At 54.8% G+C, this 67588-nt stretch overlaps 4 protein-coding genes across 6 annotated transcripts; 3 read left to right on the plus strand and 1 right to left on the minus strand.

The window, feature by feature from the left end:
• Positions 1 to 396: 396 nt before the first annotated feature.
• On the minus strand, positions 397 to 8009 carry NT5M (5',3'-nucleotidase, mitochondrial). The gene is made up of 5 exons (XM_031467428.2): positions 7719 to 8009; positions 4961 to 5061; positions 4103 to 4163; positions 2344 to 2458; positions 397 to 1084 (listed from the first exon to the last, which is right to left on the minus strand). Exons 1-5 carry the CDS (start codon positions 7992 to 7994, stop codon positions 942 to 944), a joined length of 696 nt encoding a protein of 231 aa, XP_031323288.2. The 5' UTR covers positions 7995 to 8009; the 3' UTR covers positions 397 to 941.
• A 6629-nt stretch (positions 8010 to 14638) lies between these two features.
• On the plus strand, positions 14639 to 34338 carry COPS3 (COP9 signalosome subunit 3). 2 transcript variants are annotated; one of them, XM_064494841.1, is made up of 12 exons: positions 14639 to 14785; positions 18319 to 18448; positions 20659 to 20771; positions 20863 to 20912; positions 22275 to 22367; positions 22536 to 22715; positions 25180 to 25320; positions 26431 to 26604; positions 29433 to 29519; positions 32565 to 32678; positions 33647 to 33727; positions 34025 to 34338. In XM_064494841.1, exons 1-12 carry the CDS (start codon positions 14731 to 14733, stop codon positions 34076 to 34078), a joined length of 1272 nt encoding a protein of 423 aa, XP_064350911.1. In that variant the 5' UTR covers positions 14639 to 14730; the 3' UTR covers positions 34079 to 34338. The 2 variants fall into 2 exon arrangements, with proteins under 2 accessions (XP_064350911.1, XP_064350912.1); XM_064494842.1 differs by lacking the exon at positions 29433 to 29519.
• Positions 34339 to 39060: 4722 nt separating this feature from the next.
• FLCN (folliculin) lies at positions 39061 to 56011 on the plus strand. 2 transcript variants are annotated; one of them, XM_031467422.2, is made up of 13 exons: positions 39061 to 39133; positions 40778 to 40874; positions 43366 to 43638; positions 44918 to 45064; positions 46003 to 46224; positions 47134 to 47294; positions 48815 to 48906; positions 50211 to 50401; positions 51772 to 51885; positions 52613 to 52736; positions 53770 to 53901; positions 53991 to 54096; positions 54809 to 56011. In XM_031467422.2, the coding sequence occupies exons 3-13, from the start codon at positions 43390 to 43392 to the stop codon at positions 55008 to 55010; spliced, it is 1740 nt and encodes a 579-aa protein (XP_031323282.1). In that variant the 5' UTR covers positions 39061 to 39133; positions 40778 to 40874; positions 43366 to 43389; the 3' UTR covers positions 55011 to 56011. The 2 variants fall into 2 exon arrangements, with proteins under 2 accessions (XP_031323282.1, XP_031323281.1); XM_031467421.2 differs by having other exon boundaries at positions 39079 to 39205.
• A 7635-nt stretch (positions 56012 to 63646) lies between these two features.
• On the plus strand, positions 63647 to 67375 carry PLD6 (phospholipase D family member 6). Its single transcript, XM_010993612.3, has 2 exons — positions 63647 to 64119; positions 66101 to 67375. Exons 1-2 carry the CDS (start codon positions 63705 to 63707, stop codon positions 66343 to 66345), a joined length of 660 nt encoding a protein of 219 aa, XP_010991914.3. The 5' UTR covers positions 63647 to 63704; the 3' UTR covers positions 66346 to 67375.
• The last annotated feature ends 213 nt before the right edge of the window (positions 67376 to 67588 follow it).

Here is a 67588-nt window from a genome sequence, read left to right on the forward strand (position 1 = left end):
GTCCAGGGCTGAGGGGTCTAGACTGGACCAGGTGGAGGCCCACTGCTGCCTTCTAGAGGTGAGGGCAGAGTAAAGGAGCCCAGGAAGGTGACACTTCTCACGGTGTGTGTGACACACCCTCCTGCTCCTCCTGCGAGCAGCACCCCAGGGTCTCCTCGGACACTGCCCTGCCCCGCCGGGTGGCCTGGGGTCAAGGGATGCAGCCCTGGTGCACACCTGCCCAGGACGGACCTGCCGCCTTCCTCAGCCTTCCTCCTGCCCGACCCCACCTCCGGCAGCCCAAGGGTGTCACAGAGGCTGAAGGCTGGCCAGGAGCCCAGAGACGGGACAACCAGGTACAGATGTGGCGCAGCTGGGTGCCCGGGGGACCTCTGGTGGGGCTAGAGAGGCCACAGCCTCGGGCAGCACACGAGCAGCATTTATTGTTCATGCCTGCAGCAGACATCCTGGCCTGCTGACCCTTCTGGGCCTTGGGTGGGCGGCGGCCCCAGTGCAGAGCCTGGGGTGACCTGGGACTCGCATGGAGTTCCCTGTGGGACACCGCATTGCACCGGGTGGGTGGGCGGCAGGGCTGGGGCTGACAAGGTGACCTTTCGTCCCCACAGGCTCCTGTGTTGCCCAGCCTCGCAGGCCAGGTGCAGCTCGGCCATCGGGGACCCCTCGCTGACGGCTCAAGCAGGGAGGAGGGGGACTTCCCTGAGGGAGGGGGAGGGTGGCCACCCCCCGAACAACGCCCTGGCTCCTCCCTGGTCTGGAGTCCGCGGTGGCGGCAGCCTGCCCGGGCCTGAGGTCGGCCTGTACTGCCGGGCCGCATGAGTCCCGTCCAGGGCCCTGGGCTGGCCCTGCCCCGAGATCAGTTTAAGGCCTGGCGGGGCTGGAGGCTGGGAGACATGCAGTGGGCGCTGAGGCTCAGGCCAGGGGCCGGGGCTCCGAGTGGGAGCTCAGCGGGGCCGCTTGCTGTCCAGAATGGCCTTCCAGTCGTCCGCCCACGAGTGTAGCCTGCGGCTGGGGGGCTGCAGCTGCGTGTGCCGGTTGTGACAGGCTGTGAAGACCACGTGCTCCCAGCTGGGGTTCGGCTCGGCCCCTGCGGTGGGAAAGCAGCCCCTCAGTCCAGTGTCAGGAGCCCCAGGGTGGCCTCGGGACCAAGCCCGCGTGTCCTCAGGCTGGCAGCTCGGGTCTCTGAGACCCAGTCTCCCCGCCAGCGAGGCAGCGATGGCACTAACCCTGCCGCTCGGAGTTAAACGAGGGCCCCCCCACAGCCCCTGGACCACAGGGTTATCTCCGCCGCCACTGTGGGGGGCTGGCCCTCACGGACACCCTCTCCTCTCTCCCCCGTGCCCAGCCCTCCCTCACTGCCCGGCTCCAGCTCCAAGCTCACCAGCGTCAACCATGGGCCCCACAAACCCCGCAGGCTTCAATCGCTCTTGTCCACATGTCCACACTGGCACTGACCCTCAGGTCACAGCCTCACCCCTGCTCCCCATGGTCACAACCGGCACTGTGCCCTGACTCGCCTTGGGAAACCTCACGGACTGGGACGTCAGGGGTGGGCACCCCTGTGCATTCTACCGTCTGGACACTGACCAACGTAGAGACGGGCATGTTTTCCAATGAGCTCCAAAGTAATTAGGGAAGAAACAGTCCATGCTTTCCCACTGTGTCCAAAAGAACAGGATTTATCCCCGAACTACTGGTGGCTTCCAGGAGGAGAGGGCCTGCCAGAGTACGCAGGAGATAAAGAAACTCTGATTTCTGACTGATGTGTGAACGCCTAGATTCAGCCGTGCCTGAAGCCCTCATACCCCAACTTTGCAGTTAGGTGAACCAATAAATTTCCCCTCTCCTTTTTAAGCCACTTCAAGGTTTGTTTGTTTGTTGTTTGTTTTTTTGGAAGAGGGCCACCCATAAGCAAAACAGACAAATCACCTGAATCACCTTCAACTGGAGAGACTGGCTTTGCTTTTACATTTTACATGTTAGATTCAGTCCAAATTACTTTTGGGGAAAAAGGGGGTCTGTTACTAAAAAAGCAAATGTTTGGAAGCCAGAGTCCAGCCCTCATTTTACATAGGAAAGCAAGGCTTCGAGGTTTAAGGAGACTCCCCAAGGCCACCCAGCGTGTTACCCCAGAGCTGGGGCCCACTCTTGCTGCTGCCCAGTGGTACACTTCCAAGACTGGCCTCAGAGAGGAGTCTTGTCTCCCCAAAAGGGAGAGGCTTGGTGCCAGGCTCACAGCTGGATGGGACACCTAACACATGTCTTGTGCCTGAGGGGGGCTACCTGGGTCAGGGGCCGCGAGGCCTGGCCCCCATGCTCACCCCTCCCCCGCTGCAGGCCACTTGCCTGTAATGTCCACCCGGTCATCTATGAGGAGGTCGGCCGAGACCACGGTCTTGTCTCTGGTCAGCACAATCTGCTCCAAAAAGTCAGGGCCGAAGTGCTTCTCCACCCAGGCGTACTGCAACGTGAGCAGAGAGGGGAAGACGGTGCCCTGGGGCCTGGGCACAGCTGGGCTTTTCCCAGGCAGTGGGGTCACCGCCAGGGAGCCCACTCAGGCTCAGGGAGACCATGAGATCATCCCATCCCCGCCACCATGAAGCCCAAACCAGATGGCCCTGCCCCAGCTCCAACCCTGCCCGGACTTGACCCACGGCTCCCCAGTCGATCGGTTAGGCACTCAGCCTGTTCCCGTGAAGCTCGAGGGGTGAGAAAAGGGCACAGAGCTCAAAGGAGCACTGAAACAACCCCTTACAGACGCCTGGCCCTTCCCACAGTGAGCTGTTGTCGGGAAGACACGTGAGAACCGAATCCACTGGGGCAGGAGGACGTCTCAGGCAGTGGTGGGTGCGCAAAGGGCTGGGCGTGTCTGGGGCGCAGGGAGCGGCTCAGCCTCCAGCCACACTCAGGCCTCTCACCGCCAACCTGTGTCCCCCTCCTTCCCTGCAGGGCGCGGTCCTGGGGGTGCGCCCCCCACAGCATAGGCTGAAATGGGTCCCGGCTGCTCCCTCCAGGTCCCCCGACCTCTCTCACCCCAGTGCAGCCAGGCAAGGGTGTGAGGCCTAAGCACCCCCAACGGGCTCAGAGGGGCAGCAGGCAGCGCAGGGGAGCTTTGCAGGGACAGAGATGGGCAGGCCCCTCCTCCGGAGCTGCCCGGCCACACCTGATGTCCTTCCAACACTGTTCTCAGCTTCTGCGTTTGCAGACAAGCACCTTAACCAACAGACCCTGTCTGGACTACAGATTTGTTTAAAAAAAAAAAAAAAAAAAAAAGACAACAGCCCCAAAAGGAGCCACTTATGCTAAGCCCCACGTCAGCAAACTTCACTTACAGTTTCAGCCTCTCCCAGAAATGGAATCTTAGTGACGCGGGAATCACGTGCTCAGCTCTAGGGAGGTCGCCTGCCCCTCAGCCCCCTGCACCCTCTAAAGGAGGGTGACCCAGCCACGGCCAACCCGTGTTCCGCCGAGCGTGAGTTCCTGTCCCCGCCCCCTCCTGCCCAGAGAAGTCCTTCACTTTGTGCAGCTCCTCGGAGCTCCTCTCTCTCTGCCAGATGGGACGCTGCCCCGTCCATGAATCGCTGGAAAAAGCCCGTAAGATCTGTAAAATGTACTCAGCTGCAGGGAGGAGGGTACAGCTCAGGGACAGAGCGTATGCTTAGCATGCGCAAGGTCCTGGGCTCAATTCCCAATACCTCCTCTAAAAATTAAAACAAAAAAAGTATTCTGTTGGACTTTGTTTTAAACAGATTTTAACCAACAACAGGTTTTAAGCAGAGAAGGCACAGTCAGAAGTGCTTTCGTCAACAGCTCCCTTGTGAGGCTTTTCGTGCCCAAATCCTTGCCCACAGCCCCTTCCCCTCCCCGTCCCCTCCTGGTCTCAACCTTCACAGGGACCCTCCACCCACACGTGGACTGTCCCTCCCCAGAGCACCTGGCATCCGCACCAGGTCTGCCCAGAAGTGGCAGAATTTCCGAGTCCTGGGGGGAGGAGCCCTGGCACAGACATGAGAGGGACGGACGGGAGGAGAGGGCCCCCTTCCCTCCAGCACCCCTTACCCGGGACACGCGGGGAAGTGCGAGGAGGCCCAGCCGGGCGTCCTACCTTCTCGAAAGGACAGTACTTGTACATCTTGATGGGGCTCGTGCAGATGAAGACGTCGGTGCTGAGGGAAGAGGGAGGAGGGTGAGGCTCCAAGCTTGTCCCGCAGGACGCCCCACGTTGGCTCCATACAAGGGATGCTGCCCTGTCCCACCGCCGTGGGCAGCCAAGCAGGACCCACCCCTGGCCAGGACACAGCCAGGGGCAGGCGTCAACTGATGGCAGTTCTGCACGGCTGGACCCAAAGGTCAGCAGAGCTGAGGGTGCCATCTCTGGGCGTGACAGGGAAACACTGAGAAAGGAGCATATACCAGCGAGGGAGGCATTAAGGAACGCAGAGCAAGTTATGTGAGGGACAGTCAGGGCCTCATGTGGCGTGAGGCAAAGAAGACCGAGGGCAAGTCTCTGGATACAGGGAGCGGCACGCCAGGCCCGCGTCCCCTCAGGAGACTGGTGGTTCTGTGACAAGCCAGCTGGCCCCCAAACCCTCACCAAGCTGGCACCTGCCCCTGGAACCAGCATCTCCTGTCTCCCCAAGCTGAGCCCCGGGGGATGGGGCTTCCTGGCTCCTGTTCTCCCAGGCAAGTCGGCCTCCCGAGAAGCACCATCAGACTGAGGTCCCTGGGCAGAGGGCTGTCGAGTCACTGAGTCCCCGTGGTCTCGGCACCACCCTGTTGACCCCGCCACCCTCCCACTTGCTGGCTGGGTGCCCTGGGCACTCAGCCTCCCCAGCCCCTCCCTCCTGCCCTGAACCCGGACTCGCACGGAGAACCCCCTGCCCTGCCGGCCCCTGGCCCCAGGGCGTCAGGGCCTGGAGTGAGGGGGCTCCTCTCCCTCCGCCCACTTCCAGACCCAGCCCACCTCTCCAAGTTGGCCATCTGCTTCACAGCTTCCACAGCCCCCGGCAGCGGCTCGAGGTCAAAGAAGAAATTCTCTGTCTCCCATATGCTGATGGCCTTCTCCTGAGAAGATGAGAGGAGTGAGTGACATCAGGGTCCTCAGCACCCAGCCTCCCCCAGGGGCAGAACGGGGTGCCCATTTCTCCTCACCCTCCAGACACCCCCATCTCCTGGGGGGGGTACCGCACAGAGCTTGTCTGGGTCCCAGCCCCTCTCCTGGAGGGACCTGGCTTCGGCCAGGACCCAGCCAAGGTGCCGGGGCGGTGGGAGGCTCTGCTGAGGCCGGGCCAGAGTCGCTGAGGGGGAGGGCCAGCCATCATGAACCACATGCCTGCCGATTCTAATGGCCAGAGGCACCATGGCGGTGGGGGGGGGGGCGGGGGCGGCTACAGCCCTTATAGTCAACAGCTGGTGGGCCTGTGCGTTGGAATGCCAGGAAATACACTGTTTATTTTTTAAAAAAAGTAAAGAGCCAAAAATCCAGGCCCTTGTTTTCCATGGGAGAAAACCAAGGCCCAGAATAGGGAAGGGATTTACTTAATGTCACACAGCAACTGGGTGGCTGAGCTGGGAGGGGAACTCCATCTCCCGATGGCCAGGCTAGGAGCCTCCACTTTATGCTTTGGGACAAAACCAAGTCTGCAGTCGGCCACACCTTTCTGGGGCCAGGACGAGGGGAAAGTGATGACCCTGGGCTCAGAGAAGCAGGAACCTAGGCCCCCGTGTGGGGTCGAAGAAGGGCCCCCCAGCTCAGCAGCCACACAGCTGGGAACAAGCACCACCCCGCGGCGCACGTCCGGTGTGCCCACAGAGCTCACACCGGCCACACTTGCCGACTACCCGACAAGTCACACACATCGGTGCGTTTTGCTAATACACAGTCTCTCTTGTTTGACCCTCACAGCCCATAAGGGGAAAGAACGCACTCCTCAGTTTACAGATGGGGAAACTGGGGCTCACAGAAGGCGTGTTTCAAGGCCCCATATGGGTGATACTGTCAGAACTTGAACCTGGGGCTTCTGACTCACAGGGAGGCCGTGTGGAGGGTGAGGAGGCTGAGGCTGGGGGTGGGGTCGTGGGCCCACGCTAACACCCTGGCCTCAGTGGCCAGTGCCCCAGCATCACCCTGCCCTCCCCTGCTTTCCCTGAAACCCTGGTGAAGGCACTTCCTTCCTCTGGGGTCAGTTCAACTGCCCAAACAGCGTAAGATTCTACGTCAGTTAAAGCTAGCTATGCCTTCCACCTCTGCCCGCTTACCTCAGAGGAGGTCAGAATTAGGGGAACACAGACCGACGTGAATTTTGTGAAGCAGAGGTGCCAACACGTATAAGCTGGCTGCTTGGCTGGTTGCTTTTAACCAAAGATGCTGGGCCAGCCCCGCCAAGGGGAGACCCAGGGATGTGGTGCTGTGAGCTGTGCTGGCAGCAAAGTGCATGTCCATCGACTAAGTCCCTTTTCCTGCAGTGCTCCCAGGGACAGAAATCAGCAGAGTGCCCCCGAGTCCCCCCTCCTTAGTGCTCAGGAGCTCTGTTCCTGTGCCTCGTACTTGGAAAACAGTAACTCATCTCCTGAGACTCAGAGTCTGCACACGGGCACAAGGGACTGGACGAGCCGTGGTCCTTGCAGAGCCGGGAGCCGGGGGGGCTCACACATCACACTAACAGGGTCCTGGGAGGGAAAGAGGGGCTGGGTTGGCAGCACTGTGTACCAGCTATGAATGAACACGTGGGGATTGTAGTATGCCTCTGAACCTGCACCAACTACCAGGGCATTTCCTCCGATTTCAAGTTTTAAATTAGCTACGAGGACTGGGGGAAGTCAGCACACTGGGCTCGGGGAAAGTTGCCTTCTGAAGCACCTGGTGTCAATGAAGAGAAACGGCACTGCCCTTCCACAAACCAAATGGCTGTCACGATGCCTTCTGTAGGTCAGAGGAACGTCACCTGTCAGAGCAGGACGGAGGACAGGGCTCTGGGGGGCTGAATGCACATGGCAGGCAGGGAGGCCATTCAGATCCTGGCTGCCCCTTACTGCTGATTTAGGACAGGTTTCCTCACCTCATAAGGGCACAACTAACGTCCACCTCATGGAGGAGAGAATGCAGGTGACCTGGGCTCACAAAACAGCCTCTAATATCACCCACTCCTCTGGCAGCCACGTTAGGTGGCCAGCTGAGGGGCAGCAGAAAACATCGCGTCTAAGTTTGTGCATGGCAAGTCCTGTTCCTTTCACCACGTGGTTTAAATGTACAAACCAAGCTACCTGTCCAGGAATGTGCCTGGACAGTTTCCCTCCCACCACCCGGGCCTCAGAGAGCAGAGTGTGGGGTGTGGTGAGCCCAGGTGCTCAGCTGGGTCGGCAGGACACGGGAATAAGCCAAGGAGGAGATCTGGACCCAGCGAGACAATGACTTGCTGTGTGCTGTCCAGAAAGGCACGCAACCTCTCTGGGCCTCAATCCCACTGGGAGCCTGGCTTTGGTAGTAAAGATGCTCATGCACCTCACAGGGAGGAAGAGACAGGAATGTGACTTGGGGCTAAGTGCACCAAAACTTAAAAAGTCGGTTGAAGGTGGAGAGTTAGGCAGATTACGCTTTCTGTTCTCCTGAATTTTGAGAAGCCCTCGCGACAGCCCCTGCTGGGACCGGGTGCTACCAGAGGCCCACCCGAGGCTCGGGCGGCGACCCCAGGGTCACGCGGGCCGGGGGCGGGGATGCTCACGCTCAGCCCGGGCCGCAGGCGGCCGTACTGCTCCGACACCCAGAAGCCGCGCCGGTCCTCCAGCGCGATGAAGGGCTGGTCGGGGAAGCGCTCGCGGAACTTCCTGAGGAAGCCGCCCTCGAAGTCGGCCAGCACGCCGTCCATGTCCACCAGCACTCGCAGGGCGCGGCCCCCAGGCCCGCCCGACGCCCAGCGCCGCCCCGCCGGCCCCGCGGGTACCGCCGGCCCCGCCGCGCCGCGGGGCCGCCGCGCGCACCAGCCGCGCAGCCGGATCATGGGCCCCGGCGGGCGCTCGCCGCGAACACCCGGGCCATGTCGGGCGCGGAGGCTCCACCGGCCGGGCGCGGGCGGGGGGCGCGCGGGCCGGGCGCGCGGCGGGGGCGCGCGGGACGCAGGGGCCGCGGGCAGCGGGGCGCCCGGGGCGCGAGCGCGCAGACTCCGGCCCCAGAGCGAGGCTGCGGCCGCGCGGCCCTTAAAGGGACACGCGCCGGCGGAGGCGGGCCCGAGGGGCGTGGCTGCCGGGGGTCCGCGGTCCCCGGGTCGCCGTCGCGCCTTCTGCCGGGGCCCTGCGCCGGGCTCCCTCCCACTGCCGCGCGAGGACGCTGCCGAGCCCTTAGAAGGTCGGCCTGCGGACCGCGGGGACAGGCCCGGCCACCCTGGAGCGTACGTCTTAGAAGGGCAGACGGACAAACGCAAATACACCTGCCAGGTGGGCAGGGAAACTTACGGAGTGGCCGCAGTGTGAGGGAACCAAAGCCGGGCGCCGAGCCCCGAGACGACCGGGCGACGGCTCGTGGGGACGGGCTTCTCGTCGGGGAGATGAACCGTTCTGGAATCGGGTGGGGTGGAGGTTGCACAACTTTGTGTTATACCAGAACCAACGGCATTGTGGGTAGGAGAGCCTGGCCCGGGGGTTGGGGTTAGGGAAGGAAAAGGTACTGTCCCCTGAGTACGCCTTCCATAATTTCCTCTGATACGGGGTCAACAGACGGTACCACGACACTTACGGGCCAGCTGGTCTACGTAAAAAGGCCCAACGTTTTCAAATACTAACATATTTCATTTAATTAGCTGGGTTTTTTTTTTTTTTTAGGATTTTAAAAATTACTGAAATACAGCATTATGGATTTCTTAATGAAGTGCAGTTTGATGACTTTTAACACATGTACAGGTTCATGTAACCACCACAGCATCCAGGATACAAACCAGTTCCCTCGGCTGCCCCGGGGTCAGACACTCCCTGACCTGGCAACCACAGGCCGGTCCTGTGTCCCCAGGGTGGTCTTTCACAGAATGTTGTAAACGTGGAACTGTGCGGTATGTGATATTTCAAGACTAGCTTCTTCCACTCAGCACAGTGCCTCTGAGATGCATCCGAGACGCCTGTACTGGAGGCCATTTCTTCTCAGTGCAGAGGACACTTCGTGACATGGATGCACCAGAGGTGGTTTACTCGTGCACCTGTCAGAGGGGAACCCAGGTGGTTTGCACATGTTGGTGATTATGAATAGAGCCGTTATAAACATGCAAGTACGGATTTTTGTGTGAATTTATGTTTTCATTTCTTGCAGGTAGATACTTAGGAGTGGGGTTGCTGGGTCACATGGGAAGTGTCTAACTACATAAGAAAATGTCAAACGGGGTCCCAGAGCAGCTGCACCATTGTTCATCCCAACAACTCTGTCCCTGGGACCTGCACCCCATCCAGCACTTGGCCTCATCAGTTTCCTGTTCCTTGGGTTGGTTCCTTGGGTGTGTGTGTGTGTGTGTGTGTGTGTGTGTGTGTGTGTGTTTTAGCCATCCTGCTAAGTAGTGGTTCTTCCTTGTGGCTCCCTAATGGCCCATGATGGGAAATGTGCTTACTTACCCTCTGTTTTCTTTGCTGAGGTTTCTGTTCAAATCTTTTGAAACAATTTTATTGGGTTGTTTGATTGCCTACAGTTGTGTTTCAACAGTTAAGTATTCTGGATACAACTTCTCTGCCTGATGTGTGATTTCAAGTATTTTCTCTAAGTCTAGATTTTTCATTCTCAACATTTTTACTTTAGATTAGCAAAAAATTTAATTTTGATTAAGTCCAGTTCATCCATGTTTTCTTTTCTGTGTGTGGTTTTTTTTTTTTTTACAGGTTATGATTTTGGTTTCATAGCTAAGAACTCTTGGCCTAACTCAAGGTCACAAGGATGTTCTCCCGTGTTTTCATCTAAAAGTGTATGGTTTTATATTTTACATTTAGATTTATGGTGCATTTTGAGTTATTTTTTGTAAGGTTTGAGGTTCTAGTTAGGGCTCATTTTAAAAATTGTGATTAAAATATACATAACATAAAGTTACCATTGTAACCGTTTTAAGTGCACAGTTCAGTGGCATTAAGTACATTCACATTCTTGTGCAACCATCACCCCCATCCAGAATTTTTCCATCTTCCCAAACTGAAACTGTCCCCATTAAACCCTCACTCCCATCCCTTCTCCCCTCAGCCTCTAGAAAAAACCACCCTACTTTCTGTCTCTATGAACTTGATGACTCCAGAGACCTCATACAAGTAGAATCATACAGTATCTGTCTTTTGATAACTAGTTTATTTCATGTGGCATCATGTCCTCAAGGTTCATCCACATTGTAGCCTGTGTCAGAATTTCCTTCTTTTTCAAGACTGAGTAATATTCTATTTTAGGTCCATATCACATTTTGTTTATGCATTCATCTGTCAAGGGACACTTGGGTTGCTTCCACCCTTTGGCTATTCTGAATAATCCTGCTACGAACATGAGTACACAAACATTGGATTGGCGTCCCCGCTTTCAATTATTTTTTGGTATACACCTACCAGCAATGTACAAAGTTTCCAATTTCATCACAGTCTCACCAACATTTTCTATTTTCTGTTTTTTGATAACAGCCATACTAATGGGTGTGAAACCTTTTTTTTTTCTTTTTTGCAGGTAGATGTCCTGTTTTCTAACACTATTTGCTTAAAAGAGTATCCTTTCTCCATTGAGTCGCCTTTGCCAGTTTGCAAAAAAAAATCAATCAGCTATGTTTGTGCGGGTCCATTTTAGACTCTTTATTCTGCTCCGTTGATCTATGTGCTTATCCCTATACCAATATCTGACCGTTCTGATTACTTTAGCTTTGTAAATAAGGCACAAAACCAGGTATTATGAGTCCTATAATTTCTTTTCCACAATGTGTTGGCTTTCCTACTTCCATTGTCTTTCCATAAAAATATTAGAATGAGCTTGTCTATATCTACAAAAAAAGTCTTGATGACATGAACATTAGACGTTTTGGTATAGCTCTACAGGTCTCTGTGGCTCTGTTCATTTTTCATATTTTTCTCTCTGCTGTTCATCTTGAACTATCTTCATGTTCCCTGACCCTTTCCTCTCTCATTTCCACTCTGTTATTTATCTTATCCTGCATTTTTTTTCACTTACTACGTTTTCAGTTCTAAGATATCTGCTTGGCTCCTTTTCACATCGTCTATTTCTCCATTTGTTTCCGGTGTGTTCATGTTTATTTCTTAGCACACAGTTCTAATAACTGTCTTAAACTCTAAGAATCCCAACCTCTGTGTCAGCCCTGAATTGACATATGATTGTCTTTTGCCTTCTGATAATCTGCCATTTTCCTGGTCCTCAATAGGTTGAGTAATTTTGGACTGCATCCTGAACATTTTAAATATTATGTTGAGACACTAGTTCTTGTTTGACTCTTGTAGAGAATGTTGATTTTTGTTTGTTTGGTTTGCTTTGTTTTAGCAGGCAGTTGACCAGGTTTGCTTTAATTCACTGTTTCCCACCAGCCCCCTGTGGACCACGGCTTCCTTCATTCAGTCTCCAAGCTGTTGGGATGTACCTCGCCTGTGCACCACTGGTGCTCAACCCTGGGAGGAAGTCTGCCCCGGGGCTCATATCCTTAAGCCTTTGGTGTGTGGTGTAGGTTCCAGTTCACACATTGCCCAGAGGAGAGGTCAGGAATTCATAAACAGCTCTGTGGGATCACTTTGTTGATACCTGTGATCTCCTTAATACTGTCATGTCTCAGGAGGCTGTGCCTTGCATAGTTTCTTCATCTTTCTTGTGTTTGGGGTTTGCTCAGCTTCTTGGACCTGTGCATTTATGATTTTCATCAAATTTAGGTTTTCATTCAATATTTTTTCAAATATACTTCTGCTTCCTGACACAGGGACTCTAATCTGATGCTGTAAATCTATCATTGCCTCTATGTTATGGATGATTGGCATTCCCATGGTTGGGAAAACCAAGACATGTCATAATCAAAATTGCTCAAAACCAGTGATAAAGAGAAAACTTTAAAAGCTTCCTGAAAAATAAAGATATTTTTATTTATATAATAAAAACATTATTATTTATAATAGCCCAGATATGGAGGCAACCTTAGTATCCATTAACAGATGAATAAAGAGGACATGGGATACAGACAATGGAATATTAGCCATAAAAAGTGAAATGTTGCCGTTTGTGACAACATGGATGGATCTAGAGGTTATTATGCTAGGTGGAATAAGTCTGACAGAGTAAGACAAATCCTGTGTGATCTCACTTATATGTGGAAGCTAAAAGACAGGACAAACAAGACAAAATGAAAACAGCCTCACAGATACAGAGAACAACCCCTTAATCTCTCTGAGCATTAGTTTCCTCTTCTGAGTAATGGGGAGTAAAAAGTGCATCAAATAAGGAAAGGCTAGGTTAAGCTGCAGTGACAATCAGCCCCCAAATCTCAGTTTGTTGGTCATTCGTGGTAGTAAGCCTCTAAAATCCTCCCTGGTGAGCCCTGCCCCCTGAGATTATGCTTTTGAAAGGCCCTGCTCTTGGGTATGAGTTAGACCTGGGTCCCAGACAGACTGTGACTTTGGCATTTCTTGTCTCCTCCTTCCCCACCCGGGTCTCTGAGGGAGTCCACCTGCTGCGTGTGAGCTCCCTGTGGCAAGGACCAGCTGGCATGGAACTGAGGGAGACCCCAGCCAGCAGCCAGCAAGCAACTGAGGTCCCAAAGCCTGAGGGCAGCTGAATCCTCCCAGTAACCACATTAGTGCACTTGGACACTGTCCCCCATCGAGCCTTCAGATAAGCTCATAACCCTGGATGGCACCTTGACTGTAGCCTGTGAGAGAGGCACCCGGCTGAGCCGTGACAGGACTCCTGATCCCCAGAAATTGCAAGATAGCAAATGTTTCTGAAACCTTAAATGTCAAGCCTCTATGTTCTGGGGTCATTTGTTGCATAACTGTGTGTCCCATGTGGGTTGGGACACACAGTTGGGAAGGGGCATCCTCGTCAGGGACCCAGGCTGATGCAGGCTCCATCTCAGCACCTGCTTCCACGAGCCCCCTTATGGGGCAGGGGTGACATGCTGGCATTTAGAAACTCCCATCCCAAATGGTATGAGCTGCTGCTACCTGGGTTTCATTGGTCAAATAAAGTCACACAGTCACCCCTAATTCAAAGGGAGTGGAAGGAAGAGAAAGGGAATGTTTGTGAACAGCCTGGAGGACCCCCACGATAACACCTGCCCTGGAGGGTTGTCGTGGGGAGAGTGGAGTTAAAGGGCTGTCTCAGGATGCGTGCGCCTACGCGGGAGAGAAAACATCACGTGAATCTAGCCTATGAAAGCTTAAACAGTGAGGAGACTTTGTTGGTCAGATTTTGGCTAAGAGGTCTAGAGAGGTAGGGTTGTTTCAGGGAAGACTGGGTCCAGGGATCTAGTGATACACAGGACTGGTTTCTTTCTGTTTCTCTTCTCTGGATTTTGAGACACTAGCTTCTTAAATCTTGCTCCCCCCTGCGCCCCAAGGAGGCACCCAGAAGCCCCTGTGCCTGGGGCTTCCTTGTTCCACCCTGCAGGGTAGAGCTTTCACAGAAGTCCTGACCTTCCCTCAGAGTGAATTAGCCTAAGTTACATGCCTGGGGTGGCCAGAGGGGGCTGGTGATAGCAGGTGAGGTTTAACCCCCCTAGGTCCCACGCTCAGATCCAAGTCTGGGTCCCTGGACTCGCGTGGCTCTCCAGACAGACATGGAGGGTGTGGGAGGGCTTTACACCGGTGCTTGACGCTGCTTCCCTCCCACGTATTATCTACTGTTCCTCACTGTCCTGTCTCTCCACTTCGGGAAGATGTTATGAGGGGCAGAGGTAATTAGGTTGGTTGGCTTGTTTATTTAAACGGAGGTACTGGAGATTGAACCTAGGACTTCATACACGCTAAGCATGCGCTCTACCACTGAGCTATAACCTCCCCCGATGAAGAATAAAATACATGTTTCTTTACTCATTCCCCGCTGTGGCCCAAACCCTGCGCCAGACCCTAAGAGGGAACAGAGATGAGTAAGACAGATGCTGCAGCCCGAGGAGCTCCATGCCAGTTAGGAGCAGCGCGTAGGGGTGGCTTCTGGAGACACGCGTCCGCGCGAGAGGAACAAAGTGCTCCGGAGTCGGGTGGAGGAGGGAGGGTCGGTTCCAGATTCCTGAATGAAGACACAGCTCTCACTAGGTGTTCTATGCGGTGCAGCGCATCGTGAGATGCACGGACGGGGGAAGCAAGGCAGAGGACGCCAAGCAGCCGGCCGAAGTCACAGGGCGACCAAGAGGCACGAAAGGGGTCTGGCCGCAGGCTCTGCTCCCGCACGTCGCAGGAACGCCTCAGGAGAGGGGGCAGTGAAGCCTGGCTGCAGGGATCCGGCCAGGTGGAAAACGGACAAACCCGGAAAACACGTGCCTAGTTAAGACCTGATTTCCTCGCTTTGTCCGCCGTCCCCGCTAAGTGGCGGGAGCGAGCTCACGCGTGCGCAGAGCAGGGAAAGAAGAGACAGCGGCTTCCGCCGCCGCGTCCCCGGAACTGCTTCCATGGAAACAGTACTCGCGGCCCAGCCGCGAAGATCTCGCGGTGCCTCGGAGGCGGAAGTGACGTCACCGCCCTCGAGGCCCTCCGGTGGGTCGCCGGTCCTCGTCCCGTGCGCGCCGCCCCTGCCGCTCGGCCGCCGGGAACATGGCATCCGCACTGGAGCAGTTCGTCAACAGCGTCCGCCAGCTCTCGGCCCAAGGTGAGGCGCTGGGCCGGGCCGCGAGGCCCCGCGAGGCCCGAGCTTGCGTCCGGGCTGGGCTGGGCTGAGGGTCGCGGCGCTGGGGGCGGGGCTGACGAGCGCGAGCGGGCCGCCCCTCCGCCCGGGCCCCGGCCTGCGTTCCCGCCCGCGCCCCGCCCCGCCCCCGCCGCCGCCGCCGCCGCCGCCGCCGCCGCCGGCGGTGTCCGACCCTCCCGGCTCCCGGCCGCCCCTCCAGACCTGGCGGCGCGCGCGGGCCCCCGGGCTCTGCCTGCAGGTCCCTCCTGGGGGCAGAGCTGTGACCGGTGCTCTTAGGCCCCTGATTTTCATGCCGTCGCACCACCTGAGCATCAGGCCTTGGGCGCAGAGTTGAAGCAGTTGGCTGCTGCTGAGTTGTCCGTTTCCCTGTTTCTTCATCTGCGAGATAGAAATGTCCCCGCTCCACGGAGATACGAGGACGGGGTGGGCGGAGCCGTAAAGTCTGGGGGCTGCGTGACCTTGGACAGGCACCCGTCCTCTTTCCAGCCCTGTCTCCACGTGTGACGACGGCAGGTGCTGTCCACCTCGCTGTCCGGAGGTTATCTGAGGAGTGTGGGCAGCTCAGTGCAGCGGGTCTGTCCCGGTTCCCACGTTGCTGCGACAAGTTAGGTTCACAGCTGAGGCATAGACTTGCGGTCTGCAGGAGTGAGGAAGCTATCCCTTCCTTCATTTGTGCCCCATACCTCAGTTTCTACGTCCTGGGGTGCAGTGTGCTTAGATTTGGGTTGGAATCCTGTCTTAGTCACTTGGTGTGCGAGTCACTTAATTTCCCTGGGTCAGTTTGCTTATTTACAGGATAGAACAAGGGCTGTGGTTGTGAGCGTCAGTCAAGCAGGATTTCTGATGTGAAAAAGCCTTGCACATGTGCTCTGTCCAAGACACAGCTTTTGGAGCAGTCTGCCAGGCAGAGACACATAACACTCCCACTGCCCCGGGCTTCTGAGGCTCATGCTCCCCAAATAGCAAATGTCGAGTTTCTGTTTCCTCTGCCCTTACTCAGAATTTTCTAACGTGAACATTAAGTGCAGGGAGTGTTATAATTTCCAGCTTTCTCTGGTTAGAGGAAATTTTGTCGGCCACCGGGCTGGTTGGGCTCATTTCAGATACACCTGGTGGGACTTAGGTTTGCTCTCCCCTTGGCCTGCCCGAGTTACCTGCCTTACGATTTCAAGGTGACCCCGCATTTCTCTTCGATCTCGACTCAGGTTAGGTTATTTAATTGGGAAATAAAGGATGGAAATGCTTATTTCTGGGTGGTTAAGATCATTGCAAGTGTAGGGTAGAGAGTTAAAAAAAGAGGGGGAGCAAATTAATTGAAAGTAGTTTCTTTCCTGCCAGTGAGATCTCTGTTAAAATGATGGTGTGTTGGCATTTCCCAGGTCAGCAACTTGTGTTGCTATCCTGAAAGAGTATACCTGATGAGATCATGGGCTTTACTGCTGTTTTGCAGTGAGTGTGACACTGATGGAGTATTTCCTTTATTTTTGGTAAAAATTTAAAAAGTGTAGTAAGAAACTCTGGAGTAGAAATGATCTAAGTTCCTAGCTACAGCCTGTTGGATTTTAAGCATTATACTATTTAAGTGCCTTTTAATAGGAAAAAAAAACCCCATCAGCTACTAAATAGAAATAGCTGGTATGGCTAGTTGAAGTTGACAGTGTGGAAGAGCACTACTGAAGGAGGCAACTCGGGGTTAGTGCCCAGGGACATACTGTACCCTCCACCACCACCAGAAAGACAGCGCTGGGACCTGGGAGTGTAGAGTGTGGCTGTGGTCTCTGTCCTTAGAGTAGCCCATTACGACGGATGCGTCCACGGCATCGCTGATCATCAGGGAAATGCAGAGCAAAACCACGATGAGACGTCACCTACACCTGTCAGACAGAGAATAACAAATGCTGGCAAGGATGTGGAGAAAAAGGAACCCTCCTACACTGTTGGTGGGAATGTAAATTGATGCAGCCACTGTGGAGAACAGTATGGAGGTTCCTTAAAAACTAAAAACAGACTTACCATATGATCCAGTGAGTCCCACTCCTGGGTATATATCTGAAGTAAATGAAAACATTAATTCAGAAAGATACACATACCACAGTGCTCATAGCAGCACTATTTACGACAGCCAAGATACAGAAGCAGCCTAAGTGTCCATCAACAGATAAATGGATAAAGAAGATGTGGTGTATGCAATGGAATATTAGTCTTAAAAAAGAATGAAATTTTGGCATTTGCAACAACGTGGATGGACCTGGAGGGCATTATGCTAAGTGAGCTAAATCAGAGAAAGACAAATATTGTATGTTATCACTTACATGTGGAATCTAAAAAATAAAGCAAACTAGTGAATATGACAAAAAAGAAATAGACTCATAGATTTAGAGAAGATACTCATGGTTACCGGTGGGGAGAGGAAAGGGGTGGGGGGCCACATGGGGGCAGGGGATTGAGATACAAACTGCCACGTGTGAAGTAAATAAGCTACAAGGATATATTGTAGAGCACAGGGAATGTAGCCGCTATTTTATAGTAACTATAAATGAGATGTAACCTTTAAATATTGTGAATCACTATCTTGTACACCTGAAACTTACATAATTTTGTAAATCAGCTATTCCTCAATTAAAGGAAATTCCATTGTCAAGGGAAGGGAACTGGTGAGTCTACCTCAGTGCACCGATTCTGGCCCCATCGATTCTGTGCTTTAGTTGTTAAAACGTCACGTGGTGGACTAGGGGAGAGACCAGCTGCTAAGCAAGCAGTGTGTTCTGAAGCCGGAGAGGACCCAGTCTGTCCACTTGAGTGACCTGCCATCATGGTCCCAGGGGAGCAGAGATCCCAGAGGACGAGTTAGTCCGGGAGGGGCCCAGGCTGACTGAAGAGGAGTGTGGGGCGGGTGGAGGGAGGGCAGCCGGTGAGGAGGTGTCAGGGTGAGAGGTCGTGGGACAGTTGGTGAGTGAGACCTGGGAGACGCCTGGACGTCCTCAAGCCTGGAGAGTAAGGTGATTGCATTGGCACTTTAGAAGGATCAGGCAGGTACCAGGATGGAGTGTGGGCTGGAGGAGAGATGGAGAAGGCAGAGCCCTTGGAAGGTGACGACGTGGTCCCGACAGGCAGTGATGGGGCTCTGCATCACAGCGGAGGGGAGGGAGGGAAGGGAGCTGGAGGCTTCCCAGGCAGCTTAAATCATAGTTGGTGGCATTTTGGATCCAGGAGGGAGGTGAGGGGGTGGTGATGGTGGCGTGTGCACTTCTGGCTCAGGGCCTAGAAATGGGAGTTGAGGGAATGGGGACCTTTGGGGCCGGAGGAGAGTGGGGAGTTGTGCGGAGGCCGCAGGCTAGGTCGTGCCGCACCTCTGGCCTTTCCTGGTCATCCCCTGCAGTGAAGGAGACACGAGAAGTCATCTTCAGGCCCTTGCAGGTCGGAGGCGTGAAGCCGAGACTTGACTTCTCTGGTTTGGTCAATGCGGTAACTGAACGTAGTGTTGTTCTGTTTTCCAGGGCAAATGACGCAGCTCTGCGAACTGATCAACAAGAGTGGGGAGCTCCTTGCGAAGAACCTGTCGCATCTGGACACGGTGCTCGGGGCTCTGGACGTGCAGGAGCACTCCCTGGGCGTCCTCGCCGTTCTGTGAGGCCCCTTCCTCTGCGCTTCCGTGCTTGCTGGGACTGAGCACCGCGCACTTGTGGGCTTTATTTTTTGGTGTAGGAAGTAAACAGCATTGGGCCCTTCTGCACGACGAAAGTCACGGCGTCACGCTTGCATTTTACTCATCCCAGCTGACCATTGCTTTTATATTTTGTTGTAGTATTTTTTTAAGTCTTATGTTTATACAGATTTTGAAATTTATTTTTTAAAAAGGAATGGCTACCTCAGGCATGGGCCCTAGGTTTGCATTTATCTGAATACTTTGATCCATGTAATCTGTCGGATTCTCCACTTTTCTAATTTGAAAAGGGAATAGGGAGGAGTGATGGAACAGGCTGGGTGACGGGAGCAATTACCCACAAGCCAAACTGCCTTGCTTCAGATTCCCTTCGGACAAGTTCAAGCTGGGTTTTTCCTTTTTCGGTGGTGGTGGTGGTGGTGGTGGTGGTGGTGGTGGTGGTGGTGGCGGCGGCGGCGGCGGCGGCGGCGGCGGCGGCGGCATTTTTTAAAAATGGAAGTCGTTGATGTGCAAGTTTAAGCCATTTTAAGACCAAGTTAAATACAGCTTGTTTCTGTTGGTCTGTGGAACTCTTGTGAGTCTGTGCACTGGAGAGCTGAATTCTCTTCCTTTTGATGTTTTAGTACAAATTGGGGTTTTATAGTGGCCACAAAAGTTGAAATAATGTAGATAAACTGAGAAGAAACTGGCCTCAGGTGAGGTCTGGCTTCACTCACCCTGGGGTTCCTGAGAGGTGTGTGTCAGGAATAGAGTGTGGACAGGCGGAACAGCCAGGGTGGAGGGTCTGCGCTGTGCTCTGCGGGATGGTGCTGCCAGCCACGTGTGCCTGTTTGAACGTCAGGATTCGACTCCTCAGCTGCACTTGCCACATCTCAGGGACGCAGGACCTGCCCACTGCCCCTGGGCAGCACAGATGTGGACTGGGGCCACCTCTGCAGAGGGTTCTGCCACCTGGGGCTGGCCGCTAAGGGTGTCTGCCATCTGTGTTTTCTGATTAAAAGAGCAGGCATCATGTTTTATGTGCACGTCAGCTTGCACGCTGCTGTACGTCAGGTGAGATGGTGCGTGTGAGAACATTCAAGGCTGTAAGGCGTTCTCCCCCGCGTGGCTGTCAGAGAGAACCTGGAACAGCCCTGACCTTGTTTCCGGGCCCCCAGGCTTGAATCTCTGTTCCTCCGGTTACGAGGCGTGGGGCCCTGGGCTTCTTATTTTTATTTATAAAACGGAAATCTCAGTGCCTTAGCGACCTGTTGCGAAGCCCAAGTGTGGACACGCTGTGATCCCAGAGAGCGTGGGCGTGGGTGTGAGGAGGCGTGCTGTCACGGGACCTGCGCAGGTGGCGCTGCGAGGACCGGAGGATGATGAGGCAATGCTTGCCAGCTCATGTTTCTTGAAATGAGTTACAGCTGTTCATTGAAATAAAAAGGAGCGTAAAGTTCACTTGGAAGCAGTGTCTAGGCGGTAGCAGCTTCTGTGATTTCTCCCCCGAAACCTGTTCCCTGCCCCCTCTCCGCCTCAGGGTGTTCACGCTGGCTCCTGACGGCCGCATGCCGAGTGGCCTGGGCTGGGTCATCCTCGTCATCCCTCTCACCGTCGCGCTCCCTCCTAGCCTGCCGTCAGCGCGGCCTCCCCGCTGGACCCAGCACCCTGAGTCCTGGGGCAGCATCTCGCACCTGAGCCGTGGCCCCGCCAGTCTGCAGCTTCAGTCCCTGCCTCCAGGCTGTTCCCCCAGGCAGGGAAGAAGGGGGGGGTTCCAGTGGCTGGCCACGTTGGACCTCAGAGGAAGATTTTTTTTAAATTTTGGTTAAAAGTTTATATTCAGTTACTGCACGAGTATTAGATGATCTGATATTTGGCTTCATTTAGTGGAGTTTTCTTTTTTGTAAGTTGTTCTTTTTTGGGTGTGTTCTGTTTCTTTTTCTTGCCTTATTGCTCTGGGTAAAAATTGTTATTTTATAAGCATATTTTTCTTAACCTCTATTTGCACCTGTGTTCTGTGTCTTGATTGTGCAAAGAACCAGGCCGGGAGACTCTCATGGACTCTGGTTCTTCAGCTGTAAAAGCACTGTGACTCCTCTAAAGTCACAGGGCGCTGGGCAGGATGGACTTGTGAGTAAGCGGCTTCCGCGCCTCCCCTGGGGCCGTCAGGACAGGGCTGTCTTCTCTGCCGCAGGTTTGTGAAGTTCTCCATGCCCAGCGTGCCCGACTTCGAGACGCTGTTCTCGCAGGTCCAGCTCTTCATCAGCACTTGTAACGGGGAGCACATCCGCTACGCGACGGACACCTGTGAGTGGAGCAGCCTTTTCCTCTTCTCCGCGGGATGTGCTCTGCCCTGTAGTCATTTATGTTTTCAATATTCTGTTATTGTTACATCCAGTTGCGGGGCTTTGCCATCAGCTAACAAATGCACTTGTGGAAAGGAAGCAGGTAAGAATGTTGTTCGAGTATTTATAGTTCCATTTAACATGACCTAACGTGCGCCGCGGACTGGCTTGCTAGGTGACGGCTGGGTCCTGAGCGTCCTGCCGTGGTGTCTGTGGTCCCCACAGAGCCCGGGCATTCGCCGCAGAGACCTGTGCTGGGGTGGTGGGGTGGCCGCCGCCTGTGTTTGAACTGCCCTCTGGAGCCCTTGGTGTTGTCACAGGCAGCTCTTCCGTTTGCTCGCTAAAACTTGTAATTTGTTTTATGGCATAATTCTAGCTGCACAGAAGGTTGTCAGCATGTATGATTAGCTGCCATGTGTGCCCTTCACCTGGCTTCTTCCACTCTTGCTCATTCTTGTCTCTCTTTTTCCTGAGCCTTTGGAGGAAGTGGCAGACCTGGTGCCCCTTATCCTAAGGACCTCGATGTGAGTTCCTTAAAAATCAGGACGTTCTCCCCCGTAACCGCAGTGCAGTGATGAGCACCAGGAGATGAGCCTTGATTTGACCTTCAGCAGCTCTGACCTTATTCAGGCTCTCCCAGTTGTTTCTCTAATGACTTTTATGACAAGAGAAAGTCTCAGATTGTGGGATACATCGCACTGTGGTGTCTCTTTAGTCTCCTCGGTCTGGTAAACTCTTTTCTTTCTTTTCTGTGACATTGACACAAGGTTCTTTTTGATTTGAAATTGAGCTGTAAGACTAGTGGTGTGGAAGAGACTGAAGACAGAGCCGGATGGCATTTTGTAGGAGAGCGGCATGGATGGTGACAGAGAGAGAGGGTTAAAAAAGCCGACAAGCCTTTGCTGGAAGAGACGTGTGACTTACCCGGTTATCTGACGTCACAGCTCCTCTCCAGAAACGAGCTGTGCCTCCCTCGAGGCTTGTTGTCCGTGGTCAGGGCAGGAGGACCATCTGCCTGTAACTTGTGGTGTCGCCTTCAGCAGTGAGTTACTGTCAGGCAAGGGGTGCTGGCGAGTACGTGCAGGTGGTGCCTAGGCCGCCCTGTGGGAGATGCCAGCGTCCTTCCCCACAGGCTTCTTGAGCATAGGTCTCGGCTGCTGTGAATCACTTGGAAAACTTCTGTTTGTTTAGCTGTAAAGTATAATGAACTGTTGAGAACATAAAATTGCTTTGGATAATTGATCTTCATTGTAGAAAAGAGTCTTTATGGTTTAAAAAAATCGTACTGAGTTACTCTAAGTGTCACAATAAGCAGCTTAAGGAAACGTTTTCGACTGACTAGGAAGGGGAGCTTCCCGAGGGGCTGGGGGACCGCCCGTTGTTGCGTAGGGAGCTGTCGGCGAGAGCACAGGACCCAGCGCGCGGCTGCCCGAGGCCTCAGCTGAGGAGGTGTCGTCTCCCGCAGCCCCTGCGAGGAATCGGCGTCCTCAGGCAAGCCATCGACAAGATGCAGATGAACACAAACCAGCTGACCTCGGTCCATGCCGACCTCTGCCAGGTGAGCAGCCCGGGTGCGCCGCGCCGTCTTGTTCTGGGTGCTTCAGAAAGCGGAGTAACGTGGTCGGTAAATGTAAGACAGAGGACTTTCTGGAACGTGTGAATTCGCTCCTTCTGCTGAAGCCTGCCAAGTCCGGCTAGAGCGCTGATTTCTCTGCGTTTTCCGCAGCTGTGTCTGCTGGCCAAGTGCTTCAAGCCTGCGCTCCCGTACCTGGACGTGGACATGATGGACATCTGCAAGGAGAACGGGGCGTACGACGCCAGGCACTTCCTGTGCTACTACTACTACGGCGGCATGCTCTACACCGGCCTTAAGGACTTCGAGAGAGCCCTCTACTTCTACGAGCAGGTAGTGGCCCTCCAGGGCCCCTGCGGCCGCCGGGATGGGCACTGGCATGTCCGCGGCTGGAGCCGTGGGTCCCGGCCTGGGTTGGGGGTGAGGGTCCGTTCAGATTTCAGTCTGTTTCTGTGGCCAGGTGACCAGTGGTCGCCCGCCCTGGAGGGGAGTGGGGCAGTGGAGGGAGGAGTGGGCTGGTCCCAACCTTGCCACTGACTCCGTCTGATGAGGGTTGGGGTCTGAGCTTCTGGGGAAGAGTGGAATGGACCGGCCTTCGAGGTGTCTTACCGAGTAAAATGTCCTCCCGGCTCGTGATTCAGAGGACATTAAGGAGGACCCTGTGGAAGGCCCCTCGCACCCGGGCGTCCGAGCGATGAGACGGGCTCCGTGGTTCTGGGTGCTCACTCAGGGCCTGGAAAAAGACACACGGCACTGGCTAAAACCAGTGTTATATGACAAATACGTAAGATGTTCATAAGTTCTGTTTTGTTCAGAGCACCTGTTGAGGGAGTGAAAGAGACCCCAAGATTTTGAGGAACTCACTGTTTGTCTGAGATGCTCGTGGAACCGCACCCCCACGCCCGTGACTGGGCGTCGCCCCAGTGGGTGGGGCTGACAGGCATTGCCGGGGGCGCCTGGGGAAGCTGACCAGAGGTTGCTGGTGGGCAGGGGCAGTGTCACTAAAGGATGTGTCTTGTCAGGTGAAACCCTCCAGGTGACTTTAAGTTAAGAGCACACAGACAGCTGCGGACACACACTTGGCTGCCACTGGCTGCCGTATCGCTTCATGGCCCAGAAGACTCCCCGTGGAACACTGCTGGTCTGGGATAGCCGGGGGGTGGGCACTGACGGGCCAGAATGCAGTGCACTTAGAAAACATCTAGCGCAGGTGGTGAGGACGTAAAAACAAAACAGTTCTTGTGTTTCGAAATAGACTTTTACCTGGTAATTCCCTCTTCTGCCCTGATGACAGGCACTATCCAGTGTCAGCCTCCGTTGTGCCACTGTGTGCTGATGATGTGCCTTGGTTAGAGATGGTGTTAGTGCCTTAATTTCAGAAGGCGAGGCAGATTTTTTTTTTTGCTTTAAAAAAAATTCCAAAAGAAGGATATACTGGAAGAAATTCAGATCTCAGCCTTATTAAGTAAACAGTGAGAGCAGTTTCGTCCTCAGACCGCAGCGCAGATGCACCGAGCTTCCATGCTCCCGACCGGTGTTCCCCTCAGCAGACCCAGGTGGGTCACTGTGAAAGCAGTGTTGCAGAGGGGGAGGGTACAGCTCAAGTGGTAGAGCGCATGCTTGGCACCCAAGAGGTCCCGGGTCCGATCCCCGGTACCTCCACCAAGCAGAACTCAGTGAAGAAACCTCATTACCTCCCCCTCAGAAAGCAGTGTTGCACAGACCCTCACGCGCTTACAGGAGTGTTTCTGTGGAGTCATTCTCAGGAGAGGTGCCTTCCAAGCTCAGCGTCTTGGGCTTCGTTTTGAAATATTTGGGCTGATTTGGTTGTGGTGGTTTTCAGTTCTTAACCTTCATAAATCCACGTGAAAGAAAGTGGATGGAGATGGGTTGGGGATACTTGCAGGCCACGATTCCGATGAGGCTTATGTCCAGAACATACAAAGACGTCTTATGTTCAACAATAGAAAAACTAGAACTTCTAAATGGCAATGGATTTGAATGCACATTTCTCCAAAGAAGACATACAGGTGGCCAAAAGCATCAGGGAAGTGCAGATGAAAACCACAGTGTGATGTCAGTTCACAGCAGGATGGCTGAAACTGGAGAGACAGCCAGCTGTGAGTGCTGATGTGCACGTGGAGAATTTGGAGCCCTGGTGGTTGCCGGTGGGGGTGTCAGAGGGTGTGGCAGGTTAAATGCAGTCTCCACGTGGCACAGCAGTGCCACTCCCAGGAGTGCGCCCAGGAGCAGAGGGCCAGCGTCCACGCACAGTGGCAGGATTCCTGAGGCCAGAGGGTGGAAACAGCCCAGGTGCCCGTTCACTGAATGAACAAAACGTGGTCTCTCCGTACAGTGGGGTGGGGCGCCCACATGGGTGAGCCCCAAAACGAGCCACTGAAGCCGTTCACAGAGCCCACACGGTGCCCTTTGGGTGAGGACATCTGGGAGCTGTGCAGGAGGGGAGCGGGGCCGGGGAGGGGAGGTGGCTGCTTGGGAGTCTGGGGCTTCTCTCTAGGGGGTGAGAATGCTCAGAAATTAGGAGTGGTGCCGGTTACCCAACGTGGGGAAAACACCAAAGCCCAGTGAATTGTGTGTGTTCCAAGGGTAAAGTCTATAGCCTGTGAATTATGTCTCAGTAAAGGTGTTACAAAAAATAATAGGACATTTTGCTTAAGTTCTTTTTTAAGTTAAGTGAATTAGGTGAGTCGATGAAATACGAAGCTCATTAGGGCACCCCGTGCGCTTGGCTCGCCGTGGGGAGCGCTGCCCTCACGCCCCCCCCCCCCCCCCGCAGGCCATCGCCACCCCTGCCATGGCCGTCAGCCACATCATGCTGGAGTCGTACAAGAAGTACATCCTGGTCTCCCTGATACTGCTCGGCAAGGTGCAGCAGCTGCCCAAGTACACGTCTCAGATCGTGGGCAGGTTCATCAAGGTGAGGTGTAGGCGCAGCTGCTCCCCTCAGTGACGTGCTCTGTGTGCGGAGCTGTGCTGTGCACGGGTCTGCCGTTCTCCCTCCCAGCCCGACGGCAGCACCGGGCAGCAGGTATCTGCTGGGGTCACAGCCACGGGCCTGGCGGGTCCCTGCTGCCTTCTGTCCCGGGCGGCGGGTTTCCCCTGTCTGGACCCCGAGCTCTGCTCACCGAGCCTCTGTTTTCACTTGAGGACGTGACTTAATTTTTTCTTTTTTGATCATACGTGCTCATGGTTTTTTGTTTTTGTTTTTTACATTGAGGTCACAGTCATTTTGAGAACAATCTTATGCCGATCCTCCTTGTACAAAACTCAGAATTTCCAGAGATCTCTGAAAACCACCCTGTGAGAAGACCCCTGTGCTGTCTGTTGAGGACAGCCAGTGCCGTCCTCCCCCCAGGAGACCCTGTGGTGGCTGGGGCTCCGGCTGCCGAGGCACAGGTGGGGGAGGGGGCACGTGAGCTGTCCCCTGGGCCCCATGGCGGGTTGTCCCCGTGGCCCTCGAGTGACTCGTTTTAGAAGGAGCACTTTTATGAAGTGGCATCCTCCTGACGCGGCACCGTCCGCGGGAGCAGTGGTTTGTTCGTGGCGACAGCAGCGATGGCAGGGAGCAAACAGGCTCGGAACAGATACAGGTTTGGGGCCGTGTCTGCCTGTGCTCCTCAGGGCCGCCCAGCTCCCTCAGGCCTGTGCCGGCCCTGGGATCGCCTGTACCCGTTCTGACCGCAGCGTGCTGCGGGGTGGGGGGCAGGAGGGAGCCCGGGAGCTGGGCTGTGCTTGCCTGCCTCCCAGTGCAGCTCCCGGAGAAGAATCGGGGCTCGGTGGGGAGAAAAGCCCTGCGTGCCCTTCCGGGTTCGCGCTCTGCTGCAAGGTTGTGGGTTTTCAACAATAAACTGCTCCACAGTGAGTCTCTAAAGCAGGTGTTTGCTTTGGGTGAGTCACAGCTCGTCAGGCGGCAGCAGGATGAAGGGCTGTCCGTGTACTGGCTCCAGACGTGGTGCTGTGTGTTCTGCTTCCTGTTCAGATTTCATTCCTGACTCTGTCTGGTTTCCTCCTGCCCTCAAACCTGCAGCCTCTCAGCAACGCGTACCACGAGCTGGCACAGGTCTACTCCACCAACAACCCCTCGGAGCTGCGCAACCTGGTGACCAAGCACAGTGAGACGTTCACCCGCGACAACAACATGGGGCTGGTGAAGCAGTGCCTGTCCTCTCTGTACAAGAAGAACATCCAGAGGCTGACCAAGGTGCGGCTGCTGGGCGGCTGCGCCCAGCCCCTGCCTCCCCTGCGCCCAGCCTTCCCCCCCCACCCCCCTGCCCCACGCCCGGCCTCCGTCTCCCCGCGCCTGTCGTGCTCGGGAAGCGGGTGCAGGGATGAGGTGCGGCAGGGTCGCAGTCCTGAGGACTCGGCGCGTTTCTTAGACTTTGACGTGCATGTTTCAGTCTAGCGCAGGGGATTTGAGAAGCGGACAGGTGACAAGGAGGACAGGTAGGCAACGTGGCTTGCCTGGGAGGCAGGGAAGGCAGCCCGAGAGAGGTAGACAGCCTTGGGGGCAGAGGGTGACGCTCTGAGCTGGCCTGCCCTCTGCGTGGGCATGTGTGCCCTCAGGCCAGGGTCACATGGCCACGTGCAGTTCAGCTGTGGGAGGTCAGCCTGTGTAGTTTTTATTTTCACGATGAAAGTAAACCTGATCGGTTTTGGTCATAGGAAATGTGCTTATTACGGAGGGTTCACGCAATACAGGAAAGCGTAAAGGGAAACGGAGCCCCGAGAGCCAGGAAGGTGGGGCTGCAGGTGGTAGGACCCTGCGGAGGAGGGGGGGCAGCAGCTCAGGGCTGGGGGACGTGGTGACCGCACACCCTCTGCCCTGGGGCGGTGGGGGGACAATGGTGGCTCTGACAGCGCCAGGGCCTGGAGAGGCTGGTGGGGGGCCGAGGAGGGCGTGCTGGACGGAGTAACTGTGGCCTCCTGACTAAGATCAGCAGAGGCGTCGTAAAGCTGGCTTGTAGGAGGGAAATGAAGAGGAGGAAGAGAAGGCAGCTAGAGAGCTTGGAACGGCTACCGCTGTCAGCCGGAGCGAGGCCAGCGCGACCCACAGGCCGGAAAGCCCGGCCCTGAGAGCTTCGAGGTCGCCGGCAGCCTGGCTCCCCACAGGGTTTTCTGTTTGTCCCGGTGCTCTAGGTAAACTCCTGTCCCCCCGCCAGGAGGACCCCTGGGAAACAGCCACACCTGTACGCAGGAGATTAGTGCTGGGAGTTCAGATGAAAAATCAAAACGTTAACGGGTACGAGACAGTGCATGTTGAAAATAGCGTTAAATTGCAGAGTGGCAGATAAAGGCGAAATGAAGAGTTAGAACTTGAGGAATCTCGTGAGTCGGCATCACTGCAAACGTCAGTGGCTGTCTTGCAAGGTCGGCAGCCTCGGGCCGTCGTGTGGAGCAAGGTGACGGTGTGGAGGGAGGAGCCCGGGTGGGGGGTGCAGCTTTCTGTCGTGGGCTAGATAAACCCAGAACAGGGGCTGCCCAGACACGAGGGTCAGTCCAGGGCTGGGCAGGGCCCTGCGGCCACCAGTGTCCTGGGTCCTGTGCGTGCTGCCTCACTGTTGACTGGGGGCCGCTGGGGCGGGGCCGCTGCAGGGTGTGGCCTCGTGTCCCCGAGAAGAGTAACAGAAGGGGAAAGGCGAGGACGGCCTAGCCTGGCAGGCCGTCTCGTTCTGACTCAGAAGGAGAGGAATCAGGAGCTCTCAGAAGTCTCAGCAGGTGTGCCGGTGTCGGTGTTGGGGACTGGCGGCATGTCCCAGGGCATGGCTGGCTGGAGGGCAGCTGTGGGCAAGGGGTCATCACGTGGGGTCAGGCCTGCGCTGTACTGATGTTCGGTGGGCGTTTCTCTGGATCCCCTCCCCCTCCTGTAGGTGTAGACACTCCCGTGTTCTGCGCCTGCTCTTGGTTCGGTGCTGTCACCGTTGCCATGGCAGCATGAGCCGGTGTCCTGGCGACCTCTCACGCACTGTGTTGCTCAGGAGCTCGTCCTCTGCTGGCCAGCCCTCTTCTGACAGGCGTGCGTGTGGAGGTTCCTACTTACTGTGAAGTAGGAAACATGATAGTTCTGTGTGTTTAGAAACGCTCTCTTTTGAGTCCTCATCGAGTTAAAGCCCTTGGGCACCTCTTGCAATTAACAATACTTCCATTTCTGGGGGGTGCTACTCTCCGAACTAAAGTATACGTGTAGTTTTTGGTCACTGGCTTATCCAGAATTTTCAGCATCACTCTCTCGAGTGCCTGCTCAGAAGCTGCTGTCGTGGTGACCGTCACCACCTGCCCTAGAAAGGGAGCTCGCTCTCTGAGTGTGCTCCTGAAGGGGTGTTTTCACGCGGTCCCAGGTGGACCTGCGGTGAGCTCTGGTCTCCTTTGAACCCCTCATCTGTTGACACGTTTTAGCGTTGAACTTTGAAGGATAAATATGGTTTTTTTCCAGTATTATATTCTTTAAAGGTGATACATTGATGGTACAGAGTTCAGAGATAGAGCAGTCTCCGGCCAGTCCCTCTACCCCAGCCGCCCTTTCTCTTCCCCGGAGGCAGCCAGCATTCCAGTTTCTTGAGCCCCTTCTGGAGGTCACCTGGGTACCTGCGAGCGCATCGTTCGCGCGTGTGCCGCTCATCTGCAGGCTCCCTTCCCTTCGCAGGCGTGAGCACTGTGGGCCCTGCCCTGCCTCCTCCTCTGTGTTTAGTGTAAGCGTAGCTCGGGCCCTTTCTCACGTCATCACCCCTCCACAGCCGCAGAGCGGTCCTCTGTGTGACTGTGCTGCACTGGCGAACCTGGCTTCGCCGTCGCACATGGAGGCTCCTGTCCTCTCCCACTGGGGGCGGCCCTGTGCATCTGTCAGGAAGCCTGTGCGGGCTTCTCTCTCACGTCATCACCCCCCTAGGAAGCTCTCAGGTCATCTGCACAGCAAAGAACTGTTTTGTATAGTCATGAAAAGCAGTTTTCAGTGGCTCAGTGCAACTCTGCATGTTTAATGCAGTTTCTTCCGTCAGTGCTTCTACTTGTGATTGATTAGCTTCTGAATTTCAGACCTTTTTAACGCTGTCGTTGCAAGACATGGCGAGTCGTGTGCAGTTATCTGGGCCTCAGGAGGCAGAAAAGTACGTCCTGCACATGGTAAGTGTGTTTACATTTTTCAGAAGTTCGTGGATTCTTTCCTTGTGAAAGTAGCAGGCGTTCATTATGGAAAATATAAAGCAGGAGAAAGGGGACGTCCACTGGGCGTGTTTCTTGACTTCCTCTCAGTCTGGGGCGTTGTCGGGTCACATGTGCTCACGTCGTGTGCACGGCTGTGTCCCGTTTGTGCTCATTGTTTGTGTTCTCGTTGGCGGAGACTTCGTAAGCACCACTTGCAACACTCATGAAGTGTTCGACGTGCACAGAGGCACCGAGCAGCGCTGCCCACCTGCTGGCTGGTGACGAGGGCACAGACCAGTGCCTCCCGGAGGGCCAGCCCGGCCCTGCTGCCCCAGGACAGCCCGGCAGCTCAGCCGGGTGACGGTGGCCTGACTCGAGCCCTCAGCCCTCACGCACCGCGCTCAGACCCAGCTTCGACGTCCAGATGTCTCCAGTACACCTGACATCCCATCCGCTTCCCAGTTTCACATGCTCGCTCCCCAGTTTGGTTAAATGACTACATGGCAACACTCCAAGCTGAAATAGCATGATCTCCCTGCCTGTTCAGATGTAAAGGGCGTGGCTCTGACCTGAGCCACCAGAAGCAAACCCAGGTCCTCAGCCCAGGGCAGGCACTCTCCTTGTGTGCGGAGGGCACTCTGCCTTTTCCTCCCAGTGACCGCCCCGCCCCCCCCGTGGTCTCAGGGGCAGTGCCCGTCGGGATTAGGAGTGACAAAAGTACTTTCAGCTGTGATAACGGAGCGCCTTCTTTCTGTGGTTCAGCTTGCCAGTGCCTGGAGGTGTTTCAGCCTCACCCTCAAAACAGGAACACCCCCCAGACAAACAGAACCCGTCCGACTTCACCAGCCTCTGAGTGCCTGCCGGGGGCATGTGCTATCCCAGGGCTCCGCCGAGTGGGTCACCCTGGACCCTGGTCTTGCCCAGCGGCGGGAGGGAAGGGGTGTGCGAGTGGCGAGGACACGGCCAGTGGAATGCTCAACCGACACGGACAGGCCTGGACAGGCTCTGGCTCAGCCGGGGTTTCGTCTGCAGGGGATACGTAGCATTTGTCAGGGCCAGTGTCTGAGGATGTTTCTGCTTGTCAAGCTGGGGTGCTGCTCCCCTGGCGGCAGGGCTCAGGGGTGCTGCTCGACCCTGCAGGGCAGGGGACAGACCCCACGAAGAATCGTCTGGCTCACAATGTTAGCACTGCCACGCTTGGAAAATCCTGCCCTAGAGGGTAAAGTTTAGAAAGGCAGGGATTTTCCTTTTCTTTTAATTAAACTATTTTTCTAGAGCAGTTTGAGGTTCATAGCAAAATTGAGGGGAAGGTACAGTGAGCCCCACAAATCCCCCGCCCCCCATATGCATAGCCTCCCCCACTGTTGGGACCCCCCCCCGATGGAACGTCTGTTACAGCGGCTACACCTGCATCAGCAGGTGTGTGGTCATCACCCAAACCCCGAAGTTCGCACCAGGGCTCATGCTTGGTGCTGTACGTGCTGTGGGTTTGGACGCAGCTCAGGGACACGTGTCACCATCACTGCTCTGCCTTGTGCTCCACCTGTTCACCGCCCCCACCCCGGTCTCATGGACCCCGCGGTTTTGCCTTTCCCAGAACGTCACGCAGTAGGAGCCGTGCAGCGTGCAGCCTTCTCAGACCTGCCCCAGCCCTCCCTGTGGCCAGAGAGGTGGCTGCTTTCCTGACCTCTGACATCTTTTTCAGTCGTGTCCTACTCTTGAGCTCTGTAATGAAAGGACACACATTTTGGGTCCAGTTTTTTTTGCTCGACATTATGAGATTCGTGCACTGTGTATAGAGTTGTGGTTTATTCGTTTCAGGGCCACGGTGAGTAAAGCTTTCTGTTCTCACTACGAGGACGTTCGCGTTGTTTCCAGGGGTAGTTGTCACAGAGAGCGCTGCTGTGGTGAACCAGGCCTGCGTTTCCTCTTGGCGTATTCCGTTCACTTCTTGTAGACACAGCTTTCACGCCTTTAGTTCAGTGTGTCAGGCTGGCGTCTGTTTCCTTAAGTAGCACCCGTCCCTTCTAGGCAGCTCGGCTCCACTGTGACCGGTGGACTCATTGCTGTCACCCGTGGAATAATTTGTTAGGAACAGCAAACCTGTTTGGGATTTTTTGGCTTCCTACTTTTTCCCTTCATGGACAGGCTCTGGCTACAAGGGTCAATCAAATAAATCCCCAGTCATTCACGCAAGCGAAGACCGCAGACCTTGGCGCCGCCTTGGAGTCAGCACTGGCGGCAGAGTTTTCTTGAAGCATCAGAAGATTGTTCCTACTGAAATGAAAGTGTGTTAGGGTTTCATTTTTTTTTTTATTTTTATTTTTTTTACTTTTTTTATATTGAGTTATAGTCAGTTTACAATGCTGTGTCAAATTCCAGTGTAGAGCACAATTTTTCAATTATACATGAACATACATATATTCATTGCCTCATTCTTTTTCGCTGTGAGCTACCACCAGATTGTGTGTATTCCCCTGTGCTACACAGTATAATCTCTTTTATCTAGTCTACATATGCCTGTCAGTATCTGCACATTCTGAACTCCCAGTCTATAGGGTTTCAGTTTTTAAAACGCAAGGGTGCAGTGTAAATGATATCTCACTGAAATTGTTTGAAGATGCAGACACTTTGAAAACATTCCGCACACTGTGTGGTTCCACTTCTGTGAGATGCCCCAGCAGGCAGATCCACGGGGCTGAAGGCCAGTCAGTGGTCGCACATCTGAAGTATAAAGAAATGGCACCCAGTTGTTCGCTTTAAGGTGGTTAACTTACATTATGTGAATTTTATCTGAGAAAAATGAAAGGAGGGGTGTGTGTGTGTGTGAGACCCCTTTGCATCTGTACCGGCACCTAGGACATAATAGGTGCTTGATAAATACCTGTTGAATAAACAGGTGGTACTTAAAATACACATACATGTTTGGTTGGTTGGTTGCTTTCCCCGTGACGTTTGTATTTGAACACTCCATACTCACATAGTGTTCAAGCCTAAACTGCTTTCCTGATTTCTCTCTTACAGATAGAAGATGGCGAGATTTTTGCAAGTATTAATCAGAAGGACGGGATGGTCAGTTTCCACGATAACCCTGAGAAGTACAATAACCCCGCCATGCTTCACAGCATCGACCAGGAGGTGAGGGCGAGCCCCAGGCTGTCCTGCCGGGCGTTTGCCATGTTGCACCTGAGACGCTGCCTCTGTTCCAGGGCCACTTTAGTTTTAAATACAAGTAGTTCCCAACTCGTTTCTAAGAACATTTTATTTCCTAGAAAGTTAACTTGGCAGTGGACTGCTTGAAACTGCCAGATGTGTGGCTGCAAGCAGATGGTGGGCTGGAGTTCTCGTCCCGCTCGCCGCAGCCTGCTCCTCTCCCGGAGCACTTGAAGGGTCTTGTCATTAGCACAGTCTTGTTCACACCCCACCGTCACTTACAGCACTGTGCCTCGTGTCTTTGGTGAGCCGTGTCTGGAGTTCCGGGTTGGAAGGTCAGGAAACCTCGCTCTGAGGAAGCGGGCGGCAGAGAGGGAGGCCATCCCGAGGGTCTCGCTGGGCAGCAGCCGTGGCGCCTCTGCGCCCTCTGCGGGGTGCTGTGCTGCGCGCCTCTGGTTCTGGACGTGGGTTGGGGGTGTGTGGGCGGTCTGTTTCCCACCTGCGATCAGGGAAACGGACTGGGCCAAACGTTAGGTCTCACTAGGAAACCTACAGGCAGCGCATGCCAGTACAGGGTGTCTCCACAGTCCTTGGTTGGTACTTTAAAATTTTAAGAAACTCGAGAACTGGAAGGTTTTTTTGGTGACTCACTTGATGGGAACTGTCCCCTGAAATGGTGTCTAGTCTTCACGCCCCTTAATGTGAGCGTTTCTAGGCCTCACCGCGGAAGACGCTGATGCGTGTGATGACGGCGTGCTGCGCCGGGCCCTGCCGGGCTGTTGGCTAACAGACAGCACTGTCCTGTGTTCACATTCTGAATCCAACAAACTCTGACCGGAAAACCCGTGCAGCCTCCAGGTTGCGAACCTGTCGCTTGGTGTGCGTGGTCTAGGCTGGAGGGTGTGACTGCCCTGAGCCCTGCCCGGCGCACTCACCTGCCGTCCCCCACGCAGATGCTCAAGTGCATAGAGCTGGACGAGCGGCTGAAGGCCATGGACCAGGAGATCACCGTGAACCCCCAGTTTGTGCAGAAGGTGCGGGGCCCCTGGTGGGGAAGGATTGGGGCCCACCAGGAAAGTGAGCCTGGTTTCAGGTTGAGTGTTTACTTCCCAGAGCTCTTGGAAATCCCAGGAGTAAAGTTCACAGACGAGTGCTGACTAATGCCAGCGTTCAGGCTCCGGGCTGGGAGTGTTTGGGACGTGTCGGGGTCCCTGGGGTGGCCTGCCCTGAGTCGCATTCAGGGTGACGTCCTCTGGAGGAGCGGGTGCTGGGTGCTGGTGGGAAGCCCTCGACCAGGGCAGCCGTGAACACTGCCTCTCCCTCCTTTGCAGAGCATGGGCTCACAAGAGGATGATTCAGGAAACAAACCATCCAGTTACTCCTGAGGCCAGCGCTCGTCCTGCGTTAGAGGGAAACTGTCCCTCGGCCGGTGGCAGGTGTCGGGAGGGCAGCAGGAAGGACCAGCCACTTCGCCTGGATCCTGCCACGTTACATTTTGTTTTGACATCTTCAGTCCTGTGTGCTTTCAGAGAACCATTCTCTCTGCAAAGAAAGGAAAAAATTTTCAAACTTTAAAGCTTGTGGATTTATTTATCCTCAGATTAATGTTGTTATTGCATTAAATCTGCTTTTTTGTTTTAAATTATTTGAACATTGGTGTGTCTTCTGTATTACTTTTTTTCCCCTCTGAGAAGTTTTTAAAGAATACACTGTGACCAGAAATAGCTTTTAGAAATTATTGGAAGATTTGAATCTAAAGTTGATTTCATTTGCCTTTAAAAAAAGGAGAAAGAGAAAGGCAGGCGAGGCCGCCAGGCAGAGGCTGACGGTTTAGAAGTGACGGGCGGTTGAGAGACGTGTGAGTCGCGAGTAACAGGTGTCGTGTGCTTTCTGGCCTTCGCTGCGCTGCACTCCTCTAGTCTCAAGAAGGGCTTTTTGTTGTGAAACAGATGCCAGACTTTCCTGCTTTTCTCCTGGAAGCATTTTCTGTTAATCTGCACGGCTGCATTTGGATGTGTCCAGGGTTGCTCCCTTCAGACCCTTGAAGTGCGTCCCCACAGGTTCGCCTCGCTGGCCCCGCCATTCTGGGGAGGCTTTGTGAAGCGTGGTCAGTTTAAACTGGAATTTGGTCCTTGAAGAACGTTTCTCTCTTGCTGGTAACGTTCACTTTTTCAGGTGTGTCACGTTGTGTAGTCAGTCACGTTTTCTTCATTTACAAAAAGAAACTCTGACACCTCGTGCCTAAAAGGTCGCCCTGATGGGCTTTGGGGTCACGGGCTTCATCGTGACGACAACTCCTGTGCTGCCAGGAGGCGGGCTAGGGCTGGCCCGACCCCGGCCCCGACAGCTCGGCCCGAGTGAGGGCTGCCGTGGCCTCCGCGGCCGTCCAGTCTGCACACGTGCGCTGCGTGGGAGGGACACGCTGCCGCCGCGCCTGGGCTCCCGCCTGAGTGGTCACCAGAGCCGTTTGCGTGAGTAGCTAAGACTTGCTTTCAGTTAATTCTCAGCAGCACATCACACTCACGGCACCTGCAGCATTTTGGTGGGGCCCGGAGATGGTGAGTGTGCACCTAGGGAGTGAGGGCATCTGAGGCCCTAGGCTGTGGCCCGGGCTGGGGCTTCACTGGTGGACTCAGGCTGGTGACTTCTCTAATTTTAATTGTTTTAGGTTTAATTTTGGGTGGAGGTAATTAGGTTTGTTTGCTTGTTCAATTAATTAATTAAACGGAGGTGCTGGGCGTTGAACCCGGGACCTCGTGCGTGCTTAGCACGTGCTCTACCACAGAGCTCTGCCCTCCCCGACCCTGGGGGCTTTTCAAGGTTGTCTTTTCGTGGTAATCTCAAATGTTAATAAATACTCTGGATTTATGAGAATAATTCATTTCCCTCAGAATTTAATACTTGTATTTCCATTTGTGTTGGTGCCATGTGAAGCCCCCCAAGGGACAGTGTTCAACTTTCAGTATAGACTTTTTTAGAAGAGTATGCTTGGTCTGAGAGATCTCCAGTTTGGGATTGTCGATGAAAATAATAAAAAATCAAGAATAAGAACAAAAGTTTTATTGGAGCCAGTCTGAGGACCAGCCCTGAAGCCTGCTTCCCAGATGACTTTGAGAAACTGCTCCGGAGATGTGATTTCGAGCACAGTTTTATATCTTGTCAGAACAAAGAACACTGAACAAGTCAGGGGTACATTTCTTCAAGGTTTCAAAACAAAACAAAACAAAAAACCAGATCTGCACATACATAGGACTCAGCGTGGCCTGGGCACCTGGGACTGGAGTCTTGTCGTCGAAGGAGGACCAGCACTGGCGTCCCAGGAAGAGGGCACTGAATCTTTATTTTTGACATGGACACTCTACTTCTGGCCAGTGTGCCCTTTTCTTTACTAATTAAAGCAGATGGACTGTGTATGTTTGATAGGCCACAAACAGGCTATTTTAGCATAAAATTCAAGTGAACTCATGTATAAGCCAGAATGACTTCCCTCTATCTCAATATGTGAAAATTAAATTCCTTTATCAAGATATACTGGCGTAAGGTATTCTGTAAAGAAACATCTGGTTGCATGTTTTTGAAGTGGCTGTCGATGTTTTCTGAGCCAAAGAATAGTGGGCAAGAAAGGAATGGAATTTTTCTGCCCTGCATGGAAGGCACCTCCTTTATTTCGTTTAGTAAATTGAAATCCCAAACGAAGCTGGAGAGTAGAATGTTACTGTAAAAGATACCAACTCGCCTTAGTAACAGAATAATGCCTGTGTAATCTAACCAGGGAAAGATACTTTTACTTCTCCAGCAAATAGTTTGGCAGGGGGGAAAGCTAAGTCTTGGCTTTCTAAGCACGCTGAACTGCTGGACCTTCCTTGTTCAAGTTCTCTCCTCCATGCCAGTGGTCAAGTTGTATTCTAATTCTCTCCTGTTACTTGCTTTTCAAAGATGCAGTTTTGGACTTGGACGTTTTATGTTTCTGGGTTGCAATGTGAAACAATAGCCAATTTATAGAAGAAAACCATTATTTGCAGGTATGTCTGAGCAGTTGCAAGGGGCCCAGAGAAAATAAACGACTGGGTGAGATTCTTGTGAATAGGAAAATGTGATGGCTGGCTACTCTTTAGGCACTTAAATTACTTAATGGTGGTGAACAAAAGACAAAATCCTATCTGTAGCCTTTCCTAAAATCAAAAGCTGAAGCCAGAGACCTTTCACTAATTGTAAAAGGCATTTAATAAGACTGGAATCATAATAGTCTGTAGAAGTATATCATTAGACTAAAAAGTAACCACTTGGGATTTAACAAGTAGCTAGTGTTATATTAAATCGCCAGCTAATAGGCAGCTAGTATTAGATTAAACACACACACAAAAGCTGTCAGTTGAATTTTTTTTTCTTGTGGATGACATTTTTTTAAATAGACTTTATTCTTTTAGAGCAGTTTCAGGTTCACAACAGAATTGAGCAGAAAATACAGAGTTCACACATAGCCCTCCCCACCCACACATACATACTCCCCTACCCTCAACATCCCCCATCAGTGTGGCATATTTGGTACAATCGATGAACCAACATGGGCACATTATTATCAGCTAAAGCCTATAGTTTACATTAGGGTTCACTCTTGATGTTGTACATTCTGTGGGCTTTGACAAATGCATAATGACACGTATCCACTATAGTACCATACAGAATAATTTCATTGCCCTAAAAATCCCTTGTGCTCCATCTATTCATTCCTCCCTCCCTCTCCCCAAACCCCTGGAAGCCATGATCTTTTTATTGTTTCTGTAGCTGTGCCTTTTCTAGAATGTTATTTGGTTGGAATCGTACAGTTTGTAGCCTTTTCACACCGGCTTCTTTCATTTAGTAATATGTCTTTTAAGTGTCTTCCATGTCTTTCATGGCTTGATCTTTTTTTTTTTTTGCTGCACATATATTTTAAAATTTACATATATGTACTGTTCATTGTTTCTAAGAACGTTTAGAGCTTTAGTTTTTTAAACTTACATAGTTATCAAGCGAATAAAGCCAACCATAAAACAAGAATTAATTAAAAAAGATACGTACATCCCCGCTATTAACAGCAACATTATTTATAACTGCCAAGATATGAAAGCTTCCTAAGTGCACACCAATAGATGAATGGATAAAGAAGGTATGTAATAGAACACAACTCACCCATAAGAAAGAAGGGTATTTTGCCATTTGCAGCCCTTCATTCACTTTTTTTCCACTTCAAACCCAGAATTTTATAACGGGCATAAATATTTCCATTGCATCAAAAACAACAAAATACCTAGAAATAAACTTGACCAAAGAGGTTACCTATACTCTGAAAACTGCAAAACATTGATGAAGGAAATTGAAGATGATACAAAGAAATGGAACGACAGCTTGTGCTCTCGGATTGGAAGAATCAACACTATCAAAATGGCCACATTGCCCAAAGCAGCCCACAGCGTCATCGCAGCCCCCGTCAAAATACTCACGACACTCCTCACAGAACTAGAACAAACAAGTCCAAAATTTATAAGGAACCACAAAAGACCCCGAGCAGCCAAAGCGATCTTTCGTAGGTTTTTTAAAACTTTTTGTTCTCTTTTCTTACGGTTTGATGACTAGAGAAGGTCCTTTAACATTTGTTATAAGGCTGGTTTGGTGGTGCTGAAATCATTTAGCTTTTGTTTATCTGTGAAGCTTTTGATTTCTCCATCAAATCCAAACGAGAGCTTTGCCGGATAGAGGCCCTCCCGCAGAAGTGAGAGTTCTAAGCCCCAGGTCAGGCTCCCAGGCCTCCGGTTCCAGCATTGAAGTTTGTTTATATTTTTAGAAAACCGGACACGCTGCTCCAATGGGGAGGCAGGGAGTGAGTGGCGCATGCGCGCTCCTGCCCCGCCTCCCTCTGGCGTCGCGCGGTTCTGACGTCACCAGACGGCCGCCTCCCGCCCCGCCCCCTGCCCGCGCGCTCCATCGACGGCTGGTTCTATCAGAAAGTTAAAAAAAACTAACGGTGAAACCAAAAGGAGTCGTTGCGACGTCCTCTTTCTTTTTTTCTTCGCTGTGGACTGAGTCCTAATATGGCTATTTTACCGTCAAACCTCTTTTTAAAAATTTTAAATTAAGCCACCCCCTTGGAATGGTTTCCTCCGCATCCCCCGCCCGCGCGGGCGGAACCATCCGAACCACCCCTGGGAGGGGGCGCGGGTTCCGGCCGCGGAGACGGTGGCTCGGCGGCCGCTGCAGGGTCCCGCCGGACCTCGGAGTCGCCGGGCTCGCGCGGCCTTCCCGGCTGCGGGCCTGGCGGGGCTCCGCGCGCCTCGGTGCGGGGGTGGCGGGGCGCCCGGCGGCCCGCGCCTCCTCCGCGGCCTGCGCGCGTGGTACGACCCGGCCGAGTCACGCGCCCCGGGGCGGGCGCCGCGCCCCCGTGCGGGGAGACAGAGGAGACGGTGAGGGGAGCCTCCCCGCGGGGCCCGGAGGGCGGCGAGGGCTCGGGCCCTGGGGGCGCCCAGGCCTGTCGGGTTAGTGGGGCCGCCGCCCCGGGGCGGTGCGGGTTGAGCCCGCCGGAGAGGGCGGGCGGTGCGGTCGGGCGCGGCCCGGTCCCAGAAGGGAGGTTCGGCCCGGGAGGTGGGTCGCCGCGGAGGGCAGGGGGGAGGGTGCCGGAAGGGAGCAGGTCCCCAGCCCGGGGACCCCCGGCACCAGCCGCCGTGGCCGTCGGGGCGCAGGAGGGCCCGTAGCCCCAAGAGAACGTGCTGCGGGGCCTAGCCCCGCGTCTGCCCGCCCAGGGCCACGGGGTGTCACGCGAGGCCGCGCGGGCGGGGTCTGAGCTGGGGGAGAGCCCTGCGGAGCTCGGGACCCCGCACTTGCCGGCGGCCCAGCGGATGCCTCCGGGAGGCTCCGGTGCGCGACGCCGCGGCGCGTCCTCGTGCTCGCCGCGGCCAGGAGCCGTTGTGTGCCGCGTCTGCCTGCAGAGTGTTCGTACTCGGTAGCACCTTCCGCCGCCCGTGGTCCTCGAGCAGACCACAGCCGGTCGGGGTGAGAGGGACCCAGGGCCAGGGTGCGCCGCAGGGAGGGGGGCAGGGAGGACAGTCCCCACGTCGCTGGCCTGGTCCCGGGGCTCGGCCGCGCTGGGAGGGGCGCGGGCAGGGGCCCTACCGCTTCAAGGTATTCGAACGCTTGCGTGGAGTATAATGTCGAAGAGACTGTCAGGCAGGGGAAGATCTCTGCTTCTTCCTTGGATTCTGGAAAGCTTGTTGGGAGGGAAGACCGGTTAGGCACCTGGTAGGGACTAGAATTGGAGAGCGGACCTCGCGCTGCCCGAAATTCTGGTTCCACGTGCGGTGGTTAACTCCCAGAGGTGGATTTCGGCCTGTGTTTCTCAGCTTCGGGGTGGTGCTGAGAGAGGTTAAGTAGCATGTTTGCGGTCACCTGGCTGCTAAGGGCTGGAGACAGGCCCTTAGGTTTGCGTGACTTAGGACCAGGTTTATCTAGGGAGCCTCGCTGCGTTCCACTGGCTGCCTGGGGCTGTGGCCCTCACGATCCAAGTAATACTCAGAAGTCTTGTCACACAGGAGTGCTTTTCACTTAGAAAAATGTGTGAGAGTAGCCCGTTTTGATCCTGGATGCTGGAAAGTGACTTGGCAGTATCACCTCTGCTCTCCTTCCGGTCGAGGGCGGGAAGCTTGTGGGCCTGTGTCTGAAGGGCTGAATCCGCCTGGTGTGGGTGCTGTCTGATCAGTCCTCGGATAGCTGAGAGCCGGGACCATGAGGACTTTATTTTCAAATGTCTTATGTTTTTCAAAGACGTTTAAACATAAATACTTGTATTATAACTGTCATGATAAAGGACCTCTTATAGGTCCTTTATGAAACAGCTGTAGAGGTGTGAGCGCTCAGCTGGGACTTTAACTGCAGCATCAGCTTGCCGTCTGCTGCGGCTCACAAGGCAGGTGGCCTGCCAGCCATTCCCAGCCAGGGAGTCCTCAGATCCTCTTCTGTGATGGTCTGATTTGAGGCTGACCGCAAGCTGCTGGAGTTTTTTTGTTCACTCCCATTGCTCTTGGCTTTAGCTCTGATTTGTTTTCCTTCCCTAGAAGACGTCTGGTCTTGGAGCTGAAGTACTGCTGCTGTTGCCGCCTGACTGGAAGTGGCCGAGGCCGGGTGGTGGCCGAGTGACTGCCGAGTGTACAGGTTTGTGTTGATGCCGTCCACCTGGGGTGACCCTTGGCCAAGTGCTGCTTCTGCTTGGATGTCTTGCTGCAAGAAACCTTACTTCTCTTCCCTTGAGCGCTTCCCAAAGGAAACTGTGATCTCCTTTTCGAGGCTTAATGCCTCTGCTTTTATTTTGGGTCTCAATACATCTTCTTCTAAGGTTCTTACTCCATCAGTGGTCGCCTCTCCCCTTCTTCCAGTGGATTTTTAGACGATCGTTTTTTTGACCTCACTGTAGTGAGCCATTTAAATGTGGTTTATTTGGTCTCAGACTTGGCCTTTCCCGTGCTGTGCCCATGAGCCTCCCGCCTGTAGGTACCCTCAGTGAGCTTTCCACTTTCTGTGGCAACAGCTGTCATCTCTCTCTGTGCAGTTCATGAATTCACTTATTTATCTGGCATGTATTGGGTGCCTGCCTTGTGTCAGGAACTGTTATAGACAAGACAGAACCTCCCTGCTTAGGGAATGTCCCTCCCAGCACAGGAAAGCAGAGGAGGAGGGAGTGCTGGGTGGAGGGAGCAGCTGTCCGGGGGAGCTGACGGGGCTGTGCAGAGAGAGGCTGGATGCTGAGCACTGAGCAGGTGGAGGTCTGGGGAGTGTTCCGGTCCTTGATCCCCAGCCCTGCCCCTTTGACGCTGCAGTCCCCAACCTCTATGGAACTCAAGACCTTCCAACTGAATGTCAGCTGCTCACGTCAGCTGAGAGGGTGACCGCGGAATGGCGGGTGGGCTAGAGAAGCAGCTCTGAGCGTGGCCACCGGCAGGGAGGCCACTGGGAGGACCCACTGAGGGATGCCTTAGCACCGGGCAGTTGAGGATGCTGTCCTGGGACTCCCACCCCCGTGTGTGTTCTTGCCATCTGCTGCTTTTCCTCCGTCCTCCAGTCTCAGCATCCCAGGCAGGCGCTCTGACTGGCCCAGCCGTGGTCAAGCTTGTACCTAACTGCCAGGGGGCGAGCACAGAGGGCGTCTGACTTTCTGTCTCTGTGATGTGGGCTGGGGTCGCTAAAAGAGAAAAGAGGCTTTGGATCCTGGCCAGCGTCTTCTACTCAGTCAGGCATTGGACACTTGGGTGGCCCCTCACTGTCTTGGGCAAGGCCGCCCAGGAGAAGGGTCTGTGGCGCTGGGAATACTCCGTGCCTGTGCTGTCCTTTCCCGGCGGTGGCCATGAGCCCCATGGGCTGGTGAGACTGAGGGGCGGGGCCCTTCAGTGTAGCCAGTCTACATAGGAGTTGCTGATGTCTTGGGTCTGGAGAATACTTGTCCCTACTTTGGCTTGACTCCCTGGCCCTGCTTGTCACACGTGTTTGGTAAGTGGGCTGTCGCTGTCCCCCCTCTGGGCCTTTTCCCCCTGTGTTCTTGTTTCTAGGCCTCCTCCACCTGCTGGAGCCGAGGGGACAGTCCCCCCACCAGGGGGCGCTTGGCCTCTGGAGTGACAGTGGGCTTCGCCTCATTGCCTGTCCTTCTCTGTGGCCTTGGCCAGCTCCTTCTCCCTTCCACAGCTGAGCTCTGGGGCCCCACCCCGGCTCCCGCCTGTTGTCCCCCTCCACCCGGAGGCCTCCCAGCAGCTGCCTCAGCTGCCTCCTGTCCTCCAGTCCCTTTCTCGCTGGTCTAGATGGCCTCTGCCTTCTCCACGCTCACAGCGCGGCTGGAGCAGAGTCTGTAGCTCCGACTTGGGGTGTGGTCGCGCTCCGGGCTGTCTGCATCCCCTTCCGCGGGCCTCCCCGCTTCCACCCTGGCTCCCAAAGTCTTTTCTGCACAGCAGCCAGAATGTTCTTTTTAAAATAAGATTCAGGTTTATTATCAGAACCCACGAAAGGCTCTTTAATCTCTGAAAAAAATTCAAGATCTTGCCACGGCCTGGAAAGGTCCCTAAAATCTGTCTCCTCCTCGTCTTCCGCGCTCGCCCCCAGCTCTGCAGACGTGCAGCCCCTGGGGCTCCCCCCTTCCTCAGCTCTCACTTGGGAGACCCTCTGTACCCACATCCCACCTGCCCTGTCATTCTTTGCCCTGGGCCTGCTGTTCTCGTCCTAAACCTGTCACCACGTGAGAGCAAGCACTTCATCGCAGGTCTCCCCTCCAGAAGGTCAGCTCCATGAGGCAGCACCACGGCACCCACAACGGCACCTGGAACGCGGCAGGTGCTCCCTGCCGTGTTGGAGTGAGCGCCCCATGGGTGTGCTGCGCAGTCCCTGTGCGCGCATCCCCCTGCCCACCTCACAGCCCTACCCGTTCTCCCCGGGGGGTTTTCTGTGGGACCCGCGTGACGTTGGTCATCACTCCCCATGGGCGGGGATGCTGTCTGTCTGTCTTGTTTCCCCTGCACCTGCTACAGTGCTAGCGCAGGTGGTGTTCAGAGCCAGCTGCCTCTGCCGGGCAGGAACCCGGTGGAGGACGCCACATGGCCTGGGGCAGGACGGGGGTGCTGGTGTTGGTGGGCTGGTGGGCTAACGGTGTGTCCCTCCCACGCAGGCCTTGTGCTGTCTCCCTGGCACCATGAATGCCATTGTTGCGCTCTGCCACTTCTGCGAGCTCCATGGGCCCCGCACGCTCTTCTGCACGGAGGTCCTGCACGCACCACTCCCGCAGGGCGCTGGGAACGGGGACAGCCCTGGCCGGGCCGAGCAGGCCGAGGAGGAGGAGGGCGGCATCCAGATGAGCAGTCGGATCCGCGCCCACAGCCCCGCCGAGGGGGCCAGCGCCGAGTCCAGCAGCCCAGGACCCAAAAAGTCAGACATGTGCGAGGCAGGTGTCTCTGCGGGGTCCCATGCCGGTGCTGTGTGCTTGACCCCCAGGGGTGGCGGGGGAGCATGGGCCCAGGGCACAGTGGACGTGACCTCACAGCCGGCACTGCAGCTGACTGTTCCCTGGGGGCCGGTGGAAGGCGCTGCTGCCTTCATCCCCTTTGGTTCTTCCCCTTCCTCCTGGCGTCAGCTCTCCCAGCCCGCTCTGTGCCCCAGGCAGTTGGCAGCACCATGGAGTTTGCCTCCCCGTTCTCCCCTCATGTTCGTGTTCATACCTTGCCCTCGGCCCAGCGTTCTCGGGAGTTTTCGCTGCATGGGTGGCCTGTCTGGGCATTCTTCCTTGTGCAGCTTCCTAAGCCCTGGGGAACGAGGGTTAAGTTCCCTCACCAGGCCACTGCTTCACCTGAAGGACCTGGGTCGGGACCCGAAGTCAGGGCTAGTGTCACTCCTGCCACCATGGTGTGAGCAGAAATCCAGCCACGTTAGTTTGGCTCCGCTGAGAGCAGCCGGCAAGCCTGAGGTTGATCTACTTATTGCTGGAGACACCTGTGAGGGATGGAGAGGGAGGGCGCCAAAGGTGGGGGAGCTTTCCTTCCTGAGATGGAGAAGAAGGTAGATAGGAGGTCTGGGCAACTAGAGTCCGGGAGAGTGTCCTTGAGCTGCAGTGGGCTTGGAGGGGAGGGGCCCTGCATCGCACAGGGACAGGCTTGCTTCTGGGCCCTCTTGCGCGCAGCCCAGGTCCAGGGCAGCCTCCAGCAGGCACAGCCCCCGCCCCAGCATGGAGGTGGCTTCAGGGCACAGCAGCCAGGCCACTGTCCAGTCCGTTCCCTGCAGCAGAGGGTCTGGGCTTGTGTTCTCAGGCTGCACAACAACGCCAGCGTCTGGAGCCTCCCGAGGCCCCTTCCAGGTGGTTGTGCTAGGGTCAGGGCAGAGGCTGGCACGGCGTGCTGTGTGAGCCACCGCTCAGCTTCGCCTTCTGTGATGTGGGGGTGTTCCCTGTGATTCCCTCACGGAGTTGTGCTCTGGATTAAATGAGATAATGCAGAGCTCTTTGAAAGCCCTGCTACTTAAATGGTCAGTGGGTTAGATCTGACCACCTTTGTGAGGCCTGCTCCTGGTTTTCCTATTCAGGAAACACTGACATCCTCAGCGAAATGTAACTCTAGAAGCCGGTTATTTTTATACGAAGATTGAGTTTTCTGCTTCAGAGTCACATGAGAGTAGGAAAACGTGTCGCTTGCTTCCTGGCTGACTGTTCCTCTTTTATTTTTCGTGGTCAGGGCTGCCGGTCACTTGCCGCAGGGCACCCTGGGTACATCAGCCATGATCAGGAGACCTCGATTAAATACGTCAGCCACCAGCACCCCAACCATCCCCAGCTCTTCAGCGTTGTCCGCCAGGCCTGCGTGCGGAGCCTGAGCTGCGAGGTGAGCGTCTGACCGGGTCTCTGCAGGAACGTGGCACACATGCTGAGAGGCCTGAGCAGGGTAGGTGTTGGTCATGGAAGGAGGCAGACATGCAGGCATGAGGAAGACGGCACACCCACAAGCAGGGCGTGGGGCAGCCTCGGGTCGGGGATGGGTCCTGTTGGATCCCAGTTTTCCCAGTGGTCATTGGCCTGCCGTTTTCAGCGCCAGACTTGCGTCAGTCACTCTTTGTGGACACGTGCTCCGGCGTGCCGACTATAGCAGACACACCTCCTTCCTGCCTCAGTGGGCATCCCTGCCCCAGTGGGCTGCCAAGGAGTGGGTCTGTGTGTCCTACATGCACGGTGGGGCAGTTGTGGCCGAGTCTTAGCTTCTGTGTTCTCATGTCACAGAGAGTTGAGAGTCTAGTCACTGACGCTTCCTGTCCCTGTACCACGGAGCAGACGCCAGGCTCCCCTGTGCCGGCCCTCGCTGCCCCTGGCCCACCTGGCTGGCCCACTCTTTCTTCCTGCCACCCCTCTGCTGGCGGCAGGCGGCCATGTCTGATGGAGCTGTGTGGCATGTCGTGGGGGAGGCCTGGCTTCTCCTGCACACAGAGTATGCCACTCTGAGGACGGGGGTGCACAGTGGCTGCCTTGGCCTGCTGGTGGTCCGGCGTGCTGCAGGTGAGGGAGCCGGGGTAGGTGTCGTGTTGCACAGGGGTTCTTCACAGCTCAAGGCAGGAAAAGTGAGTGAGCCTGCTGTACTGGCCTTTGCGTTACATGGAAACCAATGTTTTCTTGAGGAAATTTGACCCCGGGAGCCAGGTGACGGCAAACTTCCTCGCTCATCCCGCTCTGCCGGTAGCCGGCGCTGGTTGATGAGCGTAGAGAAAGGTCTGGTGTGACGATGTGACCGCTGCGGAGGCCTGTGCCTGGAGCGCTCTTGTCTGGCCCCAGGTCTGCCCCGGCCGCGAGGGCCCCATCTTCTTCGGGGACGAGCAGCATGGCTTTGTGTTCAGCCACACCTTCTTCATCAAAGACAGCCTGGCCAGGGGCTTCCAGCGCTGGTACAGCATCATCGCCATCATGATGGACCGCATTTACCTCATCAACTCCTGGCCCTTCCTGCTTGGGAAGATCCGAGGCATCATCGATGAGCTCCAGGACAAGGCTCTCAAGGTGCAGGGGCGGGGCGAGAGCAGGGTTGGGGTGGGGTGGGCGGGGCTGGAGGGGCGGGGTGAGGGCGGGGCGAGAGCGGGGTGGGGTGGGGTGGGCGGGGCTAGAGGGGCGGGGCCTGGGGCCGGAGGCCGGCGCGCCTCTTCGGCTGGGCCTGTGCTGCGGTCTTTGGCTGCCGTGGGTGTCACGGCGGTGAGCCTGCAAGTCGGTCAGGCCTGCGGGCTCCACTGGTCCCTCTCGAGCCTGCTGTCCGGCTTTCCCGCAGTCAGACGCCCGGTTTCGTCCGCGCTGTCTTTGTTTCTGACCGTCATGTCGGAAGCCTGACCGCTAATCGCGGTGCAGACCCACACCTAAGGACGTCTCAGGACGGCCGGCTGGTGCTCTGGCGACAAACAGCCTTCAAGCCTCAGCCGCTTGAAACCACGAAATTTGTTTCTTGCGTCCATTGCAGGCAGGCGGGGGTCTGCTCGCTGGAGTCATCCTGGCGGGCGGAGCGGCAGCCGCGTTGCGCTGTAGCTCCTTTGCCGGCTGTGGGGCGGGGAGGGGACCAGAGGCCTGGCTCTTCTCTCCTCTCCTGGCCAGAGGTGGTCCCCCGTCCACCCACGCAGGGTCTGCGCAGAGCCTGGAGGGGACTGGAAATGCTGGGGAACAGCACTCCTGGCTGCCTGAGCCCCTCCAGGTGCCGGGCGAGTCACTGTGGGCCCAGCAGTCGCTCTTCACTGACTCCCCTTCTCCCGCGGCTGCTGATCCACTGGGAGACAGAGCTGTTCCGTCTGGAATGACACTGCTGGTCCTTCTTTACTCCTGGCCCAGAAGCAGGATGGGACAGTCTTCAGGAGCAGGACGCCAGCTGGGTCTGGGCTGCGGGCTGGCATTGTTGTGAAGGGCTCACGTTTCCCCTTTGCTAGTCAGGTGTTTGAAGCGGAGCAGTTTGGATGCCCGCAGCGCGCACAGAGGATGAACACAGCCTTCACGCCGTTCCTGCACCAGAGGAACGGGAACGCTGCCCGCTCGCTGACGTCCTTGACCAACGACGACAGTTTGTGGGCGTGCCTTCACACCTCCTTCGCTTGGTAACCGGGCTCGCGGTCTTCACGTAGCCACTGGGGTCAGAGCAGTCACAGGGTGTTGGTAGGACTGTTCCGGGTTTGGGGGGACCGTCGCTGGCCAGGTCCCTTGGTGCCTCTGTGCTGTGACTTGTTAGTGACCACTGAACTGGACTCAGCCCTCCTTGTCCCATAAGTACATGGGAAACGCGTTCAGGTGGAACTCACTTCCAGTGATGCTTTTAAATTGAAGTTTGTGCACCAGGACCGGTGGTCTCTCCTGTTTCCGTAAAGCGCGGCAACTGTCCACACAGCTCTGGGTGGCGGGGGAGCGGGGCGGGAGCTGGAGAGCGGCTTAGCTGGGCGAGTCTGGCTCCGGTTCTCAGGGGTTTTGGATCAGGCAGAGCTGCTGTCTGAAGGTTTGGCTCCCTCTCAGGGCTGGCAGGTTGGTGTTGGCTGTGGGCAGGAGGCCTCTGCTGGTTGCTGGGTGGTCACTCGGGAGAATGAGGCGGGGTCTGTCAGCTCTCATGACCTGAGAGGCCACGTGTGTTAGAAGGGCGCCATGTCACCGGGCCCGGCCTAGGCAGGAGGAGAGGATTAGTGTCCATCTTTTGAAGAGGGGAGTGTGGGCATGTTTGAAAACCACCACGGTCTGTCCTCTGGCTACAGACTGTCCCTTTTCCTTCCCTTGCAGGACATGCTCCTTCCAGAGATTCCCCCAGATTCTCATTCCTGTGCAGGCCCCGGTGAGGTTGACGCCCCTCCCTTGTAGACTCTTGAGCGCAGTTCCTAAGAGCCTGCAGTCTGGAGAGGCAGCGTCTGTCTCCCCCACAGAGTTCCTCCTATCTTTTAAAAACCACTTTAACTAGGGAGATTTCCAGACGGAGCCAAAGTATAATGAATTGTACAGTGAACTACCCACCTTTGTCCTGCTTTAGCAGTTACCGGTTTTATTGTGTTTGCATTCATTCCTTCACTTTTTTTCTGGAATACTTTTTAAAGCAAATTTTTTTGGGGTGGTGTTAATTAGGTTTATTTGTTTATCTTTTTAATTATTATTTTTTAATGGAGTCACTGGGGATTGAACCCAGGATCTCATGCACGGTAAGCAAACACTCTACCACTGAGCTCTGCCTTCTCTCTTAAAGCAAATCTTAGTTGTATTATTTCGACCATAAAACCATGATCGCATCCAACAAAGTGGACTAATTTCTTAGCACCATCCACCCCAATCCACGTTTGCTCTCCCCCCTTTGCCTGGGAGTTGCCTTTTGAGTTGGGGTCATCAGAACCACCCCTGGCAGTGGGCAGATGTGCCGAGTCCCTTGGACTACGCCAGCTCCTCCTTGCTCCGCGGGACACCTGCCTTTGCGGGAGGGCCTGGGCCTCCCCTTTGGGGTTCAGCTGGCCAGAGCCCCGTGGTGTTGCTTGGCTCATTCTTTTGTACCCGTTTTGGATTAGTTGGTAGTTAGAGGAAGAGGCTTGGCTGGCTTCAGGTCCAGCGTTTCTTCTAGCAAGGGCACTTCACAGGTGGCTCTGTTCCTCAGGCTTCTGAAAGCATGCGGCAGCCGGCTGACCGAGAAGCTCCTGGAAGGCGCGCCCACTGAGGACACCTTGGTCCAGATGGAACAGCTTGCGGGTGAGCTGGGAGGTGCCTGTGTGGGAGCCTTTGCCTGTGGCGGCTGCAGGGGCCGCCTCACGCACCCCGCCCTCCCCAATCCCAGCAGAAGGAGCTGAGGAAGGGGACCCCAGGGGCGAGCCCACATAAGTTGGCCCTTTACTCTTTGTGTCTTTATTGTGGTTTCCTGTTTTGTTCCCCTTGACAGTCAAGCGAGAGTCTGTCCGCAGGCAGGCTGGGAGGGTCACTCCTAGGGCTGTCACTCTGGAGAGGACTGGTCGATCGATGTTTTCGTGTCCCTGGTTCACAACAGCCATGTGTGTGGCCTTTCTAGACAGTCTCTCCTCCTTTGCTCTCTAACAGTAAGGACCCAAGGTTTTCCCCAGGGACAGTGGTCCCCAGACCTCACTGGCACCTGACCAGCCCTCCGGGTCTGGGGCTCTGGTCCTGTGTGTGCTAAGCAGCTTCCCGGGGGTCTGCCTGCCTTCCGGAGATGATCTGGTTTTCGTTGTTGTGGGCCCGCGGCCTTAAACGTGGGGGCGGGTGGATGAGACCTGTGACACTGTGTGTGTGCTTCGTTACTGGCAACGCATGACGTGCTTCATTTTGCAAGCGGCTGGCTTTGACAGCTGGCGCTGTTTCGAGCTCATCCCTGCAGTCTGGTGACTGCATTGCTGTCCTGGGGGGAGGGGAGGGCAGCAAGGGCAGACACGTTAGAAAGAGCAGCCTTCAGACCCCTCGTGCCCTCGTGGTTCTGTTGCCAGAGCCGTGTGTGGTAGTGAAGGTGGCGGGTAGTCTGTTGGTCATTTGCACAGAGAGCGCTGTGTTTGGGGAGCGAAGGGCAGGCACCCTGGGCTCCTGTCCCGTCTCGGAGTGTGTTTTGGTCACAGGGAAGGTGAGCAGAGGGCTCAGGGCGCACGCTGGCATCGGACCGACCCGGCTGCAGCTGCTGTTCTGTGACACGGAGCAGAGGCGCCGTGTTGTGTGAGGCTCGTCGTGAAGACAAATGGCAGCAACAAGTTGTTCCGTAAAACGGGGAGGGTGACGAGGGGTGCACGGAGCCCTGCGGCTGTGCCTGCCCGAGGCGTGTGCACTCAGGGACCCCGAGCCTGTGTCTTCCGGCCCCCGTGTGAGTCTCCCCACCGGCAGGCACAGCTTGCGGCGCACAGGGCTCCCGCAGCCACAAGCAGCCGCTGGCGCAGGCCTCCTGGCTGGCCTGACCTCGGATGCCTTGGGCTGAGTTGTCTTGGGAAGAGACTTGCATCTGGAGAATAAGGGTGTCCCGGCAGTGCATGTCGTGACTGTCCTTGCCGTCTGTCTTGCAGACTTAGAAGAGGAGTCAGAAGGCTGGGACAACTCTGAGGCTGAAGAGGAGGAAAAAGCCCCTGTCCTGCCGGAGGGCGCAGGAGGGCGGGAGCTGACCGAAGGCCCAGCAGACCCTTCCTCACTCTCAGACTGTGGAAACTGGCAGCCCCGAAAGCCATCTGTCTTTAAGTCCCTTCGGCATATGAGGCAGGTAGGCCGTGGCGGGGTGGGGCCTGAAACAGACGCCCTGGAGCAGAGCTGGGTGCTCTCCCTCCAGCTGGTCCCTGTCCAGCAGACGCTGGCCTTTCGGCCTGTCTTGTTCACGGCCCAGCGGGTCTGGTTGGGGAGGAGGGGCCAAGAGCCTTCTCAGCGGGTGCTGGAGATGGTGGTGGGCGTCCGGGGTGTCTTGGCCCCAGGATCAGTGAGGTTATAGATGGTTTCTTTAAAAGAAGGCCTGTGGTCCTTGCCATTCTAGAACCTTCTAAAGGAGTTGAGCAGCGTTGTGAGTTTGCATGGAAATGACCTGAATGGCAGCATGGTCTGGGGCTTTGGGCTGAGCTGCAGAGTGCATGTGGGATGTGGGTGATGGGGACAGTGGACAGTCACCAAGCACCAGCAGGAAGTGCGGTGCCGTGGGTCGTAGAGAGCGGGGCCGACCGGTCGGGAGGAACAGGCTGCTAGGTTACCAAGGCAGCACATCTCTTGTTACAGCACCTTCCGGTGTTCATGTTTACGATGAGCATGAATGTTACCAGAAGTAAAGGTTGATTTAACAGCGGAAGCTCTGTGGGGCTTCTGGGTGAGAAACATTCGCCCCCCAGAATCGTCCTGGTCTGGCCGCAGTGCCTGTCGACTGCCTGCGGGCACTCAGGTTGGAAGGGGTCTTGAACTCCGCGGAAGGTGGGAGCACTCCAGGCTGCTGGGGTTTGCTGAGGTGCTGTGTCACAGCCTCCCCTTCCTCTCTGGCCGTATTCGTAAACCATAAAGCAGCGTCACAGCAGTCAGCAAAGGGTAAAGGCAGGACAGGGAAGGCAGTCCTCTCCAGCGACGCCTGGGTGGGAGGACCCCCAGCTAATGCCAGCATCATAGCAGTCAGCAAAGGGTAAAGGCAGGACGGGGAAGGCAGTCCTCTCCAGCGACGCCTGGGTGGGAGGACCCCCAGCTCTGAAGGGCATTGCTGGGCTCGGGGCTCTGGATACAGCTTGCTGCCTGCGGGCGGGCGGCGGTCCTGGGGGTGGTGCGCCCCCAGACCACGTGCCAGAGTCGTGCGCCTCCTGGGTGCGGAGGAGTCAGGATGCCTGGCTCCCTTTCAGGTGGTTCTGTGAAAGTTGAGTGTAGAGAGAGAAGGTAAATGTCGCAGAACACTGGTGTTTTGTCTGCTTCAAGTTCTTGAAGGGAAGACTGGGGAAAGGGTCTCAGAGTGTGCAGGAGCTCTGGGGTCAGGGTTTCAGGTGCGGATGCATAGGCTCCGCCCGCCTCTTCCTGACCTAACTTCCTTTACTCCACAGAGAGCTTCTGGACGAACGCACAAGTGACTCCCGTGGGGCGGGAGGAAGTTCAGGGCAGAACTGTCTCTTTCAGGTCCTGGGCGCGCCCTCGTTTCGCACGTTGGCCTGGCACGTCCTCATGGGGAACCAGGTGATCTGGAAAAGCAGAGACGCAGACCTCGTCCATTCAGCTTTTGAAGTTCTTCGGGTGAGAGGATCTTTTTCCTTGTGCATTTGGCCTAGTGGGTTTTTAAAAAATCTGGACTTGAGGTGTGAATGTTAAGTGTGTCGGGGACTCAGGGCAAAGGTTCGTGCCTGAATCTGAGAGCTGCGTTTTTTCCACTGTTAACGACAGTAGCCATTCGTGGTCTTCACTTCCAGTAAGGAGTCCATGCTGTCCTGACAGATTGATAACTAACTGTCCCACCTGCCCTTCCCCAGCCCCCACATCCTTCTCAGAAGCTGTTGGAGTGGCTCACAGCTGCTGTAGAAGCAGGTCTGGGTCACCAGGCAGTGCACGGGGCGTCTTGATGAGTGGGTGGGACTCACCTGAGGCAGGCTGCCTCAGCAGCGGGCATGGTGGGTGCCAAGGCCCAGGTCTCGCTCTGAAAGTGTGTGCGTGCTGGCCGTGTGGAGACAAGATGAAGCAACCTCTCAGTGAACTTATGGCCTCTAGGAGGACGGGGGGAGACACGAGCACGTGAGGAGGCAAAGAATAATGAAGAGTTAACGCTGCGGAGCAGAGGCGGCAGCAGCCGTGTGGCCGGCTGCAGGAAGAGACATGGGGCTGTGTGGGGGACGCCCCAGTGGGCCTGAGTGACTGGGGTGCCTTCTGGGAGGAGAGGGCTTTGGGCTGAGCTGCAGAGTGCATGCGGGATGTGGGTGATGGGGACAGGCGGGGACAGGATCACTTCTGAGCTGCTCTGTCCCCCCAGACCATGCTGCCAGTGGGCTGTGTCCGCGTCATCCCCTACAGCAGCCAGTACGAGGAGGCCTACCGCTGCAACTTCCTAGGGCTCAGCCCGCACGTGCACATCCCCTCCCACGTGCTGTCCTCAGGTGCGTCCTTTGCTGCTGCTCTGAGCCCCTGCATCTCGGCTCAGAAGTGGAGCTGCACGGCTGGATCTGAGGGCAACGGCTGCTGGGCTCAGAGGCACAAAGACCCTGGCTGCTGGACCAGCTTTCCCAGTGGCATTGAGTCTCTATTTTCTGTCTTTAGAGTGGGGGAAAGTTGGACTGGACAACTTCCTAGTGAGGGAGGCCTGCTGGGCGTGGGTCTCCATGGGGCCGGATCACAGTCCTGGGGGTGGGGCCAGCACCAGTGGAGGTTAGAGGGTTTCAGTGCTGTCGTGGGTGTGAGTCACCTACGCCGTCCAGAGGCAGGAGGCTTGCTGGGCTGGTTGTGCGCCTCCTGAGTCCCCGGCCCCGGGTCTTCCTCTCTCACTGTTCTCCTGTCGTGCTTCCTTGTCCTCTGCAACTCCTCCTCCTCCTCCTGCGTCCCTTAAATTCGTCCTTGGTGTTCAGCGCAGTGGGCTGAGTCAGCATCCCTCATTTCCGGTTTGGGGAGCTCGGGAGTTAGCCTGGGTGCAAATCCCCGCCTCCCGAGGTGAGTCCAGGACTCCTCTGAGTACGTCGGTCCCAGCGCAATCGGCGCTCAGCAGCCTCAGCACCCAGGCCAGGGCGCGAGTCCGCAAGGCAGCGCCTTTTTTCCCGGTGGCGTGCAGAATATAAGCCCTGGCGTCAGAGATGAGGGTGATACGGTTACCGCCACTGGCTGTGTGACCTTGGGCAAGCCACTCAGCTTCTCTGGGTCTGTTTCCCTGCTGTGAGACGGGGGCTCTAGCGGGATCCCTCTCCTGGTGCTGCTAGTGCTCAGCGAGCCGAGGTGCACGGCGTGATAGCCATCGCTGTAATGCGGTGCGCGTAGTTTCTCCCCGGCAGGCGGTAGCCCTGACTCTTCACAAGTAAACCACAGGAGGTGTTAAATGCCCGCGCGTTGCCCCTGGGAGACGGGAGCGGTTGGGCGCAGCAGAGCGGGTCAGGCGTGTGGAGGGCGGCGGGGCCCCCAGAGCCGGCACTTTGTGCCCCGCAGAGTTTGCGGTCGTCGTGGAGGCCCGGCCGGCAACCCGCTCTGGCCCGCAGCCAGCGGGCTGCGAGGACGCCCAGTCTCTCAGCAAGCACGAGTTCGTGGTGACCAGTGGGAGTCCTGTCGCTGCGGACCGAGGTGGGTGCTGCCGGGCCGCCTCCCCCCGGGGCCAGATGGGGAGGAGGGCGCTGAGCCCTGTCCCACTCTGCCCCCATCTGTGTCCCCAGTTGGCCCCACCATCCTGAATAAAATGGAAGCTGCTTTGACCAACCAGAACCTGTCCGTGGATGTGGTGGACCAGTGCCTGGTCTGCCTGAAGGAGGAGTGGATGAAGTAAGCCCCCCCCGCTGGGCTCCTGGGTCTGCGCTGTCTGACCAGGGGGGCTGGGCTGTGGCAGCGCTGTGTTCTGCTGTGGGAAGTCAGAAACTTCCAGAGAAAGCGATATTCTGTGGCCCCTGGGAGAGAGGGTACAGAGCCGGGTTATGAGCATGGGTTTAAACACGGCCCACCGCTTGCCACGTTAGCAGGGTGCCCTGGCGCGGGTGGCCCGCACCCCCGGCCACAGACTGCCCTCTGCACGGTGGGGCGACGCCTGCCTCCAGGGAAGCAGGTATTTCTGATGCTTCATTAACTTTGAAAATTGGAAGGTCAGATAAAAGATGTTCCCCTTTTATTATAAAGCAAATTACTTCTCCTGCCTTCTTAGTAATTTTTGTGAAATTTAATTAGCCATGCTTTGTTCTAATTTCAAGTAACAGAGTTTAGGAGCAGCAGCTCCTTTCACGCACGGGAGGGACATCTTTCTTGCTTGTTTCCCGTTTTGCTGCACCAGCCGCGTCGCCCAGGGTTGGCCTGGTGGGCGAGTGGGGGCCCCGAGTGTGCAGGTGTGGGCTGCTGCGTGCATCTCCTGTGTGCGTCTGAGCTCCAGCTCTGCGTGCGTGCGTGCGTGGGGAGCTTCGTTGGTCTTGAAGCTGTTCAGGTCTCAGGGCCAGGACGCTGGTGTTCATGCTGTGCTGTCTGAATGTGTGTTTTTGGTTTTCTGCAGCAAAGTGAAGGTCCTTTTCAAATTCACCAAGGTGGATAGTCGACCCAAAGAGGACACGCAGAAGCTCCTGAGTATCCTGGGAGCGTCCGAGGAGGACAATGTCAAGCTGCTCAAATTCTGGATGACAGGCCTGAGCAAAACCTACAAGTCGCACCTCATGTCCACGGTCCGAAGCCCCACAGCCTCTGAGCCTCGCACCTGACCCCGCTGTGGGAGGCCGTGTCTGCCTGCCAGGAAGCGGTAGAGGCCGTCCTCGCCACCCAGCTCAGAGACAGGCCTCTGATGGCACTCCCTGGCTGCCCTCCCGTTTCCCATCTGCTGGCGTGGAGCTCTTTCCTAATAAGAAACGGAAACTGTTAGGTCTTGACCTTTGCCCTCTGTGTGGGCTGTGGGCCTGGTGTGCTCCTTGGCACTGTCCTGCAAACTGAGTGGCTCCAGCCCTGAAGGGGGCAGTGGGAGACTTCAAGCTCGAGGCCCTGCACTGGTGCAGCGCTGTGGAGGAGGAGGTAAAGAAAGCGTCTCGCGCCTCTTGTGGACGCAGAGCTCAGAATTTATAGGGAGGTCGTGTCAGGCCAGCCCCGACTTGGGTGTCTTGGCTGCCATATCCCGTTGTCTCTTGAGGTGAGGGTTTGAGCCTTTCTGTTCTGAAACGCAGTGAATTTCCAGGCTTTATGTGTATGTGAGTTTGGCTGCAGTTGTGAGTTTTCAGGAAGCGTGCTGATCCGCAGTCGTCAGAAACCTGGGTTTGAGTTGAGGTGCAGGGAGAGGCTCTCAGGGTGGAGTGGGTGCTCCCTTTGTCTCTGGATCCCCTGGAGGGCGTGTTCTGAAGTGTCTGGCGACGCTGTCCGGGCTGCTTTGAAGTCTCCCCGTATCTTGAAGACACGCCCTGGTCTTTTTCACCCAGAGATGCTACTTCGCTGAAATACCCGATGGGGCCGTGGGGCCGGCCTCGCTCTCTGTGGGGCCGAGAAGCCTGTCAGCGCTCTTTTCCAGGCCGCTTTGCCCTTTATTGCTCCTTGAAACGTCTGCGTTTGGCTGCAGTTGCTCTGCAGGGTGTGGTCCTCGTGCACGTTTCTGATGAGGACTTGTGGTCTGGGGGGATTTTCCAGCGACTTTGCTGATTTGTTTGTAGTTTTTCGTGTTTAACTTAATGACGAGCTGTCTGTGTCATGCAAGAGCATTGGAATAACATGTATTTTATAAGCTGCTGACTACGTGGTTTTATTGGCTTGATGTCTAAAATTGTCTTGGGTCAGTCACTGAAATTAGTGTGATTAAAATAACACAAACAATACAACTATTTTGGAACTCTGGACTCTAGTGAACACTTAGAGTGTCCAGGGGAAGACTCGGACAGTAAGTTGTGGTTAGTTTTCAGTAGCTGTTAGTACATACACCGCAGGTCTCTGCCCGCCCCCAGCGGCATGGCAGGGCCGTGCACACCTTCCTGGAGCAGCCTGCACACCGCTCACAGGAACGGGGCGTAAGAAGGGTCCTGTCCTCCAGGTACTGGCCTCTGCTTGTTGCTGACTGCTGCCTCTGGTGACAGTGCAGACAGGGGCGGCCCTTGTCGTGGCACCTCCCGTCGCGATGAGCTGATGCCCGGGGTGTCGCAGGCTGGCGCCCTCTTCCCTGCTTCATTTTTCCCTTTTCCCTGTTCAGGAGCCAGACATTAAAGACAGAACATTCAGAAACAGTTGCACGTGTGAGAAAGTTAGAAAATGACTGTGTGTGCCCAGGGAAGGACTCAAGAAAAGAGCTGAGAAAAACCGAAGTTTACACCTCAGGTGACCCTTGGCAAAGAGCTCACAGCAGTAAAGATAAAAGCACAACAACAACAAACCAGCAAACCCTGGGGAAGAGGGAGGGTCTGATTTCCAGAGTTACCACATTACTAGACTTAAATGTCCAGTGTTGAACAACAGCAACAAAAGTCACAAGGCACACAAAGAAATAGGGAGGTGTAGCCTGTCGAAAGGGAGGAATCCAACAGAGTCTGTCCCAGGAAAGACCAAAAGGCAGATACACTAGGCAAAGACTTTAAAACAACTGTCTTAAAGGTGCTCAGAGTACTAAAGGAAGATGTGGAGACGGTCAAGAAAATGATGTATGAACAAAATGGAAACATCAAAGAGAGAGAAAACCAGAAAAGAAACCAAAAAACTTCTGGAACTGGAAACACAATAACTGAAGTGAAAAACTCACTAGAGGGATTTAAAGACAAAGTTGAGCAGGCAGAAGGAAGAATCAGGGCGCTTGAAGACAGGACAACGGGGACTGTTTTGTGGCCAAGGGCCAGAGCCTGGGAGACTGAGACGCCAACAGAAGGACCAACACGTGCGTCACGGGAGCCTGAGAAGAAGAGAGAAGAGGGTAGAGAATATGTGAATAAATAATGGCTGAAAACTTCCCAGGTTTCATAGAAGACATGAATGTAAACATATACCAGAGATACTGTGGGTTTGGGGCCAGACCACTGCAATGAAGCAAATACTGCAATCAAGTGAGGCTCACACGCGTGTTTTGGTTTCCCAGTGCGCATGAAAGTTATGTTCACATTATACTGCAGTCTACTAAGTGTGCAACAGCATTGTCTACAAAAAAAAAAAAAAGTACATACCTTAATGTTAATGTATTACTGCAAAATGCTAACCATCATCTGAGTTCAGTGAGTTGCAGTGGTAATATCAAAGATCATAGACTGTAGGTCACCAGAACAAAATAATAATTCAGAAGTTTGAAATATTGGGAGAATGACAAAAACATACACAGAGACATGTAGTGAGCAAATGCTGTTGGCGTAACGGTGCCAGGAGACTGCTTAGTGCAGGGCTGCCACAAGCCTTCAGTCTGTAAAAAACACAGTATCTGCAAAGCACGATAAAGCAAATGGCCTGTACAAGAGCCCGAACAAATCCCAAGTGAGGTGAAGCCCCAAAGCCCCACACCGAGATACGTGTGGAAAAAAATTTTTAGGCAAAGATGAGGCAGATCTTGAAGGCAGCAAGAGAGCAGTGAGTCATCACGCACAGGGATCCTCGACAGGATTGTCCGAAGATTCCCAATCAGAAACAGGGGCCAGAAGACAGAGGGCTGCTTAATCGAAACTCTAAAACAAAGAAGTAAACCAAGAATCCTCTATGCAGCAACTCTGTCCTTCAGAAGTGAGGGGAAGTCAGGACTCCCAGATGAAAGACGAGGAGTTGTAACCACTAGACCCGTCCTGCAGGAAGTGCTCAGGGGGGTCCCGCAGGGCGGCGGGAAAGGACACGGGACAGCACCTCAAAGCGGTGTAAAGAAATACAGATCCCAGCAAAGGCAGATGCTCGGGCAGTTTGGAAAACTGCACTCACTAGCTTGTCTTCTAGCTGTACTTTTTACGTTCTCTATACATTCTCTATAACTTAAACATTTAAAAAAATGCTAATATGTAACTTCAGTTTGTGACTACCAAGTTGTGTTTTCTACATGATTTAGGAGACTGATGCATTTAGAAGAATGACGTTTGTCTTGTGGCACATGGTGTATCAAGATGTGACCAAGAGGACAGGGCAGAGCTGCAAAGGAGCAGAACTTCTGTCTGTTATTGAAGTTAGGCTGCTATAAATTCAAATAAAAATATTATAACTTTAGGACTTTAAATGTAATCTTCATGGTAACCACAAAGAAAGTAGCTATAGAATATACACAAGAAGAAATTAAGACCGAATTTAAACATTTCATTAAAAAAAAAAAGACAAGAATGCAGGAAATGAACAAAAAAGCTATAGAAAACAGACAGCACAATGACAGGTTAGTCCCTCCTTCTCAGAAATCACTTCAAATGTAAAAGGACTAAACTCTTCAAGCAAAAAAAACAGATTGGATGGATGAACACCAAGTCCAGCCACATGCTGTCTGCGGAGACTCACTTGAGAGCCGAAGGCACAGTTGAAAGCGAAAGGATGGAAAACGATACTCTTGGCAAATAGTAACCAAAAAAGAGCAGGAGTGGTCATACTGGTTATTTATTTGTCTGGTTATCTACAGACAAGCAGGCTTTAAATCAAAAAGCGTTTACAAGAGACAAACAAGGACATTGTGTGTTAACAAAAGGCTTTTTGTGTAGTAACATACCGCGAGGAGATGCAACAGCTACAAGCCACTTACACAGCTCGTGACCGACCGTCAAAATAGATGGCGTACAAACCCAGGAAGAGAACTGCCCCCACGTAGTCAGAGCCACTTGTGAAAAAGCCGCAGCGGACGACGTCATGCTCCGTGGCGACACACTGACCGCCTCCCCTCTGAGATCTGGGACAAGGGAGGGTGCTCAGCTGCACCACCTTCGTGCAGATCGCGCTGCAAGTTCTAGCCAGAGCAGTTAGGCGGGAGAGAGAAAGCAGAGGCATCCAAGCTGGAAAGGGAGTTGGGAAGTTACTTCTGTTTACAGAAGATAAGCTGATACATGTAGAAAATCCTAGACTCCACGAAAAAGCTATTAGGTCTAGTGAGTGAGTGTAGCAGGGTCTAGGATACAAAGTCAGTGCAAACGGCTGTAATTCTATACACAAGCAATGAGTGTTCTGAAAAGGGAATTACAAAAGCAGTTTCATTCACAAAGCATCAAAAAGAATGAAACATTTAAGAATTAACCAAGGAGGTGAAGTCTTGTATAAAGAAAACTGCAAAGGGGGAGGGTGTAGCTCAGGGGGAGAGCGTGTGCCTGGCAGGCACGAGGTCCTGGGTTCAACCCCCAGTCCCTCCGCCAAACAAATAAGTGAAAACCTAATTATCTCTCCCCACCCCCAAAAAGGAAAACTACAAAACATTGCTGCAAGAAATTAAAGAAGACACAAATCAATGGAAACACATCCCATGTTCATAGATTGGAAGACTTAATATTGTTAAAGTCAGTATTACCCCAAAGTTATATACATACATATATTTATATATATACACGTAGTCAATGCAATCTCTGTGAAAATCTGTGACTTTTTTTTAAAACAAATAGAAAAACTCATCATAAAATTCATTTGGAGTCTCTAGAGATTCCAAATAGCCAAACAGCCTTGAAAAAGAAGGATGAAGTTGGAGAGTCCTGCTTCTTGATTTCAGAACTTAAAGTAATCAAAACCGTGTGGCGCTGGTGCAGAGACAGACGTGAGGGCTGGTGCAGGAGAACAGGGAGCCCAGGAAAGAACCTCAGAAATGCAGCCACAAGGCTTCTGATGAGGCTGCCAAGACCAGTGGGGAAAGCACAGTCTTTGTCAACAGATGGTGTTGGGAAAACTGGATAGCCCCATGCAGAGAAACAAAGTTGAACCGTGGCCCAACACCATACGTAAAAACCAGCCGAGAACGGACCAGGGACCTAAATGCAAGGCCTCAAACAGTAAAACTCTTTGAAGGGCATAGGACACAATCTTCTTGATACTGGTTTTGTCAGTTATTACTGGATATGACACCAAAGGCGCAAGGAACAAAAGAAAAAGTAGACAAGTTAGACTTCGTGGCAATTTTAAATTTTTGTATATCAAAAGACACTATCCACAGCATAAGTAGGCCGCCCGCGGAACAGGAGGCGGTACGTGCTCACCACGTGTCTGCCGAGGGACTCTGACACCCACTTCAGCAGCAGCGATAACAAGAACGCGATTCAAAATGGCAAAGGAGGCGAGCAGACCCGCAGGTCACTGGAACAGGATACAGAGCCTAGAAAGAAGCCTGTGCACTCATGGTCAGCGAATCTACAACAAAGGAGGCAGGAACACACAATGCAGAAAAGACAGTCTCTTCAACAAGGGGTGCTGGGAACACTGGACAGCTGCAGGTAAAAGGATGAAATTACGTTTTCTCACACCACGTACAAAAGTAAACTCGAAACGGACTGAAGACCTAAATGTAAGGCAAGAAACCATGAAACTAGAAGAAAACATAGAACACTCTGACATGAGCCTCAGGCATATTTTGGGGGGTCTGTCTCCTAAAGTGAAATAGAAAAAAAAATACACATATGGGACCTAATTAAACGTAAAAGCTTTTGCACAACAAAGGGACTCGCCACTGACAGAGTGAAAAGACAACCTCCTGAATGACTAAGTATTTGCAAATGATACAGCTGATAAGGAATTAACGTCCAGCGTATATAAACGGCTCACACAACGCAGCATCAAAAACCAGAACAACCTGATTAAAAACGGGCAGAAGAACTGTATAGACATCTCTCCAGAGAGGACATGCAGATGGCCACCAGGCACATGAAAAGATGCTCAACATCACTAATCATTAGGGAAATGCAAATCAAAACCACAGTGAGCTATCACCTCACACCTGTCAGAATGGCCATCATCTGAAAGACCATAAATGCTGACAAGAATGTGGAGCAAAGGGAATCTCCTACACTGTGGGTGGGACTGTAAGTTGGTGCATCTACTGTGGAGTACAGTATGGAGTTTTCTCAAAAAACTAGAAACAGAACTACCGTATGACCCAGCAGTTCCACTCCTAGGTATATATCTGAAAAAACAAAACAAAATAAAAACACCAATTTGAAAAGGTACATGCACCTCAGTTTTCGTAGCAGAAATATTTACAAATTGCCAAACTATGAAAACAACCTAAGTGTCCATCAACAGATAACTGGGTAAAGAAGATGTGGTATATATGTACACTACGGCATACTACTCAGCCCCAAAAATGAACGAAATTTTGCCATCTGCAGCCACGTGGGTGGGCTTGGAGGGCACTATGCTACGAAAAATAAATCAGACAGAGAAAGACAAACACTGTATTATATCACTTACATGTGGAACCCAAAAAATACAACAAATTAGTGAATGTAACAAAAGGGACCAATACAGAGAGCAAATGAGTGCTTAGTGGTGGGGGAGGGGGCAAGGGGTGGGGAGCGTGGGAGAGACAAACCCCTGGGCGTGAGACAGGTTCAGGGACGTACTGCACAATCCAGGGAATACAGCCAGTATTCTGTAATAACTAAATGGAAAGTAACCTTTAAAAATTGTATTTTAAAGAAAGTAGAATGGTAGTTGTCAGGGGCTTGGGGGAGAGAGAATGGGGAATTACTTTGAATAGGCACAGAATTTCAGTTTTACAAGATGAAAAGAGTGACTGGGGTGGATGGTGGTGATGGCTGCACAATTGTGTGAATGTACTTAATACCACTGAACTATACACTTAAAATTATTAAGATGACAAGTTTTACGTCTTTTAACACAATTAAAAAAAATGTCACCAGTGAGTGGCCAGTTCTCTGTGGTGTGGAGGGTTAAACTGCGTTAGTGATCTTGGACAGTTTTCCCGAAGTTAGTGTTTGGAACTGGTGGAAAGATAATACTCATTTATTACAAAGACATCTGTTAGCTGTCTGCAACTGTTTGCTTAGCATTTTGCTCAACTTTTGTAAACAGCCCATTCCCCAAAGATATAGAAGCTACATCCATTTGTGCAGAAGCTGGCTGGCAGCACACGCAGGTGACAGAGGGACCCTTGCCCTGCCGGCTGTGTGTTCAGTCACCTACTTGGAGGGGGCCTCCGCTCATCAGGCCAAGGGTAAGTGAAGGGAAGAGATGACTGCCACTGCGTCTGTCACTCGGTACAGATCTCTCTGTTTTTTGGGGTTCCCATTTCCTGGGAACACTGTTCTTATGTTCAAAGATTTTCCAGGCTAAGTAGGAGCTAGGCGTTCGCTCTAAATTTCATGTGTCACGAATCTCTTCCTGACAAGAAGGGGAGGCAGGGCCACACAGTGACTAGCTTTTCTGGACAGCTGTGGCCTTTTCCACCCTGAGAACAGTGTACTTCTCCAAGACCCATTCGCCCTGGAGCCTCCAAGGGGACTGCAGGGTGATACACGTATGTGAGAAGTGACACGTATGCTAACACGCATATTGAACTGAACAAGAGTTCACACTGGTGTCTGTGACTCCACCCTGGGGCCAAGGGGGTCATTCTGGCCTCTTGCTTCTCTCTAACCTCCGGGTGTAACAGCGGGGGCCTGGGTCCCCTGTCTGACAGCTGTTTACTAACAAGGGACACCACCGACATTGGTACATTACTAATTAAACTCCTGACTTGGATTCCACCAGTGTTCCCACTGACGGCATCTTTCTGTTCCGTTTAACCCCAGTGAGGGTGTCCAGCGTTTCAGGACTGTTAACCAGTTCCCTCTCTGAGAAATGAAGGTACCAACTGGAAGACAGTGTTCATAACAGTTCCTTTCGTGTTCAGTCTTGTGGTTCCCAAGGTCACTTAGGTCCGCTCCTTCTTCCCCCCGTGGGGTGGGGTGGGGTGGGGTGGGGGTCTGGTGTTTTTAACAAATGTGGAGGTGGAGGCGGAGAGGAGCTGTCGTGCCTGCTTAGGGCATGCACGGGCCCCAGGCTTGCTGAGGCAGGGCCACGGAATCCTTGCTCCGCAGGCTGGCTGCGCGTCTTCACGCAGGGAGGTCACGGTCAGGAGAAGCCAGGCGCCTCCCGCCCCCGCCGCCAGCACCCTGGACTCGAACTGGCCACTAAGCGCCGATTACTGGGCTCTGCTTCCGTACCGCCCCCCGCCTGCAGCGCGGGCGGTGTTCACCGAGAAAGTCAGGGAGGCCCGGGCGCAGCGGGCTTGGCGGGGCGGGGTGGTGTCCGTGGGGTGCGGCTTCGGGCCTTGGGGCAGCGAGCGGTGGACGCGCAGGGATGGCAGCGGCGTGGGCGCAGCGGGCCCTGACTGCGCATGCGCAGTGGGCCGCGGGCGCACGTGGCGGCCGGCTGGCGCGCAGGCGCAGTGGGCGGCGAGTGTGAATGCGCAGGCGCAGTGGGCGGCGAGCGGTGAATGCGCAGGCGCAGTGGGCGGTGAGTGGCGCAGTGGGCGCACGCGGCCGGCAGGCAGGCGGGCCTTGCGGGCCTGTTTCAACATGCGGCCGTTAAGCTGGCAGGTGGTGGCTGCGGCTGCCGCAGGCTTCGCGCTGGCCCTGGAGGCGCTGCCCGCCGTGCTGCGCTGGCTGCGGGCCGGGCGGCGGCGGCCACAGCGTGAAGTGCTGTTTTTCCCGTCGCAGGTGACCTGCACTGAGGCCCTGATGCAAGCTCCAGGCGCCACGCTCTCGGGCTGCCCGTGCAGCCTGCCCCACTGCGAGAGCTCACTGAGCCGCCTGCTGCGCGCCCTGCTAGCTGCCCGCGCCAGCCTCGAGCTCTGCCTGTTTGCCTTCTCCAGCCCGCAGCTGGGCCGCGCCGTGCAGTTGCTGCACCAGCGCGGGGTGCGTGTCCGCGTCGTCACTGACTGCGACTACATGGCCCTCAACGGCTCACAGATCGGCCTGCTCCGCAAGGCAGGTAAGCCAGGTGCGGGGCTGGGCAGAGGCGAGGACTGCAGGGGTGTTTGGGGAGGGGTCTCACACCGGCGGGAGACCCAGTCACATCCCCCGGTAGAGCTCGGGTAGTCCTGGCCTCACGGTGGGTCTGCTTCTGTGTAGAGTTCTAGCCGGAAATCTGGGTGTGAGTCCTGGGAGGAGCCGCTGTGCAACCCGTCTTGGGGAGGAAGGTCTGCCCAAGATCACCCAGAAAGCGAATGGAGCCCTGCGGTTCTCTGCCCTCCCATGACCCGCTTTGGCCTTGGGAGCTGGGGGAAAAGCCTGTGCCTGGAGTGAAGCCTGGCCAGTTCAGCTTTTGACCTTAGCAGCCTGAAATGATGATGGCTTGGCCTGAAAGCACTCAGTAAATCCAAGGTGAAGGCTGAAAGCAGATCTGCCCGCAGGCTGGCAGGAGCTTAGCCTTTGGGACTGAGGGGAGGCAAGGCATTTCACTTGAATTCACTAGGGAATTTTCTTCTGAGGCTTCTGGAATGAATAAAACAATGCACTAACACGTGGAGCTGAAATGTTTAGTTGGTGAGTGGTTAATTTGTTTCTCCAGCTGCAAAACAACAGGGAAGTTAGGTTCTCCGGCCCACCTGCCTCTCTCGCTGGGGTGAGGACAGGTGAAAGGGATGTGTGAATGATTCTGCATACCCTCTAAATTCACATCCTGCCTCACCTGCGAATTGTTTCCTCCCCTTCTACCACGTGTAGCGCCGCGACCTGCGAGCTCTGTGCCTGAGATTTTGTATATTAGCTGCTCAGAGTCTGAACCTCATGCCTTTCCATCACTCGGGTACCCAGGAACGTCATTCCTGCTCCATCATCCGTTTGATTTGTCAGTTCTGGTGGCCACCGGAACCTTTGAGAACTGTCCGGCCTGCTCTCGGCACAGCTTGGGTCTTTTGCTGGCCCGGAAGGCAGGTCCCCCTCTGGCGATCCAGGCGGGAACGCACTTTACTCCTCCGCTGCGGTTCGCATTCGTGCGGGCAGGGCTGTGCACTTAGTGTATTAATATTGTAGATGTGGACTTCCGCTCTTCTGGTCGTGATGAGTTGTCCTGATCTTTGGGTTCTTTTGAGGGGGAAGCCTGTCTACGTTTGGGCACAGCTGTTTTGTTCGTTTAGCTTTTATAGACTTGTAGAACCTCAGGTTTGGAAAGAACCTCTTCTGCAGGGAGAGCCTTCTAGTGTGAGGAGGCACATGTGCGGAAGGGCAGGAAGTCCTGTGGACAGATGTGGAAGTAATGAGGGGCCGGGGGCTCCCCTTAGGGCGTCAGCAGTCAGAGAGGCTGGATGCGAGCTTGGGTGGGGGCAGGCCGAAGCTGTGGCTTCAGGGGGGCTTAACTCCCACTTGGCCACCGGACAGGACGGTTATCACAGGACTGAGAACTTGGGGGCACATAAACCCGAGCAAATGATTTTTACCCTTAAGGCCGCTGGCCGGTCGCTGAGCAGTAGTAACCTTGGAGGATGATGCACGCTTGTCGGGGCTGGCGAGGCTGGAACCCTGAGGCGTGTTTCCAGAGGAGCAGAGTCCCGCTGAGAGCAGTGTCGGCCTGTCCAGCACATCGCTGCTGCCCCGGCCCTCCGGACGGACCTTCTCCTGCTCTGGGTTCGGCGGCTGCCACCAGTCCAGGCGTAACAAGCGTCCCGTGGCCACCACCCAGGACCCGGGCAACAGTCAGCCGTGTTAGAAAGTCCGCTCTGGAGAAAGAGACCAAGGGCTGGGCAGCCGGGCGGGACCGAGCTCACACTCAGGGCGGGGCCACGTTTGGGGCAGGGCCGTGGGCGGGGCTCACGCCCAGGGGAGGGTCTGTGGGCGGGCTTGTGCTCGGGGCGGGGCTCACGCTCTTGGGTGGGGCCGTGGGCGGGGCTCGTGCTCAGGGGCGGGATTGTGGGCGGGGCTCACGCTCACTGGCGGGGTCAGGCCAGGCGGCAGTGAAGGACCTATGTTCGCAGGTATCCAGGTGCGGCACGACCAGGACCTGGGCTACATGCACCATAAGTTTGCGATCGTGGACAAGAAGGTGTTGATCACGGGCTCCCTCAACTGGACCACTCAGGCCATTCAGAACAACAGGGAGAACGTGCTCATCCTGGAGGACGAGGAGTACGTGAGGCTCTTTCTGGAAGAATTTGAGCGTATTTGGGAGGAGTTTAACCCTACGAAGTACACTTTTTTCCCGAAGAAGAGTCGGCGCTGAAGCGTCTGTCCTTCTGCATTGGGGCGGGGCCCTCGGGGCGTCCAGGACGCGGGGCAGGTGCGTGTCCGCTCGGGCCGCAAGGTGGGTCCGACTGCGGAGGCGGGTGCAGTCGTGGTCACCCACGCGGTGGGGCGTGAAAAGGAGCCAGGCCTGGGTCGGGAGTGTGGCCGCCCTACAGCCCCCGCAGCCTGCGGTCACCGCTCCCTGGGGGCTTCCAGCGGGTCCGAGTCCGGATTCCTCTGTCGGACAGACGCTGAAGGCCCCACCTGCTGTCGGGGCGCCGTCTGCGGGGCGGGACTGGCAGCGGCCGGGAGCGGCTTCTGTTCCCACATGTTATGGTTTTAATTTTGAACATTGTCACGCTCAGCGGAGCTCGGTTGTGTGTTCAGGACCTACCTTCCTGTGGACACCTGGGGACCCTGCTCTTCGGGGGTTTGGGCCCAGGGTGGGCATCGCAGTTACCAGCATCTGAGGAGGGTCTGGGTCGCAGATCTGTGCTGGGTTCCAGCCCAGGTTTCTGTTCGCAGGAAATGGAGAGCAAGTATCTTCCATCCGTCTTTGAAGGGTCCAGGTTGCTTTCTCCGTAACCTGTATCTTTACACAGAGGTGGCTTAGGTAGCACGTGAGCACGTTTCATCTTGTCACCTCTGTATGTGTGGTGCCCGTTGTCCCCAGGTCTGGTGGCCGCGTCCCTGGGCCTCTTCCTCCCTGTCCGGCTCACACAGCCACTTGCAGAGGCTACTCTGTTGCGAGTTTTTCTCCTTTTAAAGTTACCTTTAACTTAGGCTGTTAGACAAGTAAACTCATGGTTAATTCTTATTATTTAAATAAAGCTGTAGCGTGTGACACGTGGATTGGAAACGAGAAATGGTCTTATGTTAAACTCGTTTTTCACAAGCCTGTGCTGCAGCCCGTATGCTCTGAGAGGAAGGGAGGCCCTAGCCGTGTCCCAAGTGATGCCCACACGTTTGAATAAACACATTGTCCTTCTGGACCCGTTGGTGTTGTCTCTGCCTTTTATTCTTTCCAACAGTGGCTCCTCTTTATTAAACAGAACTTCGGGGGGCGGGGGGGGTGGTGGACACAGACAGCTGTTTAGAAACTGTTGGCCAAATGGGAGCTTCAGATGGAGGGAAGACGTGAAAGGGCCATTCCTGGCGTCCACCTGCTTTGGTGATGTCAGCCCATCCTGTCTGCCCGCCCTGTGGGGCCAGCGCTCAGACAGTGTGTGGCACCCAGTGTC

The sequence above is a fragment of the Camelus dromedarius genome, chromosome 16 (genome assembly GCF_036321535.1).
Source record: "Camelus dromedarius isolate mCamDro1 chromosome 16, mCamDro1.pat, whole genome shotgun sequence".
NCBI classification, from domain to species: Eukaryota; Metazoa; Chordata; class Mammalia; order Artiodactyla; family Camelidae; genus Camelus; species Camelus dromedarius.

What these genes read in the sequence shown, in the direction of transcription:
- COPS3 (XM_064494841.1), top strand. Translation starts at nt 14,731, where the DNA reads ATGGCATCCGCACTGGAGCAGTTCGTCAACAGCGTCCGCCAGCTCTCG. An exon ending in TCGTGGGCAGGTTCATCAAG is followed by an intron (nt 25,321 to 26,430) that starts GTGAGGTGTAGG and finishes TCAAACCTGCAG; the next exon opens with CCTCTCAGCAACGCGTACCA. An exon ending in TTCACAGCATCGACCAGGAG is followed by an intron (nt 32,679 to 33,646) that starts GTGAGGGCGAGC and finishes TCCCCCACGCAG; the next exon opens with ATGCTCAAGTGCATAGAGCT.
- PLD6 (XM_010993612.3), top strand. Translation starts at nt 63,705, where the DNA reads ATGCGGCCGTTAAGCTGGCAGGTGGTGGCTGCGGCTGCCGCAGGCTTC. An exon ending in CGGCCTGCTCCGCAAGGCAG is followed by an intron (nt 64,120 to 66,100) that starts GTAAGCCAGGTG and finishes CTATGTTCGCAG; the next exon opens with GTATCCAGGTGCGGCACGAC.
- FLCN (XM_031467422.2), top strand. Translation starts at nt 43,390, where the DNA reads ATGAATGCCATTGTTGCGCTCTGCCACTTCTGCGAGCTCCATGGGCCC. An exon ending in CAGCTTTTGAAGTTCTTCGG is followed by an intron (nt 51,886 to 52,612) that starts GTGAGAGGATCT and finishes CTGTCCCCCCAG; the next exon opens with ACCATGCTGCCAGTGGGCTG. An exon ending in CTCCCACGTGCTGTCCTCAG is followed by an intron (nt 52,737 to 53,769) that starts GTGCGTCCTTTG and finishes TGTGCCCCGCAG; the next exon opens with AGTTTGCGGTCGTCGTGGAG.
- NT5M (XM_031467428.2), bottom strand. Translation starts at nt 7,994, where the DNA reads ATGATCCGGCTGCGCGGCTGGTGCGCGCGGCGGCCCCGCGGCGCGGCG. An exon ending in GCCTGCGGCCCGGGCTGAGC is followed by an intron (nt 5,062 to 7,718) that starts GTGAGCATCCCC and finishes TCATCTTCTCAG; the next exon opens with GAGAAGGCCATCAGCATATG. An exon ending in AGTACTGTCCTTTCGAGAAG is followed by an intron (nt 2,459 to 4,102) that starts GTAGGACGCCCG and finishes CTCACGTTGCAG; the next exon opens with TACGCCTGGGTGGAGAAGCA.